The sequence below is a fragment of the Leucoraja erinacea genome, unplaced genomic scaffold (genome assembly GCF_028641065.1).
Source record: "Leucoraja erinacea ecotype New England unplaced genomic scaffold, Leri_hhj_1 Leri_324S, whole genome shotgun sequence".
Classification (NCBI taxonomy): Eukaryota; Metazoa; Chordata; class Chondrichthyes; order Rajiformes; family Rajidae; genus Leucoraja; species Leucoraja erinaceus.
In genome coordinates, this window is record NW_026576225.1 from 1 (window position 1) to 52500 (window position 52500).

Consider the following 52500-nt stretch of genomic DNA (forward strand, 5'->3'; position numbering starts at 1 on the left):
TGGTGGTTGACTTGAGGAGGGCGGGGAAACAACACCATACACCTCTGCACATCGACGGAGCTGATGTGGAAAGGGTCAGCAGCATGAAGTTCCTAGGACTACATCTGTCTGATGACCTGACGTCCACGGCCAACACCACAGCTCTGGTCCAGAGAGCCCAGCAGCGACTTCACCCTCTCCGAAGACTACGTAAAGCAGGCCTCCCCACTACACACCTACGGACTTTTTATAGGGGTACTGTCGAGAGCACATTGACCTACAGCATCACTTCCTGGTTCGGGAGCTGCAAGGCGTACGAACGGCACCAACTAGACAGGATAGTGAAGACCGCCAGCAGGATTATTGGTGCTCCACTCCCCTTCCTGCTGGACATATACAGGAAGAGATGTATCAGCAGAGCCATCTCCATCATCAAAGACCCTTACCACCCATCGCGTGACATTTTCTCCATCCTGCCATCTGGGAAGAGGTACAGGAGCATTAGCTGCAAAACCAGCAGGATGCTCCTCAGCTTCTTCCCACAGGCTATAAGACTGCTAAATGGACTTTGCCCCCTGCCAAGTATCGCGCACAAACCCCCACACTGCAGCAGAGCCACTGTTGTGCCGCTGCCGGTCGGAACGCCTGTTGAATGTTTAGTAGAGTGTTAAATTTGTTCATGATACATGTATTTTTTTTATTTCTATTTATTTTTCATGCACACTGAATGGACACTGGTTGAGCAACGTTTTTTTGTTTCCTCTGGGTATGCGAATACTCAGGAAATGACAATAAAGATATACAATACAATATACAATACAATAAATTCCTTATCTCCATTCTAAAGGTACATCCTTTAATTTTGAAACTGTGCCATCTGGTCCTAGACCTTCTCGCTGATGGAGACATCTTCTCCACATCCACGCTATCCAGGCCTTTCACTATTTGATGTGGTCTGGGAGGTGTAGAGAGGGTTTGGGAGGGACAGGGTGGGATGTGTAGGTGAAGAGAGGGTTCGGGAGGGTGAGATGGGGGGTGAAGAGGAGGTTCAGGAGGGGGAGGATGGGGTTCAGGAGGGTGAAGAGAGGGTTCAGGAGGGAGAGGATGGGGATCAGGACGGTGAAGAGAGGGTTCAGGAGGGGGGTGGGGTGGGGGTGTGGAGGGTGAAGATAGGGTTCAGAAGCGGGGGAATGGGGTGTGCAGGGCGAAGAGGGTTCAGGAGGGGAAGAAAGGGTGAGGAGGGTGAAGAGTGTTCAAGAAGGTGAGGATGGGTTGAGGGTTCAGGAGTGGAGGATGCAGTGGGGAGAGGGTTCATTAGGGGGTGAAGTTTGAGGATTCAGGAGGGGAGGATGCGGTGTGGTGGATGACAAGGGGGTTCAGGAGGGTGAGGATCGGGTGAGGAGAGAGTTCAGGAGGGGGAGGGTGGGGGGTGAGGAGAGTGTTCAGGAGGGTGGAGTGGGGAGGGTTCAGGAGGTTGTATTGTGTGAATGTTTTTTGTACTATTATACAATTATCATGGTGCCTTGCTGTAGAAGCACCAGTAGATAGCATTTATTGACATAAATAAGGAATAATATTGTATCAAGTTTCATCAAACTGGTGTTGCCGTGTGTAGCGACACCGATACTCAGCCTCTGTTCTTTAGTGTTTGGATGAATGAGGGGTGACCTGAATGAAATGTCCATAGATTAGATGTATGCCGGGTGTTATGTTATGCTACATGTAAGAAATTAATTGTTCCATTGTACGTGTGAGAATTTAACACTCTTGACTCCTGGTTTTTCACCCAAGTGAAGAATCCAGAACCAGGGGTCAGAATCTGTGACTGGGGTGCTGGTCAGTGTGTTTCTCGGGGTGGCTTGTTTCTGACTCTGAGGAACGGTGGAACAATGGCTGCCCAGCTCCACCCAGTGTAAATGTGCTTGGGGTTCCTGTCTTCATCACTCTGTTGACCAGTGGCACCTCCATACCCCAGCTCCTCCTTTGCAACGTGGACCCGCTACAATTCGCATATCGTCCTAACAGATCCACGGACGATGCGGTCTCCCAGGTTCTGCACACCGCTATCTCTCATCTTGACAGCCAGAAGGGGGGCTATGTGAAGATGATGTTCATACACTACAATGCAGCCTTCAACACGATAGTCCCCACCAGACTGGCCGAAAAGCTGCTGGAATTGGGGCGCAACACCCCCGTGTGTGCCTGGGTCCTGGACTTTCTCACCACCCGCAGGTAGTCAAGATGGGAGGAAATACATCTAAGTCCCTCACCCTGAGCACAGGATTCCCCCAGGGTTGCATCCTCAGCCCCCTACTGTACTCCCTGTACACACATGACTGTGTGGGCAGGTTCAGCTCCAACTCGATAATCAAGTTTGCTGATGACACTGTGGTGGTGGGCCTGATCTTAGCCAATGAAGAGAAGGCCTTCCGGGAGGAGGTGGCTGATCTGGCACTCTGGTGTCAGGACAACAGTCTCCTCTTAAATATCAAAAAAACTAAGGAGCTGATCGTGGACGTTAGGAGGGCACTACATCCGAGGACGTACACACCATTGAAGATCAATGGGGATACTGTGGATAGGGTGAGCTGTTTTTAATACTTTGGAGTCCACATCTCTGAGGATATGACATGGACATCACACGCTGCAGCACTCGTGAGCAAGGCAAGGCAGCGCTTTTACCACCTCAGGCATTTGAGGAAATTCAGAGTGCCTCTGAGGATCCTCCAGTGCTTCTACTCAGCGGCTGTGGAATCTTGTCCGGAAATATCACGATTTGGTTTGGGAACTGCTCTGCCCAGGATAAGAAGGCTCTGCAGAGAGTAGTGCGTTCGGCCGAACGCACTATGGGCACTTCACTCGCCCCTCTGCAGGAACTATACATCAGAAGGGGCAACTCCAGAGCCAACAAGATCATGGGAGACCCCTTCCACCCCAGCAATGGACTGTTCCAGCTGCTACGGTCAGGCAAACGCCTCTGTTGCTATGCTGAGAGAATGGAGAGGATGAGAAGGAGTTTCTTCCCAGAGGCCATTAGGACTGTAAACTCCTACCTCAGCAGGGACTAACTTTACTTTACCATTTTATTGTTGTGTGGTGTCTTTTTTAAATTGTTTTTTTCCATTTTTTTCCTCCCTCCCACAAATATGTAATATGTGAATATTCTGTTTGTAGTTTGTTTGTTTGTTTGTTTGTTTTTTGCACAATTCGCGAGCATTGCCACTTTTCATTTCACTGTAAATCTCGTATGTGTATGTGACGAATAAACTTGACTTGACTTGACCACCGTTGGTCATTTGCCAATTATTCGACCCAGTGTCTTTGTCGGTTGAGAAAGTATTCAGCGGTCAGATCCCACCTTCTGGTAACCAGTCTTCATGCGCACATGTCAGTGTATAAGTTTTTTCAAAGGTAATTTTGGCTATTTTTAAAGTGAATACTTTAAAGTGGAAGGTGGTGTGCAACCTAAATGGGAACTTGAGGTTATGTTTTCCGGTTTGATTTCAGACCTGCAGCATCTGTGAGGTTGATTTCAGACCTGTAGCATCTACCGGTCATATAACAGATTTGCAGGAGAAACTCAGTGGGTGAGGCAGTCTGAAGAAGGGTTTCAACTGAAAACGGTGCCTATTTCCTTCGCTCCATAGATGCTGCCTCACCTGCTGAGTTTCTCCACAATTTTTGTCGACCTTCGATTTTCCAGCATCTGCAATTCCTTCTTAAACATATCAGATTTGCGGCATCTGCGGGTCTTTATTTCTGTTTTGCAGCATCTGCGGGTCTTTATTTCAGGTTTGCAGTATCTGCGGGCCTTTATTTCAGATTTGCAGCATCTGCTGGTTTGATTAAGAAAGAATCGAAGGTAGACAAAAATGCTGGAGCAACTCAGCGGGTGAGGCAGCATCGATGGAGCGAAGGAAAAGGTCACGTTTCGAGTAGAGACCCTTCTTCAGACTGATGTGGGGGTGGGGGGGCGGAAAGAAGAATTGAAGAGGCGGAGAGAGTAAGCTGTGGGAGAGCTGGGAAGGAGATGGGGAAAGAGGGAGAAAGCAAGGACTACCTGAAATCGGAGAAGTGAATGTTTATACCGCTGGGGTGTAAACTACACAAGCAAAATATGAGGTGCTGCTCCTCCGATTTTGCAGTGGGACTCACTCTGGCCATGAGGAGGCCCAGGGCAGAAAGATCCCACCACTGGCCACATCTTCCATCTCCTCCCGTTTCGGCTTTCCGCAGGGACGACTCCCTTCGTAACTCCCCGGTCAATTAGTCCCTTCCCACCCAAACCCCTGGTACTTTTCCTAGCAACCACATGAAATGCTACACTCCCACTTCACCTTCCACCTCGACACCATCCAAGGACCCAAGCAGTCTTTTCAGAGGTTCACCTGCACCTCCTCCAATCTCATCTCTTCCATCCACTGCTCTAGGTGTGAACTGCTCTACATCGGTGAGATCAAGCGTAGGCGTGGCGATCTCTTCGCCCAACACCTCCACTGGGTTCGCAATAACCAACCTGATCTCCCGGTGGCTCAGCTCTTCAAATCCCCCTCCCATTCGGAATCAGACCTTTCTGTCCTGGGCCTCCTCCATGGCCAGAGTGAGGTCCACTGCATATTGGAGGAGCAACACCTCATATTTCACGGGTAGTTTACACCCCCGCGGTATGAACATTGACCTCCAATTTCAGAGTCTCTGCTTTCTCGCTCCTTCCCAGCTCTCCCACAGCCCACTGTCCGCCTCTTCCTTTCTTCTTCCTGCCCCCACATCAGTCTAAAGAAGGGTCTCGACCTGAAACTTCTTATTTCCTTAGTTGCTGCCTCCCTCCCTCTCTCTCCCGCTGAGTTTCTCCAGCTTTGTTGTTGTTGTTGTTGTCTCTGCGGCTTTGATCATCTCATTCCCGGTGACGTAACCGGCCCCGCCCCCGCCCCCGCCCCGCGCTGATGACGCACAAGCCGCAGTGCGCATGTGCACAGTCTGGCAAGTCACCGGATGGGCGGCGCTTCCTTCCGGCGGAGCGGGGAGACACAGACTCGGGGCCGGGCCGGGGGAGCGGGGAGAGGCCCCGGTGTCCGGGCCGGGGGAGAGGGGAGAGGCCCCGGTGTCCGGGCCGGGGGAGCGGGGAGAGGCCCCGGTGTCCGGGCCGGGGGAGCGGGGAGAGGCCCCGGTGTCCGGGCCGGGGGAGCGGGGAGAGGCCCCGGTGTCCGGGCCGGGGGAGCGGGGAGAGGAGACAGACTCCACTGTCTGGGCCGGGGGAGCGGGGAGAGAGAGTCCACGCGTTGGGGGAGCGGGAGAAGAGAGGCCCCGGTGTCCGGGCCGGGGGAGCGGGGAGACAGGGTCCACGCGTTGGGGGAGCGGGAGAAGAGAGGCCCCGGTGTCCGGGCCGGGGGAGCGGGGAGAGAGAGTCCACGCGTTGGGGGAGCGAGGAGAGGAGAAAGGCTCCACTGTCCGGGCCGGGAGACTCGGACTCAGGGCTGGGGAGCGAGGACAACAAGTTGCCATCGGTGAGTATTTTGTCCGCCGGTCCCCAGTGGACGGGTCTAATGTTGGGGACAGACTTGGGTTAAATTTCCCCATTGAATTGGATTTGCTTTTGTCAGGACATTGAATTGATTGTTGTGAGTAAATGTGTCACCGTGATAGTTTGAAGCACAACAGTCAAGTTCAAAAACAGCTGTGTTTTGTCACTGGATGTGTTGGTGGAGATGCTGCACATCACACACACACACTTCTATAGAGTTGTAACTAACAGTTGATGTGTTGAATGTGCTGAGCAGTCTGGTGGAGTCAAAGCAAATGTCCCAGTTTGTTTTACAGTTACTAAATGGCGGAATGTTCAGGTTACTATTTCATAATTAAACCGTCAGCTTATTTCCGGTTTCAGTTATTTTTGCTGATAAAACGTCCTCAATTACCAGAGTAAAGGCCTTTCTGAGCCTTCTGTAGGGAGACTTACACATTTTTATCGCCCTCTGGTCACAGCTGAGACTGAGTGATCATAGGAGAAGTTGCAGCAGAATGATAGTAAGAGGAAAGGATACTGTGAGGATTTCAGATTTGCAACACAGAATGCATTTTGTATATGTCAGTTCTCATTTCATTATTCAAATGAGTTGGGACTATTGGGTATGTGAGTGGAAATATTAAATTTACACAAATCTGTTGACCACTGCAGAATGACGTGACTTTTGCAACCAGTTTTTTTTTTTTTTTTTTGTTGCATGGAATTAAAAATATATGTTGCTATTCCAGAAGATCTGAAGAAAAAAGAAAATGCCGACATGGTAGAAACACTCAGCAGTTTGAGCAACATTTGATACAGTCCCAGTTCAGATAATGGATCATATACACTTGCACTTCCACTGTTTTCTGTATTCACTGTTTTAATCAATAAAGTAAATACACATCGTCTTTATTACACTGGTAACAAATGGTAGTCAATTATACTTGGCCAGATCACACACAATGGTAAGATAAACAAATATGTTTGATTTAGATGCTAGAAGTTGTCTAAAGGTAGAAAGAGATCACCTGTCCACAGTTGGAATAGTTCAGGACCAGAAGTAGTACCATTTAATGCAGAATTGTATCTTTCCGCTATGATAATAGAAAATTTCTGCAAGATACCAAAGGATAATCCCTCTTTGTTGAGAATGAATCAGTTGGAGAGCTGAGTGCTGAGAGGAACAGATGTTTGGTCAACAATTCAGTAGTTCAATATGCAACTACAGAGAAATTCTTTTAGCGCATATTACACATGCAGGCATCGCCATTTTCAAAGTCCAAATCAGAGTCGCCCGCGAGCTCGATGTCCTGGTGCAGTTCGTGTTCCTGTGAACAGACCTCCCTCTCCTCACCCATCTTTGTGTCCCACGGGGTGCCTCCACCTACCTTGAAGGGCTGTAGGCATGAACCCAGTTCACCCTCCTACTGGGCCACTGCTAGCGCCTGATGTCTCCAGCTCCCTCCCGGTAACGCCGTCCGATGAACATTTGGGCGGGTTTGGGCAGCGTCCTGTAGAGATGGGACGGGTGATTCTCCTGTGAAGTGGTGGTACTGCAGACATCACCTGACATCATGGAGATGCTGCAAAGTCCAGGCCTGGGATATAATCCTTCTATTCTGGAATGGAAACTCCAGGGATGTGGTGGAATGTGCCATGGGAGAGGTGGGGACTCCAGTTTCCAGTAGAGTTGGGATGCTTGTAGTTTATTTCCTGTTCCAGTTAGTGGGAAATTTGGCAATTGGTAACATGGAGGAATGGAAGCTTCTGTCCTGAATGGCAGGGTTGTGGTAAGAATAGGGCCAGCAGAGTGTGACAGTAATTCCCCACCAGTGGGTATTTTTCCTCTTTCTGTGAGTTGATGTCTCCAAACAGGTGAGGTGTGGATGTTGGGGATTGACTGTGTTTGGTCTGGAATAGTGACACGGCGATCAGGGGGTTTGAAAACTTCAGGGATCTGGCACAAATGATGAATTGCTGCCTTGGATACATCAGACAAAGTTTTATGGATGACAGGTCAGACATGAAGAGCTAGGTGGTCTACTCCTGCTTTTATTTTTGCTAATTTGCAGGGGTGTACCTTGTTTGGATGTGGTGTTTTCCACATCTCTGCTGCACTGTAATGCTGTTTGTTGTTTCACAAGGCAATGTCTTCCTTCACATTCAATTGTCAACTGATGGTTCTGTTAATAATGTTTATTCCAGAGCTACAGAGTTTGTGATCGTCTGTCGACATCATGGCTGAAGGTGGTGACAGGGAAGGTGATTCAGTGGCCTCTACATCAAAGAAACAAAAAGGTTTGTGAGCCTTTGTGACATATATATGATGCCCTGACAGTGGGTGTACACCTGATGCAACAAATGAGGTTCGCACAGAAGTGAGAATAGGGAAGGGACTGAGCACAGAGGATTGATATCTACAGGGACAGTGACGTCACAGATGCAGGAATTGTCTGATAAATCAGCACTCTTTTTGGAGACAAATGATTTGAGTTGCTGCAAAAGTTAAGCCAGAATATCAGAGTCCAGAAACAGATTCTGCGCAGAAATGAGCTTTTGACCCATTTGCCACCTGTCAATTTATTTACACTAATCCCATTTCTGAGCACTTGGTCTGTCGTCTACTATCCATTTACAGATCGAATGGACATCCAGGTGCTCCTACAATGTTGTGACGGAGTGCCTGCCTCCAACACCACCCCAGACAGTGTGTCCCTGACTGCAGCCATCACTGCTGAAAGATTCTTCCCTGAAGATCATCCTCTAAACTATTTTTGCCTTTGACTCTATTTTTCTCATAGTATTCTGTACTTCTGGATCACTGCCTGTCCGCCCCAGCTTCAAGGAAGACAACTTAAATCACTCCAGACTCTATTGATAATTGAAATATTCATTTCCGAGCAATATCCTGATGAATCTCATCTGTATCTTCACAGTTCAAAGGCATCCTTCCCACAGTATGGAGATCAGAATTGCATACACTCCTCCCACTTAAGGCTTAATTAGCTCCCTATAAATTTGTATCAAGGCCTCCCTGCACTTGCATTCTATGCTGCAGCAAATGACAAGAATGCTAAATGTTGTCTCTGTCTACCCCCACCCTCCTTCTCCCTCCACACACTCTCTCCACCCCCTCTCCTTGCCTCTCAGCATTTAATAATAATAATAATAAATGTTATTTATGGGCGCCTTTCAAGAGTCTCAAGGACACCTTACAAAAATTTAGCAGGTAGAGGAAAAACATGTAAGGGGAATGAAATAAATAGTAGAGACATGACTAGTACACAAAGTAAATACAGAATTCAATACAAAACACAGTATGAGGCAATTGATGCACAGATGAAAAGGGACGGCACGTGGGGCTAAGGATAGGCAGAGGTGAAGAGATGGGTCTTGAGGCGGGACTGGAAGATGGTGAGGGACATGGAATTACGGATCAGTTGGGGGTGGGAGTTCCAGAGCCTGTGAGCTGCCCTGGAGAAGGCTCTGTCCCCAAAACTGCGGAGGTTGGACTTTTGGATGGAGAGGAGACCAGCTGATGTGGATCTGAGGGACCGTGAGGGTTGGTAGGGGGAGAGGAGGTCAGTGAGATATGGGGGAACCAGATGGTGGAGGGCTTTGTAAGTGAGGATCAGGATTTTGTAGGTGATCCGGTGGGAGATGGGAAGCCAGTGAAGTTGTTTGAGGACTGGAGTGATGTGATGCCAGGATTTGGAGTGGGTGATGAGTCGAGCGGCTGCGTTCTGGACCAGTTGGAGTCGGTTGATGTAGGTGGAGCTGATGCCAAGGAGAAGTGAGTTGCAATAGTCCAGTCGGGAGGAGATGAAGGCATGGATGAGTCTTTCAGCAGCGGGCGGTGTGAGAGAGGGTCTGAGTTTGGCGATGTTGCGGAGATGAAAGAAGGAGGTTTTAATGACATGGCGGATGTGAGGCTCAAGGGAGAGGGTGGAATCAAAGATCACGCCAAGGTTGCGGGCCTGGGGAGATGGGGAGACAGTGGTGCCGTCGATGGTGAGAGTGGGGTTATTGATTTTGCTGAGTGTGGCTTTGGAGCCTATGAGGAGGAATTCTGTCTTATCGCTGTTGAGTTTGAGGAAATTATGTTGCATCCAGGTTTTTATAGCTGACAAACAAGAGTTGATATGGGAGAGGGGAGGGTTGTGGGGGGATTTGGTGCCAAGGTAGATCTGGGTGTCATCAGCATAGCAGTGGAAGTCCAGATTGAAGTGGTGGAGTATCTGACCAAGGGGGAGGATGTACATGATGAAGAGGAGGGGGCCGAGTACGAGGCTTGGGGAACGCCTTGAGTGACTGTGGCTGTAGCAGAGGTGTGGTTATGGAGAGAGATGAAGTGGGATCTGTTGGAAAGGTAGGAATTTGACCGAAATTACATTGTGAATGAGAAATCCCATCTGTGGCTGCTGGCAGGCGGGGAGCGCAACGCCTGGCCTTGCTCATTTCCACAGGCATGTGGCTTTGGCAAGGGGTTTTCCCACTCCTCGCACCAGGGTCAGAAAGACGGTTCATTCCCACTCACTGTCAGTACGTTTGTGAGCGACAACACGTCGACACGGGCGCAAACGATGTTGGGTTACATCAAAATATCATTCATCCCGACAGTCGCTCCGTTGGCCTGTAGGCGATGCCGCCTTTCGGGTAGGTGCCGTTTCGACAGAGCAGCCATTCGGTGAGTTTGCATTTAGGCGACCCATCCTTTTGGTTAGTGGGCGTTTCGTCTTCATACTCTTTCGTTTTTTTTGGCGTTTCGACCTCGTTTCCATTCGGTTCTTTGGCTTCGACTTCTTTGCTTCGGCTTCTCGTCCATTTTGGTTAGGTTGAATGAAACATAGAAACATAGAAATTAGGTGCAGGAGTAGGCCATTCGGCCCTTTGAGCCTGCACCGCCATTCAATATGATCATGGCTGATCATCCAACTCAGTATCCCGTACCTGCCTTCTCCCCATACCCTCTGATCCCCTTAGCCACAAGGGCCACATCTAACTCCCTCTTAAATATAGCCAATGAACTGGCCTCGACTACCCTCTGCGGCAGAGAGTTCCAGAGATTCACCACTCTCTGTGTGAAAAAAGTTCTTCTCATCTCGGTTTTAAAGGATTTCCCCCTTATCCTTAAGCTGTGACCCCTTGTCCTGGACTTCCCCAACATCGGGAGCAATCTTCCTGCATCTAGCCTGTCCAACCCCCCAAGAATTTTGTAAGTTTCTATATGATCCCCACTCAATCTCCTAAATTCTAGAGAGTATAAACCAAATCTATCCAGTCTTTCTTCATAAGACAGTCCTGACATCCCAGGAATCAGTCTGGTGAACCTTCTCTGCACTCCCTCTATGGCAATAATGTCCTTCCTCAGATTTGGAGACCAAAACTGTACGCAATACTCCAGGTGTGGTCTCACCAAGACCCTGTACAACTGCAGTAGAACCTCCCTGCTCCTATACTCAAATCCTTTTGCTATGAAAGCTAACATACCATTTGCTTTCTTCACTGCCTGCTGCACCTGCATGCCTACTTTCAATGACTGGTGTACCATGACACCCAGGTCTCGCTGCATCTCCCCTTTTCCTAGTCGGCCACCATTTAGATAATAGTCTGCTTTCCTGTTTTTGCCACCAAAATGGATAACCTCACATTTATCCACATTATACTGCATCTGCCAAACATTTGCCCACTCACCCAGCCTATCCAAGTCACCTTGCAGTCTCCTAGCATCCTCCTCACAGCTAACACTGCCTCCCAGCTTAGTGTCATCCGCAAACTTGGAGATATTGCCTTCAATTCCCTCATCCAGATCATTAATATATATTGTAAATAGCTGGGGTCCCAGCACTGAGCCTTGCCGTACCCCACTAGTCACTGCCTGCCATTGTGAAAAGGACCCGTTTACTCCTACTCTTTGCTTCCTGTTTGCCAGCCAGTTCTCTATCCGCATCAATACTGAACCCCCAATGCCGTGTACTTTAAGTTTGTATACTAATCTCTTATGTGGGACCTTGTCGAAAGCCTCTGGAAGTCCAGATACACCACATCCACTGGTTCTCCCCTATCCACGCTACTAGTTACATCCTCGAAACATTCTATAAGATTCGTCAGACATTTACCTTTCGTAAATCCATGCTGACTTAGTCCAATGATTTCACCACTCTCCAAATGTGCTGCTATCCCATCTTTAATAACTGACTCTAGCAGTTTCCCCACTACCGATGTTAGACTAACTGGTCTGTAATTCCCTGTTTTCTCTCTCCCTCCCTTCTTAAAAAGTGGGGTTACGTTTGCTACCCGCCAATCCTCAGGAACTACTCCAGAATCTAAAGAGTTTTGAAAGATTATTACTAATGCATCCACTATTTCTGGAGCTACTTCCTTAAGTACTCTGGGATGCAGCCTATCTGGCCCTGGGGATTTATCGGCCTTTAATCCATTCAATTTACCCAACACCACTTCCCGGCTAACCTGGATTTCACTCAATTCCTCCAACTCCTTTGACCCGTGGTCCACTGCTATTTCCGGCAAATTATTTATGTCTTCCTTAGTGAAGAAGGAACCAAAGTAGTTATTCAATTGGTCCGCCATATCCTTGTTCCCCATGATCAACTCACCTGTTTCTGACTGCAAGGGACCTACATTTGTTTTAACTAATCTCTTTCTTTTCACATTTCTATAAAAACTTTTGCAGTCAGTTTTTATGTTCCCTGACAGTTTTCTTTCATAATCTATTTTTCCTTTCCTAATTAAGCCCTTTGTCCTCCTCTGCTGGTCTCTGAGTTTCTCCCAGTCCTCCGGTATGCTGCTTTTTCTGGCTAATTTGTACGCATCATCCTTTGCTTTGATACTATCCCTGATTTCCCTTGTTATCCACAGATGTACTACCTTCCCTGATTTATTCTTTTGCCAAACTGGGATGAACAATTTTTGTAGTTCATCCATGCAGTCTTTAAATGTCTTCCATTGCATATCCACCGTCAACCCTTTTAGAATTAATTGCCAGTCAATTTTGGCCAATTCATGTCTCATACCCTCAAAGTTACCTTTCTTTAAGTTCAGAACCATTGTTTCTGAATTAACAATGTCACTCTCCATCCTAATGAAGAACTCAACCATATTATGGTCAATCTTGCCCAAGGGGGCACGTACAACTAGATTGCGAACTAACCCTTCCTCATTACTCAATACCCAGTCTAAAATAGCCTGCTCTCTCGTTGGTTCCTCTACATGTTGATTTAGATAACTATCCCGCATACATTCCAAGAAGTCCTCTTCCTCAGCACCCCTGCCAATTTGATTCACCCATTATAACTGTTTTGCCTTTGTCGCACGTATTTCTAATTTCCTGTTTGATACCATCTCCAACTTCACTACTACTGTTAGGTGGCCTGTACACAACACCCACCAGCGTTTTCTGCCCCTTAGTGTTTCGCAGCTCTACCCATACCGATTCCACATCCTCCAAACTAATGTCCTTCCTTTCCATTGCATTAATTTCCTCTCTAATCAGTAACGCTACCCCCACCTCCTTTTCCTTTCTCTCTATCCCTCCTGAATATTGAATATCCCTGGATGTTCAGCTCCCAGCCTTGGTCACCCTGGAGCCATGTCTCCGTAATCCCAACTATATCATAGTCATTAATAGTTATCTGCACATTAACCATATAACATATAACAATTACAGCACGGAAACAGGCCATCTCGGCCCTACAAGTCCGTGCCGAACAACTTTTTTTCCCTTAGTCCCACCTGCCTGCACTCATACCATAACCCTCCATTCCCTTCTCATCCATATGCCTATCTAATTTATTTTTAAATGATACCAATGAACCTGCCTCCACCACTTCGACTGGAAGCTCATTCCACACCGCTACCACTCTCTGAGTAAAGAAGTTCTCCCTCATATTACCCCTAAACTTCTGTCCCTTAATTCTGAAGTCATGTCCTCTCGTTTGAATCTTCCCTATTCTCAAAGGAAAAAGCTTGTCCACATCAACTCTGTCTATCCCTCTCATCATTTTAAAGACCTCTATCAAGTCCCCCCCTTAACCTTCTGCGCTCCAGAGAATAAAGACCTAACTTATTCAACCTATCTCTGTAACTTAGTTGTTGAAACCCAGGCAACATTCTAGTAAATCTAACATTCAACTCATCCACCTTATCACGAATGCTCCTTGCATTGAGACAAAAAGCCTTCAGGCTTGTTTTTACAACACTCTTACCCCTTATACAATTATGTTGAAAAGTGGCCCTTTTTGATTTTTTTTTTTTTTTTTAATTTTATTTTTATTAGCAGTACAGTAAATCACATTAATACATCGCATATATCTTATTACATTATGTTGTACCACTTCATTTTTTGAGCTTTAAAAAAGATAGAAATAAAAGAAGTAAGGAAAGTAAGCAAGAATCGTGAAGGTGCAGGAAAGTGTTGGGAGAAGAGAACCCCTTAGGGAAGGAATTAGAGAAGGAAGCAAAGAAAAGAAATAAGACCCTAGAAAGAAAAGAAAAAAAAGGAGAAAGGAAAATCAATCGCTCTATTGTAACACAAAACTCCGTAAAAAAAGGATATACCAACCGTGTTTTTATTAAAAAAATATTTTATACCCCCCATTACCAGGTCCTGGTATGTTTTAACTTATTATTGCACCTTATGCTTGTAATAGATCCATAAATGCAGACCACGTCTTTTGGAAGTGATCTGCTTTGCCTGCTAGGAGGAGTCTCATCTCTTCCAAGTGTAGTGTTTCGAACATGTTTGAAATCCACATTTTTGTTGTTGGTATTGGAGCATTTTTCCAAAATTTAAGTATAAGCTTTTTTCCCATTATTAGCCCATAATTAAGTAAGTTCTTTTGAAACATATTTAATTCTGGGTTACCTTCCGATATTCCAAAAATGATCCATTCTACTTTGGGTAGTAGTTATGTTTTAAATAATTTTGTGAAGATTTCAAATATTTTGTTCCAGAATTTTTGAATTTTTATACAGAAAACAAAAGTGCGCTATGTTAGCTTCTTGTGACTGACATTTATCACAAATGGGTGAGACATTGGGGAAAAGTTTATTTATTTTAGTTTTTGAATAATATAGTCTATGTAATGTTTTATATTGGATTAGAGTATGTCGTACGTTGATCGAGCATTTATGCACATATAATAAGTGTTTATCCCAGCTCTCTTTTGAAATTTTTATAGCTAGTTCTTGTTCCCAGTCTCTTCTAATATTATCTGTTGTAGGTATTTCTATATTCAATATAATATTATATAAGTATGATATTAGATTTGCTGATTCAGCCTTTATCTTCATGGCTTCATCTAATAAGTCTGGGAGCATATTATAATAGTCTTTTGTATATTTTTTCAGATAATCACGGATTTGAAGATATTTAAAATATTGATTATTTTTCAAGTTATAATTCAGTTGTAATTGTTGAAATGGTAATAATTTCCCTAATTCATACAGGTCTCCGAGCGTTTTGATTCCCGTTCTTTCCCATTGTGTAAATGATTTATCTATAATTGAGGGTTTAAACGAAGCGTTATTGGCTATTGGCATTAGCAGAGATAGATTTCTTAATTTTAAGTTCTGTTTTATTTGTTTCCAAGTTCTAATTGTACTATGTATCATTGGATTTTTATTATAATGTTTGTTATTCAAATTCGTTTGTGAGAGGAGAGTCGCTCCTGTATTACCAGGAGCGCAGTCCTCTCTCTCCATTATAATCCAATCCACCTGCTGGGCAGAGTTGTCCAGCAGGTGAATCATATTTTTAATATTTACCACCCAATTATAGTACATAAAGTTAGGGAGCGCTAGACCACCCATCTCTTTTGGTTTACTGAGGTGTGCTCTTTGTATTCTGTGGGATTTATAATCCCATATAAAGTTTGTGATGTCTGAGACTAATTTTTTGAAACATTTTTTTGGAAGATATATTGGAATTGATTGAAATAAATATAGGATTTGTGGTAAAAAGATCATTTTTATAGCATTTATTCGACCTATTAAATACATCGGCAGCGTTTTCCAGAATTTAATTAGATTGTTTAATTTCTTAAGTAAGGGGCTATAATTAGCATTAAACATGCCGCGATAATTTCTAGTGATTTCAATTCCTAAGTATTTCAATTTTTCTGTAGCTATTTTAAAGGGGAATTTCAAAAGATGTGTTGAGTCTTTCGGTTTTATCGACATAATTTCACTTTTGTTCCAGTTTATTCTGTATCCTGAGAAAGATCCGAAATCCTCGATTAGGTTTAATATGATTGGTATACTGATTTGGGGTTTTGTGATATACAGTAATACATCGTCTGCGTATAAGGATATTTTGTTATTTGAATGATTTGTATTATAACCATAGATGTCAGGATGTGTTCTAATTTTTTCAGCTAAAGGTTCAATTACCAGAGCGAATAATAGCAGTGATAATGAACACCCTTGCCTATTGCCCCTTGTTAATTGGAATTTCGTAGATAGTATATTATTAGTTAATATTCTAGCCGTGGGTTTGTTATATAATAATTTTATCCATGCGATGAAGCTCTCTCCCATTTGAAATTTTTGCAATACTTTAAACATATAATCCCATTCTACTTGATCAAACGCTTTTTCTGCGTCCAATGAAATGATAGATAACTCTTGTTCTTGAGATTTGTGAGAGTGCATTATATTAAGCAGACGTCTCAGGTTATTAAATGAGTGTCTCTTAGGTATAAATCCAGTCTGATCCTTATTTATTACTTTACTGACATATTGACTTAGTCTTCTAGCTAGTATTTTCGCTAATATTTTTTGATCAGTATTTAACAATGCAATAGCTCTGTATGATCCTGGTTCTTCTATATATTTATCTTTTTTAAGTATTAGTGTGATCGTTGATTCTGCTAGTGTTTCAGGTAAGGTTTGTTCTTTAAAAGCAAATGATTTTTGCCCTGGTTTTGTCTGCTTGCCACTTTTACTTTTCACCTTGCTACCTATTGCTTCTACCCTCATTTTACACCCCTCGGTCTCTACGCTCACACATTTAAGAAACCCTTTCCCTTTAACTCCATCCTCCATTATCCCATTCGACACCCCACCCCCCTTATTCAGTTTAAAGCCACCCGTGTAGCAGTGGCAAACCTGCCTGCCAGAATGCTGGTCCCACACCCGTTAAGATGCAATCCGTCCCTTTTGTACAGTTCCCCCTTACCCCAAAACAGATCCCAGTGATCTAAGAATCTAAATCCCTGCCCCGTGCACCAGTTCCTCAGCCACACGTTCAGGTCCCGTATCTCCCTGTTCCTGCTCTCGCCAGCACGGGGAACTGGAAGCAAACCGGAGATAACAACCCTGGAGGTCCTGCTTTTCAACATTTTTCCGAGCTCTCTAAAGTCACGCTGCAGAATATTCATCCCCTTCTTTCCGACATCGTTTGTGCCGACATGCACTACCACTTCCGGATGTTCACCTTCGCCCTTGAGGATTTTCTGCACTCTATCCGTGACATCCTGGATCCTGGCACCGGGAAGGCAGCACACCATCCTTGCATCCCGTCTGTTGCCGCAGAAACCCCTGTCCGTACCTCTCACAATGGAGTCTCCCACTACAATGGCCTTGCCTGCCTTAGGCCTTTTTGGTTTTGGCTCAACAGCCCTATTCGCATCACAAGCCAGTCCGCCACTCAGTGTAAACACGTCTTCTGTCCCAACAGCTTCTAAGCGGGTGAACCTGTTTACAAGAGGTACACCATCCGGGGACGTTGGCATTCCATGCTTCCCTCCCTTTCTCACTGTCTCCCACCTTCTCTCTTCCACTACCTTAGGTGTAACAATTGTACTGTAGGACTTGTCGAGGAACGGCTCAATTTCTCGTACGAACCGGAGGTCGTCCACTTGCTTTTCCAGTTCCCCAACACGGCCCTTCAGGAGCTCTACCTGGATGCACTTCTCGCATTTGTAGCAGCCAGAGGCACCAGCGGTGTCCTTGACCTCCCACATACTGCAAGCATCGCACTGAATCAGCTTGCCTGACATCTCCTTCTTTCGTCTCTACCTCTCAAGCGTATTGCGTGGTCTCCTCTCCTAAGACTCACACTTTTCTCACAGGGCACTTCCCTCACAAGGCCACTCACTCACTGCCGCTCGCTAAGAGCCGTCTTGCTTAAATTGACTGATAAATTGCCTGATTTACCAATTTACAAAGCAAATTCCTCAGTTTTCAACTGTTTTCACCCCTCTGACTCACTTCTCTCCTCCCACTTGGGCTAGAGCCAATCAGTCGTCTCTTGCTAATCTGCTGCTGCTGTTCCTCCCAAGTTTACAGCAGTTCTGAACCTGAAATGGCTTGTTTTCCTGCTCTGTTTCTAAGACAACATTAATTTCCACTTGCTCCTGAATGTCAGCTCAGATTGCTGCCAGATATTCCCAACCTGTGGTTTTCTCAATTTGAAATTGCTCTGTAACCAGCATTTAATATTTTTTTTCAGGTGGGAAATTAACTCAAGTGGGAAAGGCCTTCAAAAGGCTTTGGCCAGGCACCTCATCAAAAGAAGATGGTCAGAACACAGGAACAACGACAGAAAAGCAAAGTGGGATTGAGAGCAGAACATCAATGGAATGTGAACCCGCCGAAGAGGAAAGGGAACAATGTCAGTCCAGAGGGCAAGGAATAGGAGACGTGGTTCACGGCCCTGGAACTGACCCAAGTGGCAAAATCCATCATGACCGAGATTCATCAAACAAGGAATCATCGAGTTTCATCCAAGGAGCAGGTGAGTGAAATTAAATGGGAGGGGAGGGGATGCTGCAGAATGGTGAAGACTGTAGGGACAGGGAAGAGAAAAAAAACAAAGGACTTACAGCGAGGGGAAACAGGAGAGAGGAATAGTGGTGGAGGAGTGTTATTCTGACTGGGTTCATGACCAACAGTATTCTGTAAGGATCAGTTTTGGAACCTCTGCAATTTCTAAACATGTCGATGTTTGAACAAAAACGTAGGTGGTCGATTTAGTACGTTCAAAAACAACAGAACTATTTTCAGAATTGTGGATCAAGGGGAAAGCTGAATAAATGATCCATCAGAATATACATCAGTTGGAAATATGGTCTAAGGCAGACAAAGACTAGATTGTTTTAGCTGAGTGGAGGCCTAATAGAAGTATAGAATACTAGACCAAGGGGGAGAGGAGGGGGAGGGGTGGGGGGGGGGGGGGGAGGGGAGGGGAGGGAAGAAGGGCGGGGGGGGGGGAGGGGAGGGAAAGAGGGCAGTGGGGGAGAGAGGGAGGGGGGGGGCAGAGAGGGGGAGAGGTGGGGGGGGGGAAAGCAAGGGGGGGGAGAGAGAGAGAGAGGAGGGGGGGGGGGAGAGAGAGAGGGAGGGAGGGAGGGGGGAGAGAGAGAGAGAGAGGGGTGGATGCTCCTGGACACATTTCCCACGTGTTTAGTCACCAGGGAGACCAGCAGTTGCTCTGACACCCCACGCATGAACGTCGCATCATTCCACCTGCCTCTTGACAGCACTGAAATAAGAACCAACAATCTCACGCAACAGGCTACACAGCTGATTCAACAGGCTGGACCTTTATCTCCTGCCCCCACTCCTCAGACTCCTTGCCAAAGACTCACACTTGCCCTGTACACAGCACTTTACCTCAACACACCCTCTCTCCCAATAGAACTAGTCCCAACAGGCTGCTTAATAATAATAATAATAATAAATACTTTATTGATCCCCTCAGGAAAATTCAGATGTCTTGAAGCCCCCAACCAACAAACCCACAGATTCAAAATGAACACAGACAGAAAATACATAGAATACACTGTGGACATTACCTGAGAGCAATAAATACTTAAAAGACCAATAATTAACAATTAAAAATTAAAATTTGCAAGAATGCATCCCCCTACAGCCTAGCGGTCCGAATTATAAAATCTAATGGCTGCAGGGGTGAAGGATCTCCTGAACCGCTCCGTTCTACAGGGCAGGGAGAGGAGCCGGTTGTTGTTCCGAGTGCTCTTTTGACTCTCCAGAATTACATGGAGGGGATGCCTGGGGTTTTTCAGGATGACCTGCACCTTGTGCCTCATACGCCTCTCAAGCACATCCATCCCAGAGTCTACTCTCCCCTCCAGCACTGAGCTAGCTCGTTTAACCAGTTTCACTGCATCTTGCCTTTTTATTAGTTGCTCCATCAGCCAATTTCTTTGCATTGGAACCAGTTCTGGGAGAGGTGGGACTAGTACAAGCAGGACGGTCTGCAACTGGGCTGGAATGGAGCCAATGTCGTTTGGGGAGTGTTTGCTAGTGCTTTCGGGGGAGGATTTAAACTGATGTGTCAGGGGGATGGGTGCAAAAGCAGAGAGACAGAGGGGTGTAAAATGAGGGTAGCAAGGTGAAAAGTAAAAGCGGCAGGCAGCCAAATCCAGGGTCAAAATCAAAAAGGGCCACTTTTCAACATAATTGTATGGGTGTTGTGAGAACAAGCCTGAAGGCATTGTGTCTCAATGCAAGTAATAAGTTGAATGTGTGGATAGCTATTAATGACTATGATATAGTTGGAATCACGGAGACATGGCTCCAGGGTGACCAAGGCTGGGAGCTGAACATCCAGGAATATTCAATATTCCGGAGGGATAGACAAAGGAAAAGGAGGCGGGGTAGCGTTGCTGGTTAGAGAGGAGATTAACGCAATAGAAAGGAAGGACATTAGCTTGGAGGATTTGGAATCGATATGGGTAGAGCTGCGAAACACTAAGGGGCAGAAAACGCTAGTGGGAGTTGTGTACAGGCCACCTAATAGTAGTAGTGGAGTTGGGGGTGGCATCAAACAGGAAATTAGAAATGCGTGCAACAAAGGTAAAACAGTTATAATGCGTGACTTCAATCTACATATAGATTGGGTAAATCAAATTGGCTGGGGTGCTGAGGAAGAGGATTTCTTGGAATGTATGCAGGATAGTTTTCTAAACCAACATGTAGAGGAACCAACGACTGGGTATTGAGTAATGAGGAAGGGTTAGTTAGCAGTCTTGTTCAAAGATCTTATAGCAGAGCAAGATGGGTTACTCTCACGCAAAAGTGTAGTACGCTCATGGGCGGATTCATGGGTGATGTTATGACTCATTTTAGCAACCTGCCTCCGCCATCTTGTTTCGCCATCTTGCTCAGCCATCTCGCTTCCGGCCAAAGATTGGATCCGCAGCGGGGAGAGGGAGTGCGCGGCCCGGGGCAGCGGGAGAGGGAGTGCGCGGCCCGGGGCAGCGGGAGAGAGAGTGTGGGGTCCGGGGCAGCGGGAGAGGGAGTGCGCGGCCCGGGGCAGTGGGAGAGGGAGTGCGCGGCCTGGGGGAGAGGGTGTGCGCGGCCCGGAGCAGCGGGAGAGAGAGTGCGTGACCCGGGGCAGCGGGAGAGGGAGTGTGAGGATCGGGGCAGCGGGAGAGAGAGTGCGCGGCCCGGAGCAGCAGGAGAGGGGATAAGGCCTCGTGTGTGAGAAGTTGCGGGGAGGTTTACAATGTTTCTTATTTACAATGTTTCTTATTTAATGTCCCGTGTCTAGTCTGAAATAAAGTTCATTATTGGATCAGAATATAATTGTGTGTGTTATATGATTATAAACATTTATATAATTTTCATGTATGTGTGTTTATAAACATTTTATTCTTTAACAAGAATGAACAGAATTATGAACTAACAAAATTATGAATCTAACCCTATATCACACACAAAAAGTTACCCCGCAATGTCAATTACCCTGCGAGTCGGGTCGGTTCCGGTTACTACAAAATCAAATCAAACACTGTTTGTGAGCCATTTAAAAAGAAATGATTTAAAAAACATTAAAAAAGACAATTACCAGAGTCAAATTTTATTCTTGACAAGAAGTATGAACTTACGGATTTATGAATCTAACCCACACAAACTGTTGCCCCGCAACATTGATTACACTGCGAGTCGGGTCGGATCAGGTAGGCTCAGTTGCTAAAATGGGCGTGGAAAAATGCCCAGGATCCCCTCCATAGCGTTCTACACGTCAGCCCATTGCATTTAGCAGGAGTAGCCTATCTTGCTCTGCTATAAGATCTTTGGTCTTGTTGTGCGTGATCCCTTGGGCAAGAGTGACCATAATATGGTTGAGTTCTTCATTAGGATGGAGAGTGACAATGTTAATTCAGAAACAAGAGTCCTGAACTTAAAGAAAGGTGAATTTGAGGGTATGAAACGTGAATTTGCTAAGATAGACTGGCAATTGATTCTTAAAGGGTTGACGGTGGATATGCAATGGAACACGGCATTGGGGGTTCAGTATTGATGTGGATAGAGAACTGGCTGGCAAACAGGAAGCAAAGAGTGGGAGTAAACGGGTCCTTTTCACAATGGCAGGCAGTGACTAGTGGGGTACCGCAAGGCTCAGTGCTGGGACCCCAGCTATTTACAATATATATTAATGATCTGGATGAGGGAATTGAAGGCAATATCTCCAAGTTTGCGGATGACACTAAGCTGGGGGGCAGTGTTAGCTGTGAGGAGGATGCCAGGAGACTGCAAGGTGACTTGGATAGGCTGGGTGAGTGGGCAAATGTTTGGCAGATGCAGTATAATGTGGATAAATGTGAGGTTATCCATTTTGGTGGCAAAAACAGGAAAGCACCAGACTATTATCTAAATGGTGGCCGACTAGGAAAAAGGGAGATAAAGCCGGGTGGCATGGTACACCAGTCATTGAAAGTAGGCATGCAGGTGCAGCAGGCAGTGAAGAAAGCGAATGGTATGTTAGCTTTCATAGCAAAAGGATTTGAGTATAGGAGCAGGGAGGTTCTACTGCAGTTGTACAGGGTCTTGGTGAGACCACATCTGGAGTATTGCGTACAGTTTTGGTCTCCAAATCTGAGGAAGGACATTATTGCCATAGAGGGAGTGCAGATAAGGTTCACCAGACTGATTCCTGGGGGATGTCAGGACTGTCTTATGAAGAAAGACTGGATATACTTGGTTTATACTCTCTAGAATTTAGGAGATTGAGAGGGGATCTTATAGAAACGTACAAAATTCTTAAGGGGTTCGACAGGCTAGATGCAGGAAGATTGCTCCCGATGTTGGGGAAGTCCAGGACAAGGGGTCACAACTTAAGGATAAGGGGGAAATCCTTTAAAACTGAGATGAGAAGAACTTTTTTCACACGGAGATAGAGTGAATCTCTGGAACTCTCTGTCACAGAGGGTAGTCAAGGCCAGTTCCTTGGCTATATTTAAGAGGGAGTTAGATGTGGCCCTTGTGGCTAAGGGGATCAGAGGGTATGGAGAGAAGGCAGGTACGGGATACTGAGTTGGATGATCAGCCATGATCATATTGAATGGCGATGCAGGCTCGAAGGGCCGAATGGCCTAATTTCTATGTTTCTATGGAAGGCATTTAAAGACTGCATGGATGAACTACAACAATTAGTCATCCCAGTTTGGCAAAAGAATAAATCAGGGATGGTAGTACATCCGTGGATAACAAGGGAAATCAGGGATAGTATCAAAACAAAAGATGATGCATACAAATTAGCCGGAAAAACCAGTCTACCGGGTGAAATTCCAGAGTCCAGCTGAGCAGGACAAAGGGCTTAATTAGGAAAAGGAAAAATAGATTATGAAAGAAAACTGGCAGGGAACGTAAAAACTGACTGCAAACGTTTTTATAGATATGTGAAGAGGAAAAGATTAGTTAAAACAAATGTAGGTCCCTTGCAGTCAGAAACAGGCGGATTGACCATGGGGAACAAGAACATGGCAGACCAATTGAATAACTACTTTGGTTCTGTCTTCACTAAGGAAGATATAAATAATCTGCCGGAAATAGCAAGGGATCAAATGAGATGGAGGAACTGGGTGAAATCCAGGTTAGCCGGGAAGTGGTGTTAGGTAAATTGAATGGATTAAAGGCCGATAAATCCCCAGGGCCAGATAAGTTGCACCCCAGAGTACTTAAGGAAGTAGTCCCAGATGTAGTGGATGCATTAGTGATAATTTTTCAAAACTCTTTAGATTCTGGAGTAGTTCCTGAGGATTGGAATGTAGCTAATGTAACCCCACTTTTTAAAAAGGGAGGGAGAGAGAAAACGGGGAATTACAGACCAGTTAGTCCAACATTGGTAGTGGTGAAAATGCTGTTGTCAGTTATTAAGGATAGCAGCACATTTGGAAAGTGGTGAATTCATTCGACAAATCCAGCATGGATTTATGAAAAATAAATCATGTCTGACGAATCTTATAGAATTTTTCGAGGATGTAACTAGTAGAGTGGATAAAGGAGAACCAGTGGGTGTGTTATATCTGGAATTTCAGAAGGCTTTCGACAAGGTCCCACATAAGAGATTAGTATGCAAACTTAAAGCATTGGGAGTTCAGTATTGATGTGGATAGAGAACTGGCTGGCAGACAGGAGGCAAAGAGTAGGAGTAAGCGGGTCCTTTTCAGAATGGCAGGCAGTGACTAGTGGGGTACGGCAAGGCACAGTGCTGGGACCCCATGGATGAGGGAATTGAATGCAGCATCTCCAAGTTTGCGGATGACACGAAGCTGGGGGGCAGTGTTAGCTGTGAGGAGGATGCTAGGAGGCTGCAAGGTGACTTGGATAGGTTGGGTGAGTGGGCAAATGCATGGCAGATGCAGTATAATGTGGATAAATGTGAGGTAATCACTTTGGTGGCAAAAACGGGAAAGTAGACTATTATCTGAATGGTGGCCGATTAGGAAAAGGGGAGATGCAACGAGTCCTGGGTGTCGTGGTACACCAGTCATTGAAAGTAGGCATGCAGGTGCAGCAGGCAGTGAAGAAAGCGTTCACTGCCACAGAAGGTAGCATTCATTGCAAAAGGATTTGAGTATAAGAGCAGGGAGGTTCTGCTCCAGTTGTTCAGGTTCTTGGTGAGACCACACCTGGAGTATTGTGTACAGTTTTAGTCTCCTAATCTGAGGAAAGACATTCTTGCCATAGAGGCAGTACAGAGAAGGTTCACCAGACTGATTCCTGGGATGGCAGGGCTTTCATATGAAGAAAGACTGGATAGACTCAGCTTGTACTCGCTAGACTGTGAAGTTAGAAGGGGGGATCTTATAGAAACTTACAAAATTCTTAAGGGGTTGGACAGGCTAGATGCAGGAAGATTGTTCCCGATGTTGGTGAAGTCCAGAACAAGGGGTCACAGTTTAAGGATAAGGGGGAAATCTTTTAGGACGGTGATGAGAAAAACATTTTTCACACAGAGAGTGTGGAATTCTCTGCCACAGAAGGTAGGTGAGGCCAGTTCATTGGCTATATTTAAGAGGGAGTTAGATGTGGCCCTTGTGGCTAAAGGGATCAGAGGGTATGGAGAAAAGGCAGGTATGGGATACTGAGTTGGATGATCAGCCATGATCATATTGAATGGGCCGTATGGCCTACTCCTGCACCTATTTTCTATGTTTCTATGTCATTAATATAGGCTGTAAAACTGGGAGACCCAGCACTGGCCTTTGCAGCATCGGTCTAGTTATTGACCCATTAATCCAAGTGAATGGGCTGCCAGGCAAGTGGTCAGTGTTGTTCTGGATGGTGTAGGAGCTGCAACATCTCTTGACATGTCCATTGTGGTCCATGGGGAAAGGTTTGAATGTGAAGAAGCGAGTCGCTCAGTGCAAGATTTCAATACTGTTACATCACCAGGCCACAGGATGGAAATGGCTGATTCAGTTTAGTTTCCGGTTAAATGTTGACATAGAAACATAGAAATTAGGTGCAGGAGTAGGCCATTCGGCCCTTCGAGCCATCCAAACCTACGTCCCCCCTCCCCCCAAACCTACCCGCTCCCACCCCCAACACCGGGAGATTGATCGTGGTGGATAGTGGTTCACAGTTCACTTGTATATCTTTTAATTCTTGTCTTAATCATTGTCTAATCCCACTATTATTATTTGGGTTACTGCAGAGCAGCAGAATATAGTAACACCTATCCACACCACGGCTGAAGTTGGAAACAGGACTGCGGCTCCAGTGACCTCAACAACAAGGATGGACACAGGTGTGTTGCAGAATTCTTCACGATATAAATGTTGTCTGGATATCTGGTTTGCATCTAGTACATGGTCCACAGGTCAGAAGGATAGGGGATTAAGGAAGGGACTGAGAAAGAGAGGATGTTAACATCTGCAGGCAGTAGTTGAAAGGACAGAGGGAGTGATCGTAGAGGCGATGAATCATCCTCATTGAAGATTCAGATGTGAATTAATGCAGTGACTGGGGAGAGGCTTTCTGAGAAAGTGAAGAGTATAAGATGGTGCATGAATCGTGGCGACTCTTGTGTTTGGACTCTGTGTAGTCTGCACTGTTGGAGTTATTATGGCCCAAGTTGTGCGTCAGAGTCATAGAGGCACACGGCATGGAACACGGCTCTTCAGCCCCACCTTGGACACGTCACACAACATGGCCGATCTACTATAGTCCCACAAGCCTGTGTAAGGCCCATGTCCCTCTGAACCTATCCTATCCATGTACTGATTTTACCATAAAAATTTGACACCCACTTTGAAACCTATAATCATTTGTTTCTTGATTTTCCTCCTACTCGGAAAAAGACTGTCCCTATTGAATCTATGGACATATAAAAATAGCTGTGATCGTCTACAGTCTCTCATGATCCTTGTGTATAGGAGGATGGTCACTGAACTTGTGTACACATGACAAAGTATCATTGAAACCAGGGAGCATGAGGCCACAGAAAGTGGAGTGATGGTGATGGGTGGGACACACTTGGTTGAAGGAGAGCAATTGCAAGGTGTTTCCATTATCCATGAGTAAACTGGGTGGTTCATGCATGTGGAAAATAATCCCAGGGAGATTAGCTGGCATCAACTACAGTGTTGCCTCAGGTGATAAGTGCATCTGCACCTCTTCATCAGTGCGTTTGTCTACTGTGTTTTTGCTGTGATATGTTCCCTGTCTGAACACCGGCTACGGAGATGATCACAGTCGACCAGTGCCCTCCCTTCCCGGGTCACACACTGTCCCATCCCCCTGGGCCCCACACTGTCCCATCCCCCTGGGCCCCATGCTCCCTGGGTCACACACACTGTCCCATCCTCCTGGGGCCCATGCTCCCTGGGTCACACACACTGTCCCATCCCCCTGGAGCCCATGCTCCCTGTGTCACAAACTGTCCCATCCCCTGGGGCCCATGCTCCCTGGGTCACACACACTGTCCCATCCTCCTGGGGCCCATGCTCCCTGGGTCACACACTGTCCCATCCCCCTGGAGCCCATGCACCCTGGGTCACACACACTGTCAATCCTCCCCGGGTCAGACGGTATCCAACCCTCCCCTGCTCACATGCTGCCTCAACCTCCTCGATCCTTCAGACTGATTGTCGGGGGCAGTCGTAAGCTGGCAGAGAGGAGCGGCAACACAAAGCCTGGCAAGTGAGATGGATATTATTGAGGAGGTATTTTCATAGGTAGGTGGTTGAACAAAGGCTAGAGATGAAAAATCAAGGTGTTAGGCGGAAAGATTGAGTGTTGGAAATTATGAAATTAAAGAAAGGAATATAGGAGGCAGGAAATGGGGAGCGGAGAAATCAGTGCTAGACAGTGGAGAGAGTGGGAGGAAATAATGCGGATGTCTGGTTTGGATTGTTACATAAAATTGAAGAATTCAATGTTCATGCCATTGGTTTGTAGGCTACCCAAGCGGAATTTGAGATGCTGTTCCCCCAGTGAGCACGTGTCCAAGGACAGAGAGGTTGCTATGGGAATGGGAAGAGAGTTACAATGGTTGGCAATTGGTCAGACAGAGCATCGACTCGGCGACTGTTCATCCGCCAAGACCTACCGGATTTTCCGTTTGTTAACCATTGTTACTCCTCGCGCAGATTTCTCCCCTCTCCCTTTCCACAGACATTAATTCATCTCGCTTCACAATTTGCAACTTTTAACACTTGTCTTTTCATCTCTGGCCTTTGTCCAATTATCTTTTAATTTCAAAATAGACTTTATTCAGGTAATAAATATACAATACATAAATCGTGCGAAAAATTCATCTGACATTTCCGGGGGCTATACAAATTATTCAGTAGTCTACATACATTGCTCAAGTTTCGCAAATTTGTCCCCCACCCTTGTCACTCATGTGGCCCACTGGCTTGGAATCCCTTCCTTTTTGTCCAATTATCAGCCTATCAAAAACTCCCCTCACCTGTATCCACCTTACTTACCAGTCTTTGACCTGTCCCTCCTCTTGTCCACATTTCTCCCCACTCATCGCCACCACAATCAGCCTGAAGAAAGGTCCAGACTTGAAACGTCACCTATCCATATTCTCCAGAGATGATGGTTGACCCACTGAGTTCCTCCAGCACATTGTCTTATTCCGATATTCTGTTTTGATCATTCTAATTAGGGGGCAGGAACAGTCAGGATGAGGGTTGCTGTTGTAGCTGGAGCCAAGGGGACTGATTCAGATGGTGTTTAGTTTCTCTCTTTGGATACACAGATGTAACGCCTACATTCTCTGAGCTCCTGACACAGTGGAACGACTACCAATTATTCCAACTGACAAAATTCTATCGGGAGAGACTGAAACAGGCGATTGAAGAAGGGGTTGAAAGTCTCCGTCTCATGATGAGGCCTCAGGGATATTTCAGTGAACAAGAACACAGGGTAAGTGGAAAGAACACGGTGACTTGTTTCCTGTCACAGAACTGACTGCATCGAGGGGGGAAGAGTGACCAATGTCAGTCCCACACACCTCGCACTCCCTGGGTTGAACAGCGCAATGGAGACACTGATTTCTGATCAGCTTGTGTCCTGTAGATCTGGTATCAGGAACACAACCTGTGACCTGGGGATTTGTGAGAATTGTCCATTCTGATCCAGCTGTTCTTAGCACAAAGGTCAGGAAGCAGTAAACTTGTAAACCTGAATCGGAAACAATAATACTTTTCAAGTGTCATCAGTTTCATTGATCACATTTAGATCAGTTCATGAAACCACAGAGGACATTGGGCAGAAACACAAGGAACTGCTGATCCTGGTTTACAAAATAACACACAATGTGCTGCACAAAATAACTGTTTTTGGAGATGCTGTCTGACCTGCTGAATTATTCTAAGACATTGAACTGTTCGCTTATCATTCAATTGATAAATAAAATAAATAAAAGTACATTTGCTAAAATCTACAATATAAACAAACGTCAGTTATTTACACAACTGTGGGAAGAGAAGCTGAGTTAAAGTGCAGTGAAAAGGGATGAGCTGCAGGAAATGTACAAGAGAGGGATGTCTTTGATCGGGTAAAACTGGGGCAGGTATAGAAATAGAAACGTTATCTGGTCAATGAGTGAATGTGGGCTCAGAGAGTAAGAATGTAGATGAAAGAACATAATAGCTTCAAACTACAGAGCAGGAAGAAATGCAGGTTGGACTGGACACGTCCATGTGAGGCCAAAAGGAATTGGATTAATTTCACATCAATTTCAACACAGCCATCATTGGCCTGAATGGCCTGTTCCCGTGCTGTACTCTGCTGTGTTCTGGGACACTGTCAGGACTCTGGGAGTACACAGTTTGTCAGCACAGTGTCATGGGTGTATGAAGAGGCAAATCAAGTGTCATCAGTTTCATTGGTCACATTTAGCTCAGTTCATTAAACCACAAAGGGCATTATGCTCAAGCACAAGGAACTGCAGATGCTGGTTTACAATACCCCATCACTGAACGGCTAATCCCTCCCCATTAGCATTGTCTCATTCACTTCCCCATATATTCATTGTTGTTCTTCACAGAGCGTCGCTGAGCTGGTGGCAAAGGGAAACCGCAGAGACAGTTCCATACTCTTCCACAGTCTGGTGATGGAGAAGGGTAACCGTGCCCGGCGGGTGATGTGGGAATCCTTTGTGAAAATGCAGAATGAATTACCAAAGCTGAACAAAATACTGAAAGAAATCCAGGAGCTCGGTACGGTAAATCAACACACTGAACTGAATATCACATTGAAACACTGGAGTTAACAATGTTATTCAAGTCTGGTTTAATGAATGCTCGTTGGTTTAAACAGGTCCTGATACAGAAGAATACATGAACATCCTCAGAGGTTTAACTGAATTACCCTCTCATATGGAAGGTGAGTGTTGAAATGTACAGTTCACACCAATGACTTGTTAGAATTGATGTAATACTGAAACTGTTCAGAGCTTTGCAAAATTGGAAATCAGAAGATCAAAGGCTAAGCAATTGTTAGACTGACACGGGGATTCACTATGGATTGTTTCTTTGTGTGTAGAGTCAGGTTTAGCTTAGTTTAGTGTATTGTCACATGTACTGAGGTACGGTGAACAGCTTTTGTTGTGTGTTATCCAGTCAGCAGAAAGACAATACATGATTATAATCGAGCCATTTACAGTATAGATAAACTATGAGGGAATAACGTTTAGTGCAAGGTATAACGAGGAAAGTCCCATCTCGCACCAGGGTCTCTTCCATACCCCGCAACACTGCTCTCTCTCCCCATCCCCCCACTCGCAACAGGGCAGAGTCCCCCTAGTCCTCACCTTTCACCCCTCCCATCAGTCACAACACAACAATCATCCTCGTTCCTCAATGGCCCTTCCCGCCACCTCCAACGTGACCCCCCCCTCGCCACATCTTCTTCATCACCCCCCCCACCTTCATGTCTGCCTCTCCTCCGCAACTCCCTTGTCAATTCTCCCTTCCCTCCCTCCCGTACACCCCTCCCCGGTCACTTCTCAACCGTCATTCCCTTCCCCCCCCTTCCCCCCCTCCAGGGCACCCACTCCCCTTATCTCCCTCCACTCTCACTGCAGCGCTTTATGGTCACAAACTCTACCCGTCACCTCCTCCTCTCGTTTCCTCACCCCATTCAAGGGAGCTGATCCACTCAGCAGTCGTTCCAGGTGCCCAGTGCCCATTCGAAATTGATGGTCCTGCATACTGACTCTGTCACATGTCAAGCTTTGCAGAATTGGTAATCAGCAGATCAAAAGGTTAGCAATGTCGCCAATGGGACATCCGGGAATTTACTATGGATGGGCTCCTGTTTTGCAACACCCTGCCCCTCCTCCCTTCAACCTCCGGAAACGAAGTACAGCAACCTCCTGTTCCGCCTACTCCTTTTCCTTCCTCCCTGTCCTCCCATGCCCAATCATCCCATCTCTGAAGAAATCCTGAGCCATTAGCTCCTAATTTCCTTCGCTCCATGAGTTAATTACCATGGAACTGTTAGGAACAGCACGGCTCATCCTCCTCCTCCTTAGTCCGAGCGTAACCAAAGAGGTCAAATTCCCCCCATCAAATCACTTGTTTCTCTCCCAACACTGGAACTATTCCTTTGCTCCATTTCACACCCTCCAATCCCTCCCATGTTCCTTGTATCACTCCTGAGTTTCCTCCTCTCATGTTGTGGGACACTCATCTGTGAAGAGGTTTGTCAGTGCAACCCCACACATTCCTGGGGATACTGTCCTGTGACATTTCCCCCCACACACACTCCTGGATCTCCTGATACATTTTGTCGTCCTGACACACCTGTACACCCCACACACTCCTGGATAGAGTCCTGACACACTGTGTAACCCCACACACTCCTGGATAGAATCCTGACACACTGTGTAACCCCACACACTCCTGGATAGAGTCCTGACACACTGTGTAACCCCACACCCTCCTGGATAGAGTCCCTGACACACTGTGTACCCCCACACACTCCTGGATAGAGTCCTGACACACTGTGTAACCCCACACACTCCTGGATAGAGTCCTGACACACTGTGTAACCCCACACACTCCTGGATAGAGTCCCTGACACACTGTGTACCCCCCACACACACCTGGATAGGGCCCTGACACACTGTGTATACCCCCCACACACTCCTGGATAGAGTCCCTGACACACTGTGTAACCCCACACACTCCTGGATAGAGTCCCTGACACACTGTGTAACCCCACACACTCCTGGATAGAGTCCTGACACACTGTGTAACCCCACACACTCCTGGATAGAGTCCTGACACACTGTGTAACCCCACACACTCCTGGATAGAGTCCCTGACACACTGTGTAACCCCACACACTCCTGGATAGAGTCCCTGACACACTGTGTACCCCCACACACTCCTGGATAGAGTCCTGACACACTGTGTATCCCCACACACTCCTGGATAGAGTCCTGACACACTGTGTAACCCCACACACTCCTGGATAGAGTCCTGACACACTGTGTAACCCCACACACTCCTGGATAGAGTCCTGACACACTGTGTAACCCCACACACTCCTGGATAGAGTCCCTGACACACTGTGTAACCCCACACACTCCTGGATAGAGTCCTGACACACTGTGTAACCCCACACACTCCTGGATAGAGTCCTGACACACTGTGATAAAGTCCTGATACACTGTGTAAACCCACACACTCCTGGATAGAGTCCCTGAACACACTGACCTGATGTGTGTCACACCCCACACACTCCTGGATACACTTCAAGACACCTCCTGACACACTGTGTTACCCCCCACCACTTCCTCTGGATAGAGTCCCTGACACAAATCTGTGTAATTGGACACACACTGGATAATCCTGACATTAACTTCCCTCTGGTCTCCTGGATGAGTCTCTGACACAAGAACCCATCACTCCTGGCATTCTCCTGACACACTCTCTCCCCACACTCCTGAACTGACCCTTTTCTCCCACACACTCTCATATTCTCTCCTGACCACCCACACCCCTCCACTACCTTAGTCTACTGACACACTGTTCCTAACTCCCACACACTCTACTCTCGATCTCGGGCTCTCTCCCTCTGGGGGTCTGGATAGAGTCCTGACCCCACTGTGTAAACCCCTCTACTCCTGATAGAGTCCCTGACACACTGTGTAACCCCCCCCTCCTGGATCTGGACCTCCCTGACACACCCCCCCCCCCCCCCCTGGTCCTGGATAGAGTCCCTGACACACCCCCCCCCACACTCTCCTGGATAGAGTCCCCCACCCCCCCCCCTCCCCCCCCCCTCCCCCCCTCCGCCCCTCTCCCTCCCACCCCTCCCCCTCTCCCCCCCCACCCGATCCTCCCCCCCCCACCCACTCCCTCCCCCCCTCCCCCCCACCTCTCCCTCCCCTCCTCCTGGATCCCACCACTGTTAACCCCACACTCCTGGATGTGTCCCTGATACACTGGGTAATTCCCCATCCTCAATTGTCCGAGTGACGGGATTCACACCACCCCACACCCTTCCTGTCTGTCTGTGCCCAGCACATCACACTTTAGTGTTTTCAAAGTAGTGTGACACACTGTGAAAAAGACACTTGCTGTGTTTTCCACGGGAGAAATCAACTCCTGGATAGAAGGGACCAGTGAACCCCAAACTAGAATGGAATAATTTTTAGTGCAACAGGATGAGTGATTTCTCATCAGTGGCTCCTGACACTCTGAGGTCTGATACCCAAACCTCCAGCTCTATGAATTCAACTGAAGGGCATTGAACTCATTCTTGTAATCATGAATGTTGAGTTTTGAGTTGAGCCATCTAACATTGTGTCCATTATCTGCCTTTTCCCGTGCAAGATGTTCAACAGAAACACAAGGAGACTCTGCGAGCACAGACTGAAACACTGAGCGTGAACACCATCCTGATGAAGGAGAAGGTTAAGGATTTCCAGCTGCTTGATCGATACGCTGAGCTCACAATCATCTCCACTGTTCGAGATCGGACACTGGTGGAACATGAGCTGCTGGCAAGAGGCCGGGACCATGAAGAGTGGAGAGAGGAATGTCTCCGGGGAGAACTGGAAAAAATCAGGACAGATCAATTGTTCCACAGCAGCTTTTCCCGGAGTAAATCCCGATCTGGGAGTTCAGCATCAGTGGCCGGAGTCGCGGGGATCGGAAAAACAACAATGGTGCAAAAGATTGTTCATGACTGGGCCACGGGGAAAATATACCAACACTTCCAGTTTGTCTTCAGTTTCAAATTCCGGGATTTGAACACTATTAACTGCAGAGTAAACCTGAGGGAACTGATTCTGGATCAGTATCCTTACTTTGGGAATATGCTGCGGGAGGTCTGGAAGAACCCAGAGGGATTGCTGTTTATATTCGACGGTCTGGATGAATTCAAGGGCAGAATCGATTTTGCTGACAGTCGGAGAGACACAGAACCTAAGCACCAGTGCCCAGATCCCGAGTGGTGGTGTGAAGTGTCTGACATTGTGTACAGTTTAATCCAGCACAAGCTGCTCCCAGGGTGTTCAGTGCTAGTGACCACCCGCCCCACTGCGTTACATTTACTGGAAAAGGCAGAGATCAGTGTCTGGGCTGAAATCCTGGGATTTGTTGGTGAGGAACGGAAGGAATATTTCACCAGGTATTTTGAAGATCAGACGGTGGCAGCAGCTGTTTTCAAACATGTGAAGGAGAACGAGATCCTGTACACCATGAGCTACAACCCCTCCTACTGCTGGATCCTTGTCCTGACACTGGGCCCCTTCTTCACACAAACACACCGGGACCCGCAGCGAGTTCCCAAGACCATCACACAACTATATTGCTACTTTATTTACAACATCCTGAAAAACCACGGCCGTGAGATTGAGAACCTCCGTGAGGTGTTACTGAGGGTTGGTCAGATGGCCTTCACTGGAGTGGCTGAGAAGAACATTGTGTTCACAGATGGAGATTTGATCAAATACAATCTGCAGCCTTCCCAGTTCCTGTCCGGGTTCCTGATGGAACTTTTGGAGAGAGAGGATTCAGCCCGGAGCGTGGTGTACACCTTCCCGCACCTCACCATCCAAGAGTTTGTAGCCGCACTCGCACAATTCCTGACTGTAGATCCCGGGAATATCGTGAAACTCCTGTCTGAAGCCCACAGCACGACAGACGGGCGATTTGAAGTATTTCTCCGTTTTGTCGCTGGTCTCTCCTCCCCACGGACAGCTTGGATCCTGGAGGAGTTTCTGGGTAAATTCCCTCATCAAACAATCTGCCGAGTGATTGACTGGGTGAAGGAGGAGGTTAAACGCCGGGCTGGAAACACAGAGAGTGAAGCTGATAAACGGAGCCTCCTGAACACGATGCACTACCTGTTTGAGTCTCAGAATCCTGCACTGGCTCAGCAGACACTGGGATCTGTGGAAACACTTTCATTCCGTGGACTGGGACTGACCCCGATTGACTGTGCGGTCCTGTCTCATGCCATCAGGCTCTGTGATACAATCAAACACCTCGATCTGGAGAGCTGCCGCATTCAGTGTGAAGGTCTCCAGCGGCTGGGACCGGCTCTGCACAAGTGTCAGTACTTGGGGTAACTGTCCGTTTGATGCTAACACTGAACTGTAAAATGTTTCACTACTATTTTTATTTTGTCCTTCCATCCAGCACCCCCTTCTATGGGGGACACTGACCTCCTATTTCCCCCCTCCTCCGAGTTGGCGGTGGTCCACACAATCCTCTCCTCCCCGGTGATCGCGGTTGGACTCCGTCGACTCCCCCCCCCCCCCCCCCCCCCCCCCCCCCCCCCCCCCCTTTGCCCCGGGTCACGTGTGTTGCTGCCGTTCTCTGCGTGGGGAACATTACCCGGTTAACGGGGAATGAGAATAAATAGTGAAAGTCAACAAACACCACAACCACGGAGATTTATTCAATCATTTCCTGAGGTGATTCCAGAAATATCCGTTTGGGAGACGTTATCTCAGCCCTGGGGTTTGTATCAGTTTGTTTCTTACTCTGTCTGTTTGTGTTTAGACTGGGAAACAACGACCTGGGAGATTCCGGAGTGAAACTGGTGTCTGCGGCTCTGAGGAACCCGGACTGTAAAATACAGTCACTGTGGTAAGTCCCAGACTGTGAGAGATTGTGTTTACAGTCACTGGGTGTCTGACACTGAACATTAATATGATCAGTAATTGTGTCACTGATAAACACTGGGGATTTGCACCGTCTCCTGTCTCTCACCCTCACCCTCTCTCATCTCCAGGCTGGAAGATGTCGGTCTCACAGATACTGGAGCCAAGCATTTTGCATCTGCTCTCAGTACAAACTGCTCACTGACGAAGCTGGACCTGAGTGGGAATAGGGGGCTCTCGCTTAACTTTTTTTTTTTCCTGTTGCCAGCCGGGCAACCTCGGCAGCTTTTTAGGTTGCCAAATGACAGTTTAGGTGGTCATTTAAGACGGTTGGCATGACGTGTGCGATAATGTGCTCAGACGAAGTGCATAGTTACCAGTCGGAATTATGGTCAATGAAGCATTCACATATTATGTCTACGTCAAATAAAGTCACAAACTACGCGTACTCACAAATCAAGAAATGATATATACCACAATGACAAGCAGCAAAATTACAATACAGTATCTCATCTCTTTTTACACATTGCAATAAATGCAATTTCTATTATCTTTTCTAAACAAAAATATAGTTATTCAGCGTATGATCAACCTCGGTGAGACCAAGCGCAGGCTTGGCGATAGCTTCACACAACATCTCCACTCACTTCGCAATAACCAACCTGATCTCCCAGTGGCTCAGCACTTCAACTCCCCCTCCCATTCCGAATCTGACCTTTCTGTCCTGGGCCTCCTCCACGGCCAGAGTGAGGCCCACCGCAAATTGGAGGAACAGCACCTCATATTTTGCTTGGGTAGTTTACACCCCCAGCGGTATGAATATTGGCTTCTCCAATTTCAGGTAGTCCTTACTTTCTCCCTCCTTCCCCTCCCATTCCCAGCTCTCCCACAGCCTACTGTCTCCGCCTCTTCCTTTTTCTTTTTCCCATTCCCCCCCCCCCCCCCCCCCCCCCCTTCCACCACTCCCGGCATCAGTCTGAAGAAGGGTCTCGTCCCGAAACGTTGCCTATTGGGCAGTTTACACCCCAGCGGTATGAACATTGACCTACAAAGCCAATGCGTCTTTGGGATGTGGGAGGAAACCCACATGCTTGCAGGGAGAATGTGCAAATTCAATACAGACAGAGCCCGAGAACATGATCGAACACAGATCTCTGGTGTATGAGGCAGCAAGTCTACCAACAGATAGTCTATCAATTTTCAGTCTTAAATCTCTAAGTGTATGTTTTAATTCAGTTCAAGGCTATTGGGGCAGTACATTGGCCATAAATTTGCTGCTTCAAATTGCCAGAGACCCGGAATTAATTCTGGATATGGGTGCTGTCTGTATGGGGTTTTTGTTTTCTCGTTTATAACATTGTTTACAGAGTACTATGTTTACATATTCTGTTGTGCTGCTGCAAGTAAGGATTTAATTGTTCTAACTGGGACATGAGAGAATAAACCACTCTTGACTTGCGTCTCTGATGTGTGGCATAGAACTAGAGTACGGGTGATCGGTGGTCGGCGTGGACTCGGGCTGAAGGGCCTGTTTCCACTCTGTATCTTTTAATTAAGCTAAAAACACTAAAGCCAGAGGAAGTTTAAAGAAGGGTCTCTACCCAAAACGTCACCCTATTTCTTCTATCCAGAGATGCTGGCGGCTCCAATGAGTCCCCCCGCACAATTAAAGCATGGAATAGTCTTCACCCTACAAGAGGTACCAACCAGACGCAACTAAATTTAAGGTAGCTTTTTTTTCTTCCCAAAAACCCTTTTTTGCTCAAGTCCAAGTCAAGTGTCAAAATAATTTTATTGTCATGTGGCCCAGATAGGGCAATGAAATTCTTGCTTGCTGCAGCACAACAGAACATGTAAACATAATACAGAACAGGAGATAAAAGTTCAGTGTGTCTATATACTATAGACCATATATATACACAATAAATAAACTGATACAATGCAATAGGCTGTTATTTTTCAAAGTTTGGAGTTTGGTGGTGGTGGGTCCACCAGTTTAAATTCAATTTCGAATATGGCATAGCTTTTAGGTTGCCCGGCGGGACTGTAAGTTGCCATTGGCACCCGGGCAACCGCTAATTTCGAGCCCTGTCAATGTGATCAGTATTTGTGTCACTGATAAACACTGGGGATTTGCACCATCTCCTGTCTCTCTCTGTCTCTCACCCTCACTCTCTCTCTTCTCCAGGCTGGATGATGTCGGTCTCACAGATTCTGGAGCCAAGCATTTCGCCACCACTCTCAGTACGAACTGCTCACTGATGGACCTGGAGCTGAGTAGGAATAAGCTAGGAGATCCCGGAGTGGAAGTGGTGTCTGTGGCTCTGAGGAAACGGGACTGTAAAATACAGAGACTGGGGTAAGTCCCAGACTGTGAGAGATTGTGTTTTCAGTCACTGAGTGTATAGCACTGAACATTAATATGATCAATAATTGTGTCACTGATAAACACTGGGGATTTGCACCGTCTCCTGTCTCTCTGTGTCCCTCACCCTCACTCTCTCTCATCTCCAGACTGGACAATGTCGGTCTCACAGATTCTGGAGCCAAGTATCTCGCCTCCGCTCTCAGTACAAACTGCTCACTGACAAAGCTGAACATTGGGGACAACGCGCTGGGAGATTCCGGAGTAAAACTGGTGTCTGCGGCTCTGAGGAGCATCGACTGTAAAATACAGAGACTGGGGTAAGTCCCAGCGTGTGCAGACGTGGCGTAGAAGGACGAGAAGCCGAAGCAAAGAAGCGGAAACCAAATAACCGAATGAAACAAAACCGAAATGCCAAATAACCGAAATGGTGGGATGCCTAAAAGCAAACTGTCCGAAAGGGCGGGATGCCTAAAAGCAAACTCACCGAAAGGGCGGGATGTCTAAAAGCAAACTCACCGAAAGGAAGGAGTGCATCCCTCGGGACAGTCCCCACTTAGCCACGGCCGCCCTGCCCTTCCCACAGTACGAGGTCAGCATTAAAACTCAAAAATGAGTTATGATTGAAAAACAAAAATCTTACATGTGTAAATCGTTCTTACATTCAGGAACCTGGCTAATGAAGTGGTGGGATTATTTCCTTGTCCTAACTATGCCTTTGTTTTAGCCGGCGGTTACATCCAATCCATCCCTCCCTCGCAAAGTTGTGAGATTTCATTAAGAGCCCACTTGGTTGAATAGATGTAAAGCGTCTCTTCCATATGCGCAATACATGAAGCCGATGAAATGTGACAACTGTCACACCAAAGATAGACACAAAATATTGGAGTGACTCAGTGGGACAGACAGCATCTCTGGAGAGAAGGAATGGGTGGCGTTTCAGGTCGAGACCCTTCAGACAGTCTTCAGGTCTGAAGAATGGTCTCGACCCGAAACATCACCCATTCTTACTCCAGTTTTTTGTGTGCATCTTCAGTTAAAACAGTTTACAGATTGTCTGGTGTTTTGTGCGTGGGAGCCTGTGTGCGTTACGCAGGCAACCAGACGGTAATAAATAAAACGTGCTTCTTGTTGCTGGGGGGGGGGGGAGATAACATTGTTTGTTGTCATGCACACTTGTCATCGGTCCACAAGGGAATTTGTGTGTCCCCATGTTTTAAAAGTGATTTACTATGGCTACAAATGCCCCAAACTGTCTGTCCCCGCGGCCGGGGTGCGGAGTGAATCACCCTGACTGTGGGTCGGGGTGGGGGGTGAATCACCCTGTGTGTGGGTCGGGGTGGGGGTTAAATCACGCTGGTGTGGGGGTTGGGGCCCGATGGAGGTACATCGCGGTGAGTGACTCTGGGTGGGTGGAGGGACCAGGTACCACTCCCCTGTGCTACCGACACACAGCGCAGCGAACGGTCATTCGGTGAGTTGGCTTGCCGGCGATGCAGCCTTTTGGTGAGTTGGCATTTCGGCGAGTAGGCATTTCGGCAGAGCAGCCTTTCGGTGAGTTTGCTTTTAGGCATCCCACCTTTCGGTTATTTGGCATTTCGGCTTCGTTTCCGTTCGGTTATTTGGCTTCCACGTCTTTGCTTCGGCTTCTCGTCCTTCGACGCCACGTCCGGGTACCAAGTCCCAGACTGTGAGAGATTGTGTTTACAGTCACTGGGTATCTGACACTGAACATTAATATGATCAGTAATTGTGTCACTGATAAACATTGGGGATTTGCACCGACTCATGTCTCTCTGTGTCCCTCGCCCTCTCGTCTCCAGGCTGGAACGTGTCGGTCTCACAGATTCTGGAGCCGAGGATCTCGTCTCCGCTCTCAGTAGAAACCCCTCACTGACGGAGCTGGAGCTGGGATACAACTCCCTCACGGACCGATGTGTCCCCGCTCTCTGCTGCCTCATACAGAACCTCCCGAGACTGAAGCAGATCGAGTGAGTGTTTGTGTTAATGTTTAATGGGGATCCGCGGTGATTTTGTTCTGTTAAATTTTGTTCAAATATTAACCCCAGTCCCAGTTATTGACACTGTTGTTTAATCTGTTTATTTTCTCTTTCTTCCTGGACTTGTTTCAGGCTGTGGGGGAATCAGTTCACTGCAGATGGACGGAACCAGCTGCAGAGTCTGCGGGGAATCAGACCCGGACTGGGAGTAACCGTGTGAACATCTCTGGGTGTAAACGCCACTGCCCTGGGGACCGGAATATTGTTCGCCGATTCCCCGCCCTCCCCTTTAAGCGGCCGCCCTCCTCTTTAAGCGGCCCACCCCTTTAAACGGCCACGCTCTGGGTTTAAACTGAGCTGTTTCCCGGCCTGCCTGCTGTCACGTGACCCGGATACGCGGCGCTGTTGCTGGTGCCGGATATCCGGTGGTGCCCCCAGTGGGGGACAGGGGAATTACAGCTGGATCTGCAGGATCCCGGATGTGACGTCATCATCAGCGGATTGATGATGACATCAGCAGCATTGTTCAAACCAAAGATCTTAGAGCAGAGCATGATGGGTTACTCTCACGCAAACGTGTATTACGCTCATGGGCAGATTCATGGGTGATTATAGGACCCATTTTAGCAACCAGCCCCCGCCATCATGTTCCACCATCTTGCTTCCGGCCAAAGATCGGATCTTTATTTCCGCAACAGGGGAGAGGGAGTGTGTGCCCCGGGGCAGCGGGGAGAGGGGTGTGCGACCCGGGGCAGCGGGGAGAGGGAGTGTGCGGCCCGGGGCAGTGGGGAGAAGGAGTGTGCGGCCCGGGGCAGCGGGGAGAGGGAGTGTGCGGCCCGGGGCAGCGGGGAGAGGGAGTGTGGGGCCCGGGGCAGTGGGGAGAAGGAGGGCGGGGCAGCGGGGAGAAGGAGTGCGGGGCAGGGGGGAGAAGGAGTGCGGGGCAGTGGGGAGAAGGAGTGTGCGGCTCGGGGCAGCGGGGAGAGGGATGTGCGGCCCGGGGCAGTGATGAGAAGGAGTGTGCGGCCCGGGGCAGCGGGGAGAAGGAGTGTGCGGCTCGGGGCAGTGCCGCGGGGGGGGGGGGGGATAGGAGAGGGTTGCGGGGTGGGATAAGGCCTAGTGTGTGTGAATTTAACAAGAATTAACAGAATTATGAACTAACAGAATTATGAATCCAACCCTATATCACACACAAAAACTTCCCCCGCAATCTCAATTACCCTGCGAGTCGGGTCAGTTCCGATTACTACAAAATCAACTCAAACACTGCTTGTGAGCCATTTAAAAAGAAATGATTTAAAAAAGACAATTACCAGAGTCAAATTTTATTCTTGGCAAGAAGTATGAACTGACAGAATTATGAATCTAGCCCTATATTACACACACACAAACTGTTGCCCCGCAACATTGCAAGTTGGGTCGGGTCAGGTAGGCTCCGGTTACTAAAATTGGGCGGTGAAAAATGCCCAGGTTCCCCTCCGTAGCGTACTACACGTCCATATAACCATATAACCATTTAACAATTACAGCACGGAAACAGGCCATCTCGGCCCCACAAGTCCGTGCCGAACAAATTTTTTTTTTTTTTTTCCCCTTAGTCCCCCACCTGCCTGCACTCATACCATAACCCTCCATTCCCTTCTCATCCATATGCCTATCCAATTTATTTTTAAATGATACCAATGAACCTGCCTCCACCACTTCCACTGGAAGCTCATTCCACACCGCTACCACTCTCTGAGTAAAGAAGTTCCCCCTCATGTTACCCCTAAACTTCTGTCCCTTAATTCTGAAGTCTTGTCCTCTTGTTTGAATCTTCCCTATTCTCAAAGGGAAAAGCTTGTCCACATCAACTCTGTCTATCCCTCTCATCATTTTAAAGACCTCTATCAAGTCCCCCCTTAACCGTCTGCGCTCCAGAGAATAAAGACCTAACTTATTCAACCTATCTCCGTAACTTAGTTGTTGAAACCCAGGCAACATTCTAGTAAATCTCCTCTGTACTCTCTCTATTTTGTTGACATCCTTCCTATAATTGGGCGACCAAAATTGTACACCATACTCCAGATTTGGTCTCACCAATGCCTTGTACAATTTTAACATTACATCCCAGCTTCTATACTCAATGCTCTGATTTATAAAGGCTAGCATACCAAAAGCTTTCTTTACCACCCTATCTATATGAGATTCCACCTTCAAGGAACTATGCACGGTTATACCCAGATCCCTTTATTCAACTGTATTCTTCAATTCCCTACCATTTACCATGTACGTCCTATTTTGATATGTCCTGCCAAGGTGTAGCACCTCACATTTATCAGCATTAAACTCCATCTGCCATCTTTCAGCCCATTTTTCCAAATGGCCTAAATCACTCTGTAGACTTTGGAAATCCTCTTCATTATCCACAACACCCCCTATCTTGGTATCATCTGCATACTCACTAATCCAATTTACCACACCTTCATCCAGATCATTGATGTACATGACAAACAACAAAAGACCCAACACAGATCCCTGAGGCACCCCACTAGTCACCTGCCTCCAACCCGATAAACAGCCATCCACCATTACCCTCTGGCTTCTCCCATTCAGCCACTGTTGAGTCCATCTTGCTATTCCTGCATTTATACCCAACAGTTGAACCTTCTTAACCAACCTTGCATGAGGAACCTTGTCAAAGGCCTTACTAAAGTGCATATAGACAACATCCACTGCCTTACCCTCGTCAATTTCCCTAGTAACCTCTTCAAAAAATTCAAGAAGATTAGTCAAACATGACCTTCCAGGCACAAATCCATGTTGACTGCTCCTAATCAGACCCTGTTTATCTAGATGCTTATATATATTATCTCTAAGTATCTTTTCCATTAATTTGCCCACCACTGAAGTCAAACTAACAGGTCTATAATTGCTTGGTTTACTCTTAGAACCCTTTTTAAACAATGGAACAACATGCGCAGTACGCTAATCCTCGGGGACTATTCCCGTTTCTAATGACATTTGAAATATTTCTGTCATAGCCCCGGCTATTTCTACACTAACTTCCCTCAATGTCCTAGGGAATATCCTGTCAGGACCTGGAGACTTATCCACTTTTATATTTTTCAAAAGTGTCAGTACTTCTTTTACTTTGAACCTCATAGTATCCATAGCTACTCTACTAGTTTCCCTTACCTCACATAATTCAATATCCTTCTCCTTGGTGAATACCGAAGAAAAAAAAGTATTCAATATCTCCCCCATCTCTTTCGGCTCTGCAGATAACTGTCCACTCTGTCTCTCCAATGGACCAATTTTATCCCTCGTTATCCTTTTGCTATTAATATAGCTATAGAAACCCTTTGGATTTACTTTCACCTTACTTGCCAAAGCAACCTCATATCTTCTTTTAGCTTTTCTAATTTCTTTCTTAAGATTCTTTTTACATTCCTTATACTCCTCAAGCACCTCATTTACTTCATGCTGCCTATAATTATTGTAGATCTCCCTCTTTTTCTGAACAAGATGTCCAATTTCCCTTGAAAACCAGGGCTCTTTCCAATTTTTACTGTTTCCTTTCAACCGAACAGGAACATAAAGATTCTGTACTCTTAAAATTTCCCCTTTAAATGTCCTCCATTTCTCTTCTACATCTTTCCCATAAAACAAAATATCCCAGTTCACTCCTTTTAAATCATCTCGCATCTCATCAAAGTTAGCCTTTCTCCAATCAAAAATCTCAACCCTAGGTCCAGTTCTGACCCTCTCCATAATTATATTGAAACTAATGGTATTGTGATCACTGGACCCGAAGTGCTCCCCAACGCATACCTCCACCTCCTGTCCCGTCTCATTTCCTAATAGGAGGTCCAGCACTGCCCCTCCTCTAGTAGGTACCTCTATGTATTGCTGCAAAAAACTATCCTGCACACATTTTACAAACTCCAACCCATCCAGCCCATTTATAGAATGTGTTTCCCAGTCTATGTGTGGAAAGTTGAAATCTCCCACAATCACTACCTTGTGCTTACTACTAATATCTGCTATCTCCTTACATATTTGCTCTTCCAATTCTCGTTCCCCGTTTGGCGGTCTATAATACACCCCTATAAGTGTTGCTACACCTTTCCCACTTCTCAATTCCACCCAAATAGCCTCCCTAGATGAGCCCTCCAATCTATCCTGCCGAAGCACTGCTGTAATATCTTCCCTGACTAGCAATGCAACACCTCCACCTCTTGCCCTTCCAATTCTATCACACCTGAAGCAACAAAATCCTGGAATATTTAGTTTCCAATCAGCCCGTTGTATTTCGCAGGAGTGGCCTATCTTGCTCTGCTCTTAAGATGTTTGGTTCAAACTGTTCATTCACACAGCAATGTCTGTTACTGCTTTATCATTTGTAAATCAAATGTAAATAGTTTATTACAGTAATAAATATTGTGAGTCAGTGGATGTCTGGCCTACTAATATTTGCAGAACTCAATAAACAATTGGCAATTCCAGACTCGCGAGAGTCATAGAGTGATACAGTATGGAAACAGGCCCTTCGGCCCAACTTGCCGACACCGACCAACGTGCTCCATCTACACTAGTCCCACCTACCCGCGTTTGCCCCATATCCCTCCAAACTGGCCACACTCGGGAGCGCTCGGAGGAGGTAGTTTCCGATCTGTCGGGCAGGTATCTGGGGGATAGGGTGTGTTGGCGACCGGGGTTCCGGCTCTGGGACAGAGAGAGAACAAGAGGGAGAGTGAACGAGAGAGGGGGAGAGAGTTAGAGGGGGTCTGGCAGAGAGAAACGTGAAGCGGGGTGGTGGGAGAGAAGAAGGTGGGGGGAGGAGAGGGTTTTAGAGTGGGAGAGATAGTGTTAGGGAGAGGACGAGAGAGAGACAAAGAGAAATGGTGGAGAGAGAAGGAGGGCGGGGTTAGAGGTGAGAAGGAGGGGATAGAGAGAGAGGGGAGGACATATAAAGAGAAATGAGTGGAGGAAGAGAGAAAGGGAGGAGACGGTAAAGATAGGCACATTCTTGATTAGTGTGTGTGTCAGGGGTTATGGGGTCAAGGCAGGAGAATGGGGTTAGGAGGGAGAGATAAATCAGCCATGATTGATTGGCGGAGTAGACTTGATGGGCCGAATGGCCTAATTCTGCTTCTATCATTGATGACCTTATAATGGATCTTTCAATATTTACATAATCAACAAAATTGTTTCTACAAGAAAGCAGCAGCATTTTAAAAGTCTGCGTCTCGTTGCGTTTTACCCCGACTTTATCAACTCTACGATATCTTACAGCTTTAGATGGGGTTATTGTATTTTGTCCCGGTTTGAACGCCTGCCCTCCCTCCTGGAGAGAGAGAGTGAAAGGGAAAGAGTGTGAAACGGAGAATTGTTTATCCCCACCCACACCGACCTTCTCCCCCTGATTGCAACGTTTTGCATCCCCTGCCCGACCCCTTTCTGCAAACGGAGAGTTTTAACTCGATTTAAAACCCCCCGTCCCCCTCCTCCCCTCCCTGCCCCTCAAACTGAGGTGAACGATGGTGGAGACTTCTGAGAAAGAGGGCAGGAGGGAATTGAGGAAGGGCGGGAGAGGGAGAGAGAGGGAAGGGGAGAGAGAGAGAGAGAGAGTTAGTTCTGTGGGCAGAGTTGGGGAGAAGGAGAAGAGGGAGAAGGAGGAGATGAAGAGGGGGAGAGAGAGGGAGGGATAGGGGGAGAGGGAGGAAGAAATTGTGTTGGAAGGAACTGCAGATGCTGGTTTAAACCGAAGATAAACACAAAGTACTGGAGTAACTCAGTGGGTCAGGCAGCATCTCTCTAGAGAAGGAATGGGTGACGTTTCGGGTCTAGACCCGTATTCAGAGAACTAGTATTGTGAGAGAGAGGGGAGAGAGAGAGGAAGAGAGGGAGGGAGATAGGGATGGGTGAGTTAGTATTGTCTTGGAGAGAGAGGGGAGGGAGAGGGCGAGAGAGGGAGAGGAAGAGAGAGTTAGTGGGAGAGATGGAGGAGAGGGAGAGGGGCAGAGGGGTGGATTTTGCGAAGGATCTCAAATCCTAAACGCGGGCAGTTGGGACTAGTGTAGATGGGGCATGTTGGCCAGTGTTACATATGCTACATATTCATTGTAGCAGTCCCAACCTCCTGCACTACTTTGTATCAGGCACACTCACCACACACACACACACTGTGATTAGGTATGTAAGCACTTTTAGTATCACTACGCAACACAGAAAAGCAGCTGAATAAAGGAGTACAGTAAGGCAACCAAAACAACCTGAATTGTGTCGTTTATTATCAGGATATCAAACACGAAGACACAACATGGTGGCAGCGGTGACTTTCGAGTACAAAACCGCGCTATTGTGAATCACTATTGGGAATTAGGAACAGCGGCTGCAGAGAAATTGATTTTTTTTTGTGCACCGGCCTAACAACACAAGATGGCGGCCTCCACAGCAGCTGTTGCAGCAGCAATGAACCTCCACCCTACTATGAACTGGGACGCCGATGATGTGGTGGAGGCGTTCAAGAAATTCAAACAAAAGAGCCAGCTGGCATTCAAAAGCTTCCTGAAAGGAACTGCAGATGAAGAGAAGGTCAGTTATATTTTACTATGGCTCGGGGAAAAGGGTCTAGACATTTTTAACAGTTGGAGCTTAACAGAGCCCGACTGCAATAATCCGGGAATAGTCCTTGACAGGTTTGCGAACCATATGGAGCCCAAATCAAACCACAGAATCCATCGGTATGAGTTCCAAGGGCTAAGACAAGACCCACAAGAAACAACCGACACTTTCCTGTCGAGACTAAGGAACGTGGCCAAGAAATGCAGATTTGATGATGAAGATGACAGAATTGTCGACCAGCTAATATGGGGGTGCGCCCACCAAGAGGTCCAAAAGTCCCTAATAGGGAAAGACACCCTCAACCTAGAAGACGCCGTAGATGCTGCCAGAGCTTTCGAAGCTACAAGGAAACAAATGTCCTCCCTCTCCCTTCAAGTTGGCTCATCTCAGAGCAGCACCAGAGTGAATATAGACGCTCTCTCAAAACGTGGCCCTGGCTCCACCTTAAAGGCTCCAAAGCAGACATTTTCTAGGCATGCAAACAAACAAGCAGGCCAAAGAAGCTGCTGGAACTGCGGTACAGAGCATGCATTTGATGATCGCAGGGATTGCCCAGCATACGGGACTACCTGCAACTCCTGTGGGAGGCCTAACCACTGGAAGAAAATGTGTAGGTCAACAAAATCATACAGCACCAAGCCAAAGCAGCAATGGTCAAAGAACGATAGAAATACGAGAAGGAAACAAATACACGCACACGTCCAACAGGAAGAGGAGATAACCTCAGATACCTCTGAGGAAGAATTCCTTTCCGTTGGGACCATTGACGTCCACGAAATGGGAAACAACAAACCACATAGCAACAGAGATGAAGCATATACTATAATACAACTACAGAAAAAAGTGGGAAAGAAAAGAACAACGATTAATCTAAGGCTCAAAATTGATACTGGAGCCCAGAGCAATATCTTACCAGTCAATCTTTACGGAAAGATATTCCCTGAACACATGACACAAGATGGCAGCGTCAGGAAAGGAATCCTTGGAAGTAGCGATGTAGTCCTAGCTGCATACGGAGGTTCCATAATCCCACAGCTAGGCAAAACAATCATAGCAGGAACATACAAAGGGAAAGAAGTGAAATGCCTCTTCTACATCACTAAATCGAAAGGACCTGCTATTCTCGGCCTGAACACGTGCCAAAGACTGAAGATTGTGTCAATCAACCATGAAATCAAGACAAACTCCTGCAGAATTGACAGAAACATACCCATCAAAAACCGGCCGCCCATCAGGAACAAAGAAGAATTGATTGACATGTACCCAGAGTGTTTTGACGATACCGTTGGTTGTTTTGAGGAATACGAATACCATATCACAGTAGACCCCAGTGTGAAACCAGTGATCCACCCACCCCGCCGTGTTCCCCTTGAACTGAAAGAGAGGCTAAGGGAACAACTAAACGAAATGGAAAAAAAGGGCATCATCACAGCAATAACTAAACCAACTGATTGGGTAAATTCAATTGTTGTTAAAGAAAAGCCAAACGGAAAACTAAGGATATGCCTTGATCCCAGGGATCTGAACAATGCATTGAAGCGCGACCATTATCCAACTCCAACCCTTGAAGCGATCACACCAGCACTGGCCGGTTCCAAGGTGTTCAGCAAGCTGGATGCTAGCAATGGATATTGGAACATCAAAATAGACCGAAAGTCATCAATGCTCACCACTTTCAACACGCCATTTGGCAGATTCAGATTCAACAGGCTCCCATTCGGGCTGAAGGTGAGTCAAGATGTCTTCCAGCGGAAAATAGATGAAACATACAAAGGCTGTAAAGGGGCAATCGGGATAGCAGATGATATCCAAGTATACGGCAGAGATGAAAACACGCATGATTACAACCTCCATGAGGCTATGGAAAAAACTCGAAGAGCCGGCATAAAGCTCAATGCAGACAAATGCATAATCAAAGAAAGGGAGTGCAAATTCTTTGGACTGATTTACTCTGCAGAAGGAGTGAAACCGGACCCTACAAAAGTGGATGCTATCAACCACATGGAGGAACCCAAAGACAAGAAACAGCTAAGAAGTTTCCTAGGGCTCATACAATACATGGGAGTCTTCATACCTAAGCTTGCTAATCACACAGCAAATCTCCGTGAATTGATGAAAGACGACGCTGAATTTGATTGGTGTGCTTCACATAGCCAAGATTTTGAAAAAATAAAACAACTCATCAGCAAAGAAACGATCCTGCAGTACTATGACAGGCAGAAGCCTGTAACACTCCAAGTTGATGCCTCCATGAGAGGAGTCGGAGCAGTACTGATACAAAATGGCCGACCTATTGCGTATGCATCCAAAGCACTCACTCCTACAGAATCAAGGTACGCAAACATAGAGAGAGAACTCTTAGCAGTAGTCTATGGCTGCGAGAAATTTCACACTTACCTATATGGAAGGTATTTCGACATTGAAACAGACCACCGCCCTCTAGAACAAATCGAAAAAAAAAACCTCACCAAAGCACCAGCCAGACTACAGAGACTATTACTGAGGCTACAGCACTACGACTACAACATCAGATACAAGCCAGGAAAAGACCTGCTGCTAGCTGACGCCCTATCCAGACTATCAACACATGACAAACAAGAGATGGAAGGGCTGAGCATAAAGATCCACCACATTGTGAGTGTGACAAGCGTGAAGCTGGAACAGATCAAAGAGGAAACAGCCAGAGATGAAGAACTCCAGCTCCTCACCCAAATGGTAATACAGGGGTGGCCAGAAAAGAGACAACAAGTTCAGCCTCTCCTCCGCGAATACTGGACCATCCGTGATGATATTTCGGTAGAGAATGGAGTCCTGATGGCCGGATCACGAATCATCATACCCAAGTCCATGCAAAAAGAAATCCTCGAAAAGATCCACCAGGGACACTTAGGAATGGAAAAGTGCAGACTCCGTGCTAAATCCGCTGTGTACTGGATAGGCATGTACAAGGACATAGAAAAGCTGATATCTACATGCCACATATGCCAAAAATACAGGAATTCACAACAGAAGGAGGAAATGACACCCAGTGATATCCCAAGCCGGCCATGGCAAACCATCGGAGCAGACCTGTTCACAGAGAACCAGCAATGGTATTTGATTATGGCCTGCTACTACTCCAAATTCCCATTTGTGAGAAACGTAAAGGATCTGAAAGCTAAAACAATTGTGTCAATTGTTAGAGGGTTGTTTGCAGAGCAAGGAATACCTGAGCAGATCGTATGTGACAATGGAACCCAATTCACATCTCGGGAATTCAGAGAGCTAGCCACCGAATACGGGTTCAAAATCACAACATCTTCACCACATTACCCAAAGGGCCATGGGTTTATTGAAAGGCAAGTACAGACAGTCAAGAAAACACTAATAAAATGCCGAGAGGCAAAGGAGGATCCAAACCTGGCACTTTTATCCTTACGGGCAACTCCACTAAAGGCTGACATGAAGTCTCCTGCAGAAATGCTAAATGGCAGGAAATATAAAACCACCCTGCCAAGCAAAATCCAACCCCCTATCGACCAAGAAGAAACAAGGGCAAAATTGGCAGCTGCCCAGGAGGAGGGGCTGAAACAATACAACAAAAATGCACAGTACTTGCCTGAACTATTTCAAGGCCAAAACGTACATGCTCAGGATCCAACAACAAAGAAATGGACCCCAGCACAAATCACCAGCAGGGCTGGAACCCCAAAATCATATATCATAGAGACAGAACCGGGCAGGCAGTTGAGACGAAACAGAATTCACATCCGCCCGACACCTGAAATGTCAACACCTGCAACTTCAAAGACAACGCCAGCAACTCCTAGGACACCACCCACAGCAGCAGCAACACCTACCATTGATGACAACACATTCTCACAAACTGCTACCAGTGAGTCATATAGTCAACCAGCACCAACCAACGGCCAGGAAACAACTCAACAAGTTACCAATACATCGAGTGCAACACTGCAGGCAACAACCAGATCTACTAGATCCAGGAGCAACATCTTACCCCCAGCGCGTTATCGCTAGCACTGGAAGGGACAAGTCACGCCAAGACATGACTCTTGACTGGCTACGCACTACCTGAAAGAAAACAAGCTGCCATTATATATTTGGTTGTGTAGTATAGTAGAAAGCAGAATGCCATGAATGTGGGCAGAATAATCCCACGGTATCTGCTACAGGATTGCCACCCTCGCTCTGGCAATCCTCTAATGTCACTAATTTTTGTTCCTTTCTTTTGAGAAGGGGGGATGTTACATATGCTACATATTCATTGTAGCAGTCCCAACCTCCTGCACTACTTTGTATCAGGCACACTCACCACACACACACACACTGTGATTAGGTATGTAAGCACTTTTAGTATCACTACGCAACACAGAAAAGCAGCTGAATAAAGGAGTACAGTAAGGCAACCAAAACAACCTGAATTGTGTCGTTTATTATCAGGATATCAAACACGAAGACACAACAGCCAGTATGGGCATGTTGGACTGAAGGGCCTGTTTCCAAGCTCTACGACCACTACTAGCTGGGTTTTATGGACAGCAATGTGTACTGGATGAACGACCGGGGATTTTACCCAAATATCGGTAAAGGTTAGTGGCGGCGCTGGGAACGGCTGCGGCTCGCCTGCAGTCCGTTTGTCTTTTACTTTGTTGTGTTGTTTTTTTTTCGTTTTGTCTAGTTATGTTTTTGGTTTTTAGGCTGTGTTTATGTGGGGAGGGGGGTGGGGGTGAAACGGGGGCTGCTGTCACTCCCTTCGGGGGAATACGACCTTTTTGTCGTATCCCCCTTCTTTGCCTCCGTCTACGATGGGGCCTAGCGGAGCCGGCGACCTCGGGACTCTGGAGGCAGCTGACAGGACTCGTCCTGGGCTCGCTCCCGGCCCAGCCCGGGATGGAACGGTGCTCCCGTGAGAGCGGCATGGTGAGGGGCTGGAGTGGCCCAGCCCGAGGGAGGAACGGCACTCCCGGTGGAGTGGCCCAGCCCGAGGGAGGAACGGCACTCCCGCTGGAGTGGCCCAGCCCGAGGAAGGAACGGCACTCCCGCTGGAGTGGCCCAGCCCGAGGGAGGAATGGCACTCCCGTCGGAGTGGCCCAGCCCGAGCGAGGAACGGCACTCCAGCTGGAGTGGCCCAGCCCGAGGGTGGAACGGCACTCCCGTCGGAGTGGCCCAGCCCGAGGGAGGAACGGCACTCCCGCTGGAGTGGCCCAGCCCGAGGGAGGAACGGCACTCCCGCTGGAGTGGCCCAGCCCGAGGGAGGAACGGCACTCCCGCTGGAGTGGCCCAGCCCGAGGGAGGAACGGCACTCCCGCTGGAGTGGCCCAGCCCGAGGGAGGAACGGCACTCCCGCTGGAGTGGCCCAGCCCGAGGAGGAACGGCACTCCCGCTGGAGTGGCCCAGCCCGAGGGAGGAACGGCACTCCCGCTGGAGTGGCCCAGCCCGAGGGTGGAACGGCACTCCCGTCGGACTGGCCCCCCTGGAGTGCACTCCCATGGCCCGAGGGAGGAACGGCACTCCCGCTGGAGTGGCCCAGCCCGAGGGAGGAACGGCACTCCCGCTGGAGTGGCCCAGCCCGAGGGAGGAACGGCACTCCCGCTGGAGTGGCCCAGCCCGAGGGTGGAACGGTACTCACGTGAGGGCGATCCGGTCCGGGGGCTGGGACGGTGCTCCGGTGGCTGGGACGACGTTCTGGCGGCGGTGTCCAGAGTCCTGGGTTCAGCCGCGGGCCGGCGGCTGCGTGTGCTGGACTGGAGGTGCGGCGGCTTCGACCGCCCCGGGCCGCAGTGTTTGAACCGGCCCGTTCGCGGGGCTCGGTGAACTGAGGGACTGTTTGTACCATCGCCCGGTGGGGAATTGCCTCAGCGCAGAGGGAGAAGAGGGAAGAGACTGCAGCCCTAAGATTTTTTGCCTCCACCACAGTGAGGAGGTGTTTGGAGGACTCACTGTGGTGGATGTTAATTTGTGTTTATTGTTGTTTATTATTGTATCATTGTATGTATGACTGCAGGCACGAAATTTCGTTCAGACCGTAAGGTCTGAATGACAATAAAGGAAATTCAATTCAATTCAATTTAAAATATCGGAGGGGGTGAGGGAGAGGGGGAGAGAGTGAATGAAGGAGGGATAGAGAGAGGGAGGGACAGAGGAAGGTGGAGAGGGAGGGAGTGAGGGGGATGGAAAGGGAAGAAGGGGGGGG

General features: G+C 47.2%; 1 protein-coding gene and 1 long non-coding RNA gene across 3 annotated transcripts; both read left to right on the forward strand.

The window, feature by feature from the left end:
* The first annotated feature begins 5432 nt into the window (after positions 1–5432).
* Positions 5433–39996, forward strand: LOC129693518 (NACHT, LRR and PYD domains-containing protein 3-like). Of its 2 annotated transcripts, XM_055630329.1 has the most exons (13): positions 5433–5483; positions 7688–7780; positions 17955–18239; positions 25410–25502; positions 27966–28132; positions 29259–29430; positions 29531–29596; positions 33058–34795; positions 35236–35322; positions 37525–37695; positions 37851–38021; positions 39525–39692; positions 39834–39996. In XM_055630329.1, the coding sequence occupies exons 2-13, from the start codon at positions 7720–7722 to the stop codon at positions 39919–39921; spliced, it is 3267 nt and encodes a 1088-aa protein (XP_055486304.1). In that variant the 5' UTR covers positions 5433–5483; positions 7688–7719; the 3' UTR covers positions 39922–39996. The 2 variants fall into 2 exon arrangements, with proteins under 2 accessions (XP_055486304.1, XP_055486303.1); XM_055630328.1 differs by lacking the exons at positions 37525–37695; positions 37851–38021 and having other exon boundaries at positions 5445–5483; positions 39834–39992.
* On the forward strand, positions 31029–31836 carry LOC129693520 (uncharacterized). Its single transcript, XR_008722890.1, has 2 exons — positions 31029–31286; positions 31373–31836. It is a non-coding gene; the product is annotated as an uncharacterized LOC129693520 (long non-coding RNA).
* Positions 39997–52500: the final 12504 nt, after the last annotated feature.

Coding starts and splice junctions, on each gene's coding strand:
- LOC129693518 (XM_055630329.1), top strand. CDS start 7,720: ATGGCTGAAGGTGGTGACAGGGAAGGTGATTCAGTGGCCTCTACATCA. Junction 18,240..25,409: donor GAGTTTCATCCAAGGAGCAG/GTGAGTGAAATT, acceptor GGGTTACTGCAG/AGCAGCAGAATATAGTAACA. Junction 35,323..37,524: donor TGTAAAATACAGTCACTGTG/GTAAGTCCCAGA, acceptor TCTCTTCTCCAG/GCTGGATGATGTCGGTCTCA.